At 54.7% G+C, this 60,948-nt stretch overlaps 1 protein-coding gene across 1 annotated transcript; it reads right to left on the bottom strand.

Annotated features, from left to right (window-relative positions):
- Window positions 1–4,497: 4,497 nt before the first annotated feature.
- Fam20c (FAM20C golgi associated secretory pathway kinase) lies at window positions 4,498–59,628 on the bottom strand. Its single transcript, XM_026405711.2, has 10 exons — window positions 58,035–59,628; window positions 56,088–56,266; window positions 47,399–47,477; window positions 18,609–18,701; window positions 16,868–16,983; window positions 10,378–10,558; window positions 9,646–9,755; window positions 9,360–9,441; window positions 8,912–8,971; window positions 4,498–8,235 (listed from the first exon to the last, which is right to left on the bottom strand). Exons 1-10 carry the CDS (start codon window positions 58,625–58,627, stop codon window positions 7,986–7,988), a joined length of 1,743 nt encoding a protein of 580 aa, XP_026261496.1. The 5' UTR covers window positions 58,628–59,628; the 3' UTR covers window positions 4,498–7,985.
- Window positions 59,629–60,948: the final 1,320 nt, after the last annotated feature.

Consider the following 60,948-nt stretch of genomic DNA (forward strand, 5'->3'; position numbering starts at 1 on the left):
CATAGAACAGGGGACTGTCTGCTTTTTGTTCTAGGATCAGTAAAGAGGCATCACAAGCCTAAGAGGGGAGATGACCCCTGGTCCCACCTGACAGAACTTGCAGGAGTGTTCGGAGCATCCCAAGGTCTCTCCCCTCTGCTAGAGAGAGGGAGGAGGGGTGAGGGACTTCCTGGAGGATGTGAGCAGCCACATGCCCGGTGCCCCAGTGCTGTCCTCCTGCTGCCCACCAGGGGCTGCCTGAGGCCCCAACTCACTGAGAAGTGGGCCAAGGAGTGGGTGGCTTCAATTTCACGTGTCCCATGCTTCTCAGGCAGAGAGGCCCATGGATGCTTGGGAGGGAGGACAGAAGCGACCCAGGACTGTGGTTGTCTGGGAACACCACAGGGAGGGCAGGTCCCAGCTGTGAGAAGGCAGAGACTTGGGAGCGGGCTGCACCCTGGAGCAGGGGTGTCTCCTGAGAGGTGCCCACGAGGGGAAGGTGCCATCTCCCAGGTCCCGGGTGCTGGTGGCTGACAAAGGCTTGCTCAGGCCCAGCCTCCCCATTCTGGCTGCGACTTGGCCAGGCGGGAATGGGAGCCCTGCAGGCCACCGGAGGGAATGTCCTCCTAGGCCCAGGTGGAGCTTGGCCTTCATCCTGGGTGTCACAGTCTGGCTGGTTGAGGCTTGGACACAGGCAGTGGCTCAGGGAGTGGAGGAGTCGGGCTGCTGCGTGTTCCTGCAGGTAGGTGTCCCTGGTCATCAGATCGTCTGATGACCCCAGTCTCACCCCACTCAGAGCATGCTGTCCATGTCCCCGCCTACTGTGGCCCCATGTGCTCTGTCATCCCAACCCACTGGGGCTGACTCTCCATGGGTGGCCCCCTTATTGCTGTGTATTGTCCCCCATTGGGCTTCTTGCTGGGATGGCACCCTGCAGACAGAGACGTTGTCCCTGTCCCATTGCTATCACCAATGACAAGACTCTACACGGCAGGTGACTGGCAGTGATTAGAGCTGATAAATAGAACCACGGCTGTAGGCCCAGCCAGACACCAGAGGCATGCGGGCCTGGTGCAGTGGCCCTGCCTTGGGGACCTTTGCATTCACACACTCATGGCTGTGGCTGGGGGTCTGTCCATGCTCAGGGTGGGGTTGGCTGCTGTCGTCCAGGATGCTATAGGACTCTCTCAAGCCAGAATTCTGCCTGGAGATGCCCATAGGGATCTCCCCACCTGGGGATGACCATGGGGACCTTGTACTTCCTGGACATCTGGCTTCAATTTCACCAGTAGTTAGATGTTTCTCTGCATCAGCTGGGCCCACCACGATCTATTAATTCCTGTCTATGTCACTTTCTCTTCCAAAGGTCACTGAGTTTTTTTATCTGATGCACAGCATCTCCTATGAGTGAAACCAGGCTTCACTGTGGGTGGAGACAGGTGTTTCCCATCCTAAGACTTCACAGAAAGCTTACAAGCAAAGCCGACTGTGACCTGGAAAAGAGACGGAATGCCATTGTGTTCGGACAGTGTCAGCTGGCTGCAGGGGGCTGGAGTTATGGCCTGCATGCCCCCCGGTGTTCCTGGGACTAGTACCCACCCAGGAACATAAGCACCTCCAACACCAGCAGAGAGGTTGCAGGGGGTGTGGAACTGAGCCAGTCAATGATGGGGCTCCAGGATGAGAACATGTGGGCTCCCCAGACTGCAAGGGCTCAGGCCAAGCTGGTGCCTCTGTGCCTCACTGGGGCCCAGGAATCTGTGCAGAGACAGAAGGTGAGCCTGAGGATCAGGAGGCACCAGGCCCACAGGGTTGCCCTTCAGCATATTCCCAGGGGACCTACGGCTGTACGGGCTATATACGCTGTATGGGCTACAGCCTGCAGGCTGGGGATGCCACAAAGCAGAGTGGTGCGTGTGTAATGGAGCTTCCAGTCCACTAGGGCAGCAGATGCTGTCTGAGGAATCTCAAGATTATAGGCATGTAATTACAGATGCACTCAAGATGAAGCTGAGAGCTGAGTGTGAGGGAGTGCACAGCCGGGTGGGAGTGGCCCAGCCTAGGAAGTTTGAGGGGCGCTTTGAATGGGAATAAACAAGGTGAAGAGGTGGTGCAGGGTAGACAGCTCCCAGCCGTGCAAAGGCCCTGTGGTGCCAGGGAGGTGGTGGCTTCGAAGGCTTCCAGAGGTTAGCTTCCACTGCCCTCCAGATGTATTCCAACTCCTTGTTCGTGTCGAGGGAGAGTGTCTGCAAGTCTTCATTGCTGGGTTGTGTTCAGAACATCTTGGCACTCACTAAGCATTGTGCCTTTGAGAACACATTTATTCACAGGCATTGAGGGGGTCAGGACTGTTCTAGGTCCTGTGGGATAATGCAGGGTCTGGCCAGGGCTTTAGGCCTGGTGGTGAGAGGCTGGTGGGTACCTGAAGCCCTGGACAAGGGGAGGACTAGGCTGGAGGGCCCTGGCTGGGTAGCAGCCAGTGCCTGCTGAGGTCAGCTCTTGCTTGTCTCCAGCCCTCCTCTAGATGGTGCTGGGGAACAGGTGGGAGAGGGGCCTTCGACCTGGCCTCCCATGGCCTTGGGAGACACCTGGTGGGGACCCTGGGCAGGCAGGGTGTAATGGATGTTTTTTGAGGAGGCTGGCTGACCCCAGCCCCTTGATAACCTCTTGGGGTTGCCCTGACCTGGCCCAGCCTGGGGACAGTCCCGCCTGGTCCCATCTCCTACATAACCTACCCTACACCTTTCCAGGCCTCTCCAGGGCTCCATTCTCATTCCCCAGCTAGCTTCAGGGCAGGAACAGCTGCCTCTTAGAGGGGGCACCTTGCAGGAAGTGGCTCTTGTCCCACAGGGATCCCCACATGGGTGCAGGGACCCAGGGCTGGAGACATTCTGCCCACCAGAGACCCCGAGTGCTGTCTCAACACTGTCAGCTGTGGGCTGGGGATGTAGCTCAGTGGGTAGAGTGCTTGCCTTGCATGCACAGGGCGCTGGGTTCAATCCCCAGCACCAACACTGGTCAGCTGGGTGGTGGACTGTCACTGACACCTGGGTTGGACAGGTGGACAAATTTAGATAGAAGCCAGCACCTTCCTGGTTGGCCTTATCCAGCTTTATCTGGCTGGGTACAGAAACCTGTCCTCCTGGCTTGGGAGCCAGGCCATACCTCTGTCCCTAAGTCCCAGTAAAGGATGCTTTTGTACAGCTGGGGTCTGTCTACCTGCTCTCTGGCCTCAGGCACCTTCCTTCTTTGGAGGCCGGTTCTCACCAGGATGAGGCTTTTCTGAAATGGAGGCCTTGGAGTTCTGCTCTGCTGTGGTCCAGCCTGGGTCAGTCTCCCCATTTCCCCTCTCTCCACCTGGACAGCAAAGGGTCCCCCCCTATCTCTTCTTTTCATCTCCCTGGGAATCTCCTGAAGGCAGCACTTGGGAGAGGTTCCGTAGGAACTGGGTGGGCATGGGCAAGGTATGGAGGGTGTGTCTGTTCAAGGTGGATGGAAGTGAGGCTCCACCTGTCTGGGGAAATGAGACCCTGAGGGGAGCCCAGGAGCCTCAGCAAGGGACCAAGGAGCAGTGAAGGATTGCATAGGGGGTAGGGGATGCTGAGATCTGGGCTCTTTAGCCCTCGAGGTGACTGGAGTGCAGGCACATGGGTGCAGGGACCCAGGGCTGCAGCCCTTCTGCCTACCAGAGGCCCAGAAGCCTCTGCTCTCACCTGAAGGGCAGTTGGTACTTCTGGGGTGGGAGCTGGTAGACCAGCAGTCTGGTGGCCCATTCTGCCCATAGGGCAGAGGTCATAGTGAGCCTCAGGTATGTATTTGTTTGTGCATTTATTTATTTTAATTCGGGGAGAAGGAGCCACGGCTCTAGCTGCCCTGTGACTTCTGCCAGGAGGTGGGATGCCAGCCTGGGCAGGAGCCCTCTATGCCACTGCCTCCCTCTGCTCACTCCTGGACACTGCAAAATAAAGCCCAGATCTACTGAGGAGGTCCCCTCCCATTTTCTAAAAGTCTTGCTTGAATTCTACTGCATTCTGTTCTCAGGCTGCTCTGGTGGAAGGCCATCTATGGAAGCACCTCGGGCCTGCCCTGGGGGGTTTTGTTGAAGCTGCTCCTCTCTTGGCCTGGGCTCCAGTCAGGTCTTGCTCCCTCAGCCACGCTCACTCTGCTGCCTGGCATTGCAGGTTCGTGCCATCCTGGAGGCCTGGGGGGTTGATTTTGAGGACTGGGAGAGAGCACAGGGTTCTGGGTGGTGGGAAGGTGGGGTTTTTCACTGTGTGCTGAACCCAGGGAACCACTTTACCTATTGGTGCCTCAGTTTGCAAAACTGTGAAATGGCTCAACAGGACAGTGATTCTTCCTGGAGAGCAACGGTGAGGAGCAGAAAGAACAGGAGATGGGGGCTGCTGGGGACACTTGGCAGCCAGCACCGGGGCCGGGGCTGACTCTTTCTACCTCTGCCCAGTGTAGTCAGAGTTTCGTTTGAATTTGTACCAAAGCAATAGATCATAGAGTTCAACGTCTTTAATGACACCCTAGATGAAGCCAAGAAGACAGTCCCCTCCCCCAGCCAAGCCCGGAGAACGTCCATGTCTGCAAGTTTCCCGGGTGTTTTGCTGTTTGGGGATTTGCCTTCCTGTGTCTAAACGACAGGCCTCGGCTGCACTGTCTCAGCTTCACCCCACGTCTGTCGACCTTCCATGCTGGAAGGGTCTTGAGCAGATCCCCCCAGCGGGTGGCGAGTGGCCTGACTTGCTGGTCTTTTCTTGGGTGGCCTCTGCTTCCTGGGGCGTGGGAGGTGCTCTTTCCCGGCTGACCTTGCCGAGGGCTCCTGTGTCTCTCCAGCAGAGTTGTGTTTCCTTCTGTTCATCATGCCCTTGGTGTCCCATCTGTCCACGGCACCAGGATAGCAGAGTCTCCTGGGACCTCCATCATTGTCATTCTGACCCTTTGCCTCTTTGCATTCCCGAATCAGGTCCTGCTTTTGGAGGACCTGTCCTCTGGTGCCAGCTTTGCACTGTGCTCAAAATGTTTGCTGAGCATGTCTGTCCACCCTCATGGCCACTCTGATGTGCTGGGGATGAGGCTGTCTGGTGGCACTTGGAAGGAATCATTCCATCACCCAGCAGACCTGGAATGGCCCTGGAGAAGGCCACATCCAGGCAGCTCCTAGGCATCCTCTGGTGACATTGCTCACCCTTCTGTTTCTACCTCTGGCCCCCTTCTTTGGGGACTTCCGCGATTTCGTCTCCTGTTCCTTATAGTTTCTTCTTCCTGTTCGGGTCTCTCCTTATCATAATGCTTCAAGAGTCCTTCCCGTTCTCTGGCACCCAAACTCTTCCCTGTCTTGTGCGTGTCTCTGGGTGTCACTGACCTGTTCATTCTGTTCTGTGCTCTCCAGAAGGACTCTGAGGTGGCTGGGGATTCCTGCTGTTGGCTCACAGTCAGCAGCAAGGAACCTGCCTGCTGGATACTGGCTTGTTCTGCTGGGCAGGGCTCCTTCTGTACACTGTCCTCCCTGGCTATTATCCCCTACTCTCAGGCTGTCCCCTTGCCCCAGCCAAGGATGGCCAGGGTGTGCCTCATGATAATTTTTTTTTTTTTTTTAATGGCCAGCCCAGACATCCCAGAGCCATCTTGCAGTGGGCAGGGCAGACCGAGCATGCAGAAGGCTACAGTGGTTCAAGCCCCTGAGATCAACCTCCATCAGCCCAACACCTTGAGATTTTTTTTTTTTTTTTTTTTCTGTGTTGGGGATTGAACTCAGGGGCACTCAACTACTGAGCCACATCCCCAGCCCTATTTTGAATTTTATTTAGTGACAGGGTCTCCCTGAGTTGCTTGGCCCCTTGCTATTGCTGAGGCTGGCTTTGAACTCATGATCCTCCTGCTGCTGGGATTACAGGCATGTGCCACTGCACCTGGCCCCTTGAGATCTTTTGAAATGCTAATTCAGTTATATCAGTTGTCTCAAGAATGCTAGCATCTTAACTTCCCTAGGCCCTGTAGGCTCTGTGCTGGTGCGGCCACCAAATGGCCTCATTTGGTCTTGAGCGCATGTTTATCTGTGCCTCGGACTGCTCTGCTGTCCTGTGACCTCTCACATCACAGCCCAACTGTCCTGTGGACCTATAGAGGACTTGGGAGGGGGCCCTAGTGACAGCCCCTCCCAATCTGATGTTTTGTGACTCCTGGGTGTGTGACCCAGGACAGGTGATAGCCTGGCTTCCAGCTCGTGGCTGACACCTGTATCCCAGTCCCCAGTAGCCTGAGGTGGGGACTTGAATGCATTTTGGCTGTACTGGTTCTTCTGGGCAGAAGTGGGCTGGCCTAGAGGAAGCTAGGGGGGGTGGAGCTTCCCACACTGTGGGGACACTGGACCTTGTGCTGACAGGATGGGAGGCAGGCTTTGGGACCCCTTTATCATCCTGCTATTTCCTTTAAAGATCTGTCAGTCTGAGGCCATTTACTGGTTGGCTGTGTGAAGCCCACATCTGAGCCCAGCCTCGCTCAGGGTCCAGGGGCCTTGTGCCCCTCCTGGTCTTTAGGGATTTCTGGCTCTGGCTCTGCCGTGTTGGGAGTCTAACCTGCCTTACTGCTTGTCTTCCCTGCTCTGGGCCTCTTCCCCACCTGTGAAATGAGAAGATTCAAACCAGTGCAATGTGGCTTTGGAGAAGCAGCCACCTGGTAGTCTGCCTCCCGGGGCCCAGGGCCCAGGGAGCCTCCCTCAGCACAGAGTGCTGAGTAGCCGGCAGGGTGACAGGCAAGGAAGCACCTGGCAGGAGGAGGACCTCTGGATTCTCATGGCTTGGAAGTGTGGGGGTCTGGGGTGAGTCTCTGTCACATCTGCTTGTCGACCTGCTCCCTGGGTAGACTTGTAGACTTGCTAGGCCTTCCCTGCAGGCTTGGCCTGGTGGGTCTCAGGTTCTGGGGCCAGTAGTGGGAAGAGGCCTCTCTCAGCTGCCCCCATTTTGGAGTGGTTCCTGCTGGAGACACGGTGTGTCTGCCTGACAGGGTGTGGCCCTCTGGGCCTCTTGTGGCCTCAGTGATCTCCACCCAGTCCTCAGAGGGCTCTGCAGCTGCCCTGCCCTCTCCTCATGCCCATCCCTGCTTTCGGGAGTGCAGGCCTCACCCGGCCTGTTTATCCCGGGGCTTGGCAGGCGGCTCCCCGGCAGCAGGCTCTGGGCTTTGGGCCACATGGGCATCGGGCATGCTGGGCCTTGGTCATGTCTGGCTTCAGGCCTTACCTTCTGGGAGGACTGGCAGGCGGGCAGCTGAGCACCAGGGTGTGAGGGCCTTGCCCTAGTGAGGCCGAAAATACACGCTTGCCGTATCTTTATTGCACTTTTACCACATCGCAAACTACTCCACAAAGATGCCGGGAAGGTCGGCCTGCTGCTGTGGCCCCTGAGGACCCGTGTGACGTTCATACCAACTGTCCAGAGCAAAGCCGTGGGTCAGTGGTGCCTGCTGCAACGGGGAGGGGCAGGGCCACTGCTGGATACCTGGAGTAACTGGTCATTCACACTCGGGTGTCCATCTGTCCACACGCAGGCCCTGACATCCACCGGGAACCCCCTTCATCCCCAAAGGGTCTCTCCAACCTCTAAATGCGGAGGCGTGGGAGGCAAGAGCAGAAAGAGAAGGTGCAGAGTGCAGGCGCCACACAGGACCAGGAGAGAGCCCTCGGGCAGGGCTGGAGGTGACCATGGCCCGTGCAGACGTCCCTCCCTTGGTACATTGCACCTTACGTAAATATAAAACAGTGAAATAGCCTTCCTTTCCCACAAAAAGGACCGGAGGCCTCTACTGCAGCCACAGGCAGCACATCCTGCCTGTCCTGGGTCTTGGAGAAGCATGGAAGTGTCCTGCTGGAGCCCCTCAGGAGTCTGCGCCACTGGGCGGCAGGTCACTGCAGTGACAACCCTGTCCTGTCCACGACTTTACGGAATCATGATGTGGCATGTGCAGCCATGCTCCTGGGTGGGCAGTGTGGGTGGTGCAGGTCACTACCTCTCAGTGGAGGTTCTGTGCCCAGGGTCCAGGTCGTCCTCCACCACGCTGCGTAGCCCGTCTCTCTCCACACAATCACGCACAGCCTGCAGCACGATGCGCAGCCGCCGGTCCAGGGCCTCCAGGTGTAGCCGGAACAGGACGGGCGCCACCCTGTCCCTCTGCAGAGACTCAGCCATCAACAGGCTCAGCTTGTACTCGTCCTTAGCCAGCAGCTGCAGGCGCAGGTAGGTGGACTTCCTGATCCTGCAGAGAGGGGGCTGTGAGCATGGGCTGGGGGTGGGGCAGGTGGCCCCAGGGGAGGGGTGGGGGGAAGAGAGGCCGAAAGAGACCTGGAGGGAGAGATGAAAGCTGAGAAAGTGTGAGAGATGGAGACCGAGAAAGAGAAAAAGACAGAGAGAGATGGAGAGAGGCAGAGGGAGAGACAGACAGATCCGAGATGGGTACCTCACTGGCCCTGCCTCTCACCTGCATGTGGACGGGCCCCACCTTGCAGGGATGTGGGCAGGCACCCTGGGCCCTAGGGCAGACACAGGCAAGCTCACCCAACTGGCTGGACCTGGGTGGATGGATCCTGAGATGTCTTCTGAGAGAAGCACAAACCACTTGGCCCCGTAAGCCCGTGTCCCCAACTGTGGGAGGGGCAGGGGGACGGTCTGGTAGCTGCTGCTGGGGTGCAGGGTCCTTGGTTCTAAGCTAGTGTCTGCTCTGGGGCTTGGCAGCTTCACAGGGCTGTGGTGACAGGAGCCAGCCTAGGTCCTTGTGGGGGTCCCTGGAGCTTGGGGTTGTGGATGGGTAGGCAGAGAGCTGATGGCCATGGTGTGGCTGTGGGCTGCCACCAGGTATGGACGCCTGTCTCCTGTGTCACGCAGGGAAGTGGGGAGATCTGGGCCTGCGCCTCCAGGGGAGGCCTGGGCCCTACCTGCAGCACTGCTGTAGAGGTACCAGGATGGAAAGCTCGTCGTGTGCGTATTTCCCAAACCTGCCGTGAGAGAGCACAACCGTCAGGTCCTTAGTGGGCTGCACAGGCTGGGCAGCCTTTTTGGAATGGATATCCTCCTGCCTTGCTAACTGGGGGCCACTCTCTCCCAGATAGAGCCTGTCTGGGCCTATATTCCTGGGGCAACAGAAGGGGACAATGGGACACACCTCCCAGGGTTACTGTCATAAACCCAGCACCTGTCAAGGCCAACTGCCATCCCTCCCTGTGATGGGGACCCTGTTGCCTCTGAATGGAGGCCTGTATTTCACACATGGATGGGGCTTGGGACGCCCCTATCACCAAGGCCTGCTTCTTCCTGCTCTGGGCTAGGCCACCCACAGGGCAGAGGTGGCCAGCCTGTTGGGCTCTTAGACATGAGGGGACCCACCCTCTTCCGTTGTCCAGGTGGATGATGAATGTCTCGTTTCCAAACTTCTCGAAAGTCTCGTAGTGGTGGCGGTCCATATTCCCTGCGGGGATAATCACAGGTGCTCAGAGGCCTCTGGCCTGCTGAGAGAGGCGCCTCCTGTCCACCCCAAGTACAGCCTCCAGGGCCACAACCCCGCAGAACCGTAACTAATAAGGTGCCAGGCAGGTCCACTGGGAGCTCTGGGTTGGCACAGGTGGACCTGGGCCCCGCATCCCCAGTGGCCAGCACATCCCACGGGACATACCCATGAGGAAATCAAAGATGGTCATATCCATGATGTCCAGGATGCGGTGGCCGCTGTCGTAGGGCGGAGTCTGTTTCACCTCCTCACAGTAGTCGGGGTCAACTTCCCACCTGCAGGAGAGCCAGGGTGAGGGGAACTCCTCCACGGATAGGGAGGCCGAGGGCTGCAGGGCTCAGAACAGCACGAGCCAGTGGGGCCACTCTGGGATGTGGGCCAAGTGCCCACAGAGAGACGTGCCTCGGCTGTGGGCTATGAGGTTGCATTAATAAGATTATGGGGCTGGGAGGTGATCATGATCCTGGAAGAGGCCCCCGCCAGGCCTGAAGCTACTATCAAACTCTGGGTACCGTGTTTTTGAGATTCACTGTTTTAGAAACAGTGCCTGGACATTGCACTTATCAGGATACCTTGGCTGAGAGAGCAGGATGTGTTTCTTCTGCGTAAGGAACAAGAGGAATTGGAAGCAAGGGCCAAGCGCAAATACTAAGTCATGTTTTGAAGGACCCAGTGGTAAGGCCAGTGCCTTGGGGGCTTCTAAATCTCAGGTTAGGGCCCTTCCCAATCACCTAGCCCACTGTGCATCGTACATGCTACACAGGGTTGGATTCATGGCTGGCCCTGCCCCCCCTCCTGTCCCATGTCATGAGAACCAAAAGCCCTCCCAGACCTGGTGTCCTAGTCGCAGAGTGGACAAAGTCATCCCAGGTGCCCGGGGCCCAGCACCGCACTCACTCTGCTTTCTTGCGCTTGTGGTAGGAGCGTCGCCAGGGGTTGCGCCAGGTCTTCCTCTTGGCCAGGGACAGGTCCGGCAGGAAGGCTGCCAGGGAGCCCTCTATCTGGTCTGGCCTCCCACAGAGTGCGTGCTCTGTGGAGCAGTAGTAGGAGCACTCCCCGTAGAAGCAGATGTTGTTGGCTGGTGGGAGAGACAGACCCCATCACTTACAGCTGTCCCCACGTGCCACCCCTGGCCTTTCAGGGCTCTGCCTGGAGCTTCTTAAGGGCAGGACTCACTCCCAAGTTCACATGGCCTCAGTGATCACCTCCAGCCCCAGGCCATGAGTCAACCCTGCAGTGGGCTCCTCGGCCCCGCAGCCCTGGAGTCTGAGGTCGGAGCTGGCTGGCTTCTCCTTGCCCCAGAATCCAAGGGTTGCAGTCCATGGAAACTCCAGATTCTCTGTTCAGTAGTCCCTAGAATGATTTGTACCATGAAGAAAGAGAGAATCCACAAAAATGGGAGAATCTTTGCAAATCCCAAAGCTGATGGGGATGTAGTGCTTAGCGTATGTCAAGGACTTGTATGATTCAATAATAAAAAATCCAATTAATACATGGGCAAAGAACTTGAATGGATCTTTTCCCACAGAAGATATACAAGTGGCCAATGAGCTCATGAAAAGATGCTCCTCAGTGGTCATTGGAGAAATCCAAACCCAATCCACAAGGAGAAAACACCTCACACCAACGAGAACGGTCTTTTTCTTTCTTTCTTTTTTCTTTTTTTAGGCGGACACAACACCCTTGTTGGTATGTGGTGCGGACACAACATCTTTGCTGGCATATGGTGCTGAGGATCGAACCTGGGCCGCACGCATGCCAGGCGAGCGCGCTACCGCTTGAGCCACATCCCCAGCCCCACGAGAATGGTCTTGATCATTGCAAGGGCTGACGAGGATGTGGAACACTGGAACCACAGTGCCCTGCTGGGGGCAGTGATGTGCACAGGTGCTTGTTAAACAGGAGCTAGCATGTGACCTAGAGGCCCCACCTGCAGGCATCTACCTAAGAAAGATGAAATATATTCCCACCCTTTGCTTGAATGTGCTCACAGCAGCACTGCTCACAGCAGGAACTCAGCCCCAAAGCCACCAGCTGACCAACAGCTAAACAAGATATAGGATTTTCACACAACCAAGTATCATCCATCCCTGGAAGGGAACAGAGTGCTGAGAGCCTGCACTGCAGACGAGCCATGATAACATCTTGCCCAGTGAGAGAAGCCAGGCAGGGGAGGCCACACGCGTGGGCTCAGGGGCATCTCAAGTGCTGGGGCAGGCTCTGGGGTCTTTCTGGGGTGGGGGAAAAATTCTGGGATTGGGCAATATAGTGAATGTACTAAAACCACTGAATCATGCACCTTGAAATGGTGAGTTTTATGGCATGTGAATTATACCTCAATTAAAAGTTTAAAAACTCCAAGCTCTTTGCTGTCGTGGTTTACGGTACTCCTACTGGGAGCTCTGGGATGGCCGCATGCTGATCATAGCCTATGGATGGTCTGCCCTATGCTTGTATTTGTTTACTGAGTGAATCTGTGTTTTCATGCTCTGACTTGTTTGGTGGAGAAACCTGCACACGCATCGGGTTGTGGAGACAGGGAGGAAGCCTCTGGTGGAGCAGGAGGGGCCCTGCCTGGCTCCCTGTTCCTTCCCACTCACAGGGTCAGGAGAGTGGCCAGTGAGGGTCACAGGGGGGCGGATGGAGAGAGGGGAGGGTGCTGGCACAGCTGCAGGCCTAGGAACACAGGATGTCCCAGCTGCTGTCCTCCCCATGAGCTGCCCCCTGCCTCTCCCCTTCCTGGCCTCCACCACAGCACCAAAGCTGGATAATTACCATAGGTCCATCTTGGGGGAATCAGCTGCACTGCTCTGGCTGCTGACACAAGTCAATTCATTTTCAGGGTGCCATGAAAGTTGATCATGTGGACAGCTACGTCCTCCTAAGCCAGTTCTAGACAGTATCACCTGAAGAGGGCAAGGATCCTTCCTCACCAGCTCTAAAGGGCATCTAGGGTGGGGTTGGGGCTCTGAAAGTCAGGGTTCCTTCCAGTTGCATGACCTGGGTGAAGCAGCACACATCTCTGCTCAGCTCTTCACCTGTGTGTGAGGGTTGAGCTGTGCCCGCAGCCTGGGAGAAGGATCACATAAGGCAGCTATGTGAAGTCCAGAGAAGGTGACCATGCAGCAGAGAGGACTGCCCCATGTTGAGGGTAAGTGGGCATACTTTTCACTTAGTAGCTCTAGTAGACAGAGAGCTAGGGGAAGGCTAGGGCCCCTCCGATAGTGTGCAGTGGACATGGGCTCCCAGGGCCTGGTCCTGACCTGGGGCCAGGAGCACACAGCTCTCCTCATGAACCCAGAAAGTCCTGGCCTGCATGTGCAAGGTCCAGGATGGGCCTGTCTGAGGGATGGAGGTTGATTCAGGAGGATGTGGGTCACCATGCAGGAGGTGACATGACCACCCATCCTGGAATGAAGACCACCACGTTGCACAGGGCAGTGGACATGCCTATCACAGGGATGACCCTCTAGCTGCTGGCAGAAGACCCATGTCGGAAGCCCCATTCTTCCTCAGTGTGTATTTGAATGGGACTGTGTGGACAGTCTTGATGACCATCTGGGCAAACTCAGGCCAGTCTGGAAGAAAAAGGGCCAATTTAATCCTGGGTAAAATCTCTATGCTTTGCAAAGCCCCAAGGAGTTGGGGGCTTTGAGAGCTGCCCATGACCTGTATCCTGCATGGGGGAGGCCACACAGAAGCATCCACCTTGCAGAAATTTACAGAAAAGGCCAGGGAACATGTTCCTTGAGCATATGGAGCTTTAGAGTCTTGGGCTCTGACCTGGTGCTGCCCACAGCTGTGTGGTATCAGGCACTTAACTGCCTTCTCTGAATTCGACTTCCACAGACCCCACCATGCCTGGGCTCACCGAGGGCTGTAGCCCGCTTCCTTCCTGCAGTGACCCTGGGACTTGAGGGCCACTATTGTTCCTCTATTGTCTAGACTGTCCTCCTGGCCACCTGGGGTCTTCTCTTTCTTGACCAAACCCAGAGGCAGTCCTCTGCCCCGGGAGACTTGGCTCCTAGTGAAGCAGCGATGACAATTTTGGCATCGGGTGGGTCGGGAAGTGCAAGCAAAGCAGAAGTGATACTGATGACTCTGAGCAGATTTTGTTTTCTAAAATGAGGTCAAGGCTGGCTCCCAGACCCCACTGCTCCAGAGGAAGCCACACGTTCCCAAAGGCTCTGGGAAGAATCACGCTGAGAGCAGCACATGGCGCAGGAGTGGGTGGGATCCCGGGGGGCTGCACTCTGAAGTGGCGCAGAGTTCGAGAGCGCATTGTCCAGGTGCAATGAGCCACTGGGGCCTGGGGCCATCAGGGAGCTTCTGGAGTATCCTGGGTGAATCTGCAGCTGGCAGAAAATGTCACTAAAAGCCAAAAAAAAAAAAAAAAGCCAGGGCACATGTCTGCTGTGGAGTCCCTGGTCCCCGGCAGCCCTGGTGAGGCATTTAAAGGAGGGATTTCAGCAGTGTCACCAGCAGCCTCTATGGGGAGCTCCTGGGACTCAGAATGGATAGCTCCCTGCTGAGGGCCAGGAGGGGGACCAAACACTAACCAAAGAGGGAAGTGGGAAGATCTTGATTTATCTGTTTAGGTTAAGAAGCGGCTCAGGCTTTTGTTTAAAAACAAACACACAAAAATCCACAGTCCTTCTCTTTAGATAATGACCTAAATCCGTTGGTACTGAAAATTCTGGAGTGGGTGGCTTCAGCAGCTTCAGTGGCTTCGTCCTTGGGAGCCATTTGGGTTGCTGCACCCCACACCCCACCTGCTGCCCATCAGCGGGGAAGTGATGCCCAGCATGGAAACCTCTAGCTTCCCCTTTCCTATATCCTCAAACCCCAGTTCCCCTGCTTGGTCTTGAGCAAATTACTTAAGCAGGTCCATCTGATGCCTGTGGACAGGTGAATGGACCAGCAGAATGTACACATCTCCCCAAGGCACAGTCCTCCACACAGATGGAACAATCTCCAGAGATGCAAATAACGTGGGTGAACCTTGGAGTCAGGATGGTGATGGAACAGAAGCAAAAGCTATGAATTGAGCCTCCAGGTGCTTCACACCACGGGGGGTGGCTGCTCCTGGGGACATGCAAGGCAGCTCAGGGGGCCTGGATGTGAGGTCCTGTGCTGATGGTAGAGGGCGCCACAGTATTGGCGTTCAGAGCCTCCAAGTTCAGCTGGCTAAATGCTCTGTACCTACCACCATAGGCCAACGCACCTCAATAAAACTAAAAGCAGGACAAGGACAACCTACCCCATAGGCCCGTCTTTGGAGCTGGGGAGGAGCTGCACTGCTCTTAGCCCTTTATCTGCTGTGCCTGTCACCTAGACTTTCCCTGCCTGCTCACCCAGAGATGGCCCAGCACTGCTGGGTGACAGCTAGAAAGCATAGTCCTGCCCCATGTAGTAGACTTGTCCCACCTGCCCATGCCACCAGGAGAAGCAGCCCTCCATGGGAGTGCTGTTAGCACTGTCAGCTGGGGTCCGGTGCTGTGGGGTGCTGGGCTGTCCTCTGCCCACATCCCTGAGGCTGAGCCTGCACCTGCTGGGCAGCGGGACTCATGACATTATCTACCTGTGTCCCAGGTGCTGGGGAGTTGGACCCCTCCCTCTCTACCCCTGGACCTGTGTCATTCTTTGTCCTGAACTGAGAGCCTGGAAGGAGGTCTTGCTGAAATGCAGGGCATTGGGTCTAAGAATGTTGGTAACTGCTCACCTGGTGGTGGGCACCGAAGCCTGGGGAGTGTTATTCTCTTAATATTTTGAACCTTTGAAAAATGTCACTGCAAAAGTCAAAATAAAGAAAAAAAAAAACAATGAAGAAGACTCACAGGTCTGAGTGCTGCTGGTTTCTGCCCAGTAGCAAAGCTCCCAGGTGTGCATGGCCAGAGGGCTGTGTGGTGTCTCTGTAGGGTGTGCATGCCTGGACCACAGGGTGGTGTCCCCGTGGGCAGTGGGGCAGGAGGTGGGGCTGGCAGTGGTGGTGTTGGTGTCTTGATGGAGGAGTAACATCATGGCCAACCTCAGGGTCAGCTGCCAAGCTCTGAGGCTGAGGGGGACCAGGACTTCAGAGCTTAGGTCCCTGCAGGAAATCCTAAGAGAAGGCCCCTTCTTACAGCACCATGTACAGAGAGCTGCCTGTGAGTGACACCCTCCCATCTCTGCCTGTGAGTGACACCCTCCCATCTCTGGGGCGGCTTAAGCACAACCCACCCCAAAGACCCCGCCAACACACAGGCTCTCATTGGGTCCTTTGATTCTGTCAGGAGGGGCTGGTAGAGGGCCGGGGGAGTGGGGAGCATTCTTCTCTGCCCTTTGGGGATTTCTGTCCTATTTTTCTCTCATTAGGAGGCTCTGAGAGGAGGAGAGCAGATGAGCGTGCAGATGTGTGCTGGAGGACAAGAACAAGCTCGGCTAACGTATGGATATGGATTCCCGGCCTCGCTTCTGACAAGCTCACCAATGCAGTTAGGAGACGGGGCCAGCCTCGCACGTTGATCTGAGACAGATCAGGAAACGAGCTTTCGGGTCTGGCTTTTATGTGCCAGCAAGTCTTAGGACACAGCTAATCGAGGCCCTTAATTGGATTTATGTGCACGAATTATGGAGCTGGGCATGTGGCTGGGGCCCTCCTGTGGTGTGAGCGTCTCCAGCCGGCCTAGTTCACACACCCACCACTTCATTCCGCTTTGCTGGCATCGCAGGAACCACTGGGCACCATCAAGAATGGGGCGGAAGCGGGAGGGCTCCCCAGAGCTCAGCAGGCACAGAAGAATTGGTAGGAAGCAGCTCAGCAGGGGCCCAGTGCAAGGAAGAGCTCAGACAGTGAGGTCAGCGGAGCCCCAGTCACCAGGTCTAGAGCAACAGGGCCCAGGAGTGAGTGGGTGTGATCAGTGCACACTTGGGGTTCACAAGCAAAGTGTCAGGGCTTCTATGAGCTGAGGATCTCTGTGATGCACCCAAGAGTCCAGCACCTGTGCCACCTCCAGGGGCACAGATAGGGGGAGCTGCTGCTCTCACTAGTTGCTTCCTTGAGGGAAGGGGCTGCTGGCCTGTCTCCAGGTGTGGATGTTGCTGGAGAGTGTCTGGGAGGAGGGAGGACAAGGCCACTAGGAGAGACTAAGCATATCTGAGAGGGAGCTCCTTTGCCTTCTAAACCCAACAGTGAACAGAGGTAAAAATAACCCTCCTGCCTAGCACAGGGCACGTGAGTGAGGAAGACCCCCAACTCTGGTTTCTGGAGCCTTGTGGATGGATCAATAGATGGACAGCCTAGGACAAGTAAAAGCTGGCTAGAGGAGTGGCCTCTGCATGACCCCTCTCTAGAGGCTACCAAGGGCGTCACCTGTTGGGAGCCCCATGAAGGGCCGTGCATAGCTACCTGGAGAGACAAAGAAAGTTCTCCACAGCTTCTTGTCTCGAGTGACATCCCGAATTTCTTTGGTCATGTTGACCATCCTGCCGGCCACAGGAGGCACTCTGCGGAAGTCCAGGATCCTGGCAAGAGAAGGACGGAGAAAAAAAAGTCTTCACTCTCTGTGGTGGATTCCTGGCAGCCCAGGCAGAGGCTGATGAACCAGGCCTCTCCTGGCCCTCGCTCAAATCCGGCTTTGGGCCGTGGCTCTGCCTGGCACCATCGGCAACAGGCCGAACACACCCTGGAAGGACGAGTCCTTGTGCATTTGCCTCAGCCTTGCCAGGCACCTGGATAACTAAAACATGCCCTCATTCTAGGGCTAAATTTAAAACTAAATTAAATTACATGAACCACTCTTAATGGAACTCTTTCTGAGCTCCACGGCACGCACTGCCACTTGCTTAATTAAATGGAGATGCCGGATGCAAACGTTTCTTGCTGACACAGGACTTAGGATAGCTGCATAGACGTCCTCTGCAGAAGTGGCCGGGTGTGGAGGAACAGGTTGCATACCTGGGACCCAGGGTCAGGCTGGCTATGTGTGGCAGCATGCACCACCTCCCACAGGCAGGCATACCCTGGGCTCTGCTGCCCTGTCTTATAAGCACTTCGACTGGGGTCCATGTTTTCTAGAGAGCAACCTCACAGCTTGGGAGCCCCCATGGTTCTTTCCACAGAAAGGCTTTCTCTCAGGTTGGGCTGTTCTGGGAAAATGCAATGGTTGGAAATCTAACTTCTGGAGATTTCTGCAGTCACCACACAAGGTTTGTGATCATACATGGATCACCCGATTCTGTTAAAATGCAGATCCTGGTCTGTGGGTGTGGGGTGGGGCCCAGATTCTGCATTCAGCCAGCTGCGGGGGTTGGGGATGGTGGTAGGGGTGACACTACTGTCCACCTAAGGCCCTGCAGAGGAGCCAGGAGGCGCCAGATGCAGAAGTTCCTTTCTGCTGCTGCCTGATGGGTGCTCTCTGACCTCCAGATCCCTTGAACCTGACCCCAGGGTCAGACTGTGGGCTGCCCCTTGAGGGCCGACACTGACCATCCCATGGGGGCTCCTGTGCGTGGCCTCCACCTCTCTGTAGCCAGGGGGAACCTGAAAATGAGCTGCATCCTGCAGGTCAGAGCTGCCCCTCAGGAAGCAGGGACCAGGCCTCAACTTGTTTTGCTGTGGGCACCACTTTCTTCAAGTAGCCTTTTTTCCCCTCAGAGAACTCCCACCCTGTGATCAGCCATATTAAAATTCACGGCTCTAATACTTCTTCCTCTCTTCTTTCCTGCTTTTCTTTTTCCTGGGTTCTCTGAGACCCCAAACCTACCATTCCTCTGGATGCTCCTTGCTGGGCACACAGGAAGCACCTGCCTAGGTGATGAGCCACAGTGGAAGGGCCCATCTCTGGGTATGTATTTCTCTCAGGGCCTCAGTTTTCTGGTCTGTGGAATTGGGGTGTGAAGGTCTGCCCCACGCCCAGGCATCATGAGAGTTAAAAGAACCAATTCTAGTAGGGTGCTCTGAACACAGACTGCAGAGACCGCCACGGGGAAATGACAGTGACAATACACTGTGGACCCCAGAGGCCAGGCCTGTGCCTTCTCGGCCACTAACAGAGCTGTGTAATTATGCTTGATGGGTGCCTGGCTCTCAGAGGAGGGGGCTCCCTTGTGCAGGTGGGAGTTGCTGCTCTGTGGAGGAGGGGGCTCACCTGTCCAGGTGGAAGGCAGCGATCTCTGCATTGTGCCGCTCGTAGTCAGAGAAATAAAAAAAGTCGGGGGGCGTCTCCTGCTCCCTGGTTTGCCTGGAGAAAAATGGGGAGAACAGAAAGGGTTTGTCACTGATAAAACCCCTGGCTGTATGCTGGACACACTATGTCAGTTTTCCAGAGCTGATTTAAACGTCTGATGATTTTGCTAACCCGTTGTCACAGAGTCACTGTTGAAAATTAAATGATGCAAACTTACCATTAAATACGTATACTTAAGGGTAATAAGTGCTTAGACCTCACCGTTGCCTAGCTGCTACCTGCTTCACTACCCTCTGCAGCCTGGGCTGCAGGTGGAAATTCTGCCTGGGAGGCTGGGCACCTCCTCCCAACCCTGGTTAGTAACTCAGGAGCAGCTGTGGACAGATGGAGCGCTTGCCCCGGGGTGGACAGGAGCATTGCACCATGAGGTTGGTACTCCCCAAACCAGCTCCCCTGGGAGCCCACCTCCTGCCAAATGGCTTCTTGGTTAAGCAATGCCTCTGAGCAGCCCTGCTGCAGAGAGAGGGCCCTGAACTGGACCAGACACACACCTCTCCAGGGCGTGGGCTTGAGTTGAGGTTGGGGGACAGTCTGTCTGAAGATATGCCCTCCTGGATCACTGTTACCTCTAAAAGGGAGGCTGGGCAGCCTTCATAGGTCTCCTTTGTGTGGTTTTCTGTCCCACAGGGGCATATGGCACTGGGGCCTGGGTTTCAATTTCTCCACTGCCCCATCCAGGGGTAATGCCCTCCTGTTTCCTGTTCTTGACTTTGGGCCCTCCATTCTTGCCCACAGTTCTCTTGGAAAAGTCTCGCTTATACGTCCAGGGCTAAGTCAGCATTTCCACGTGTGTGTCTCAAGGAATGTCCAGCCTGGACGTCCCAGCACTCAGGGGTCCTCAATCAGAGAAGTTAAAGTTTGGGAAACAGGGCCCCTGGGAGTCCCCTTGCGCATTCCCATTGTAAAGGCCTGTAGCCAGCGTGTCTGACCCATGGTCTCAGCCCTACACAGACTGTGGAGCCCACTTTCTGCCCAGCATATCATCCTGACCTGCAGTCCTGAGAAGTCTTGGTTTAAAGCCTTAAATGCAGCCATTTCCCAGCCTCAGTTCCAAAGGAAAATCCTTCACAAAACTTTCCCCAGTGACAGCAAAGAGGAGCCACATCATTCCTACTGCCCTCCCTGGCTGGTACGCAGACAGAAACACTGGAGCAGTAAGGCACCACCTGTGATATCCCAAAGCTGGGCCACCAGCTGCTCTGGCAGGGTCCTGGTCCCTCACCTGCAGTGGATACTGGCCAGCAGCTCCTCCCCGGAGCCCTGGCTTCCCCGCTGGCATGCTGGAGGTTGGTTTCCGGACTTTACTGCTGCTTGGGTGGCCTTGGTCAAGGGACAGACTGTGCTGGGCCTCTCCCTTTAAGTTCAGGGAACAGCCAGATAGGATATGAGATGTCATGCCCAGTGCCTATCCATTCTGACTTTGAGCCTGGCTTCTTAGTACCAAGTGGCCAACTGCTCTGTTGAAGGCCTGCCTGGCCGGAGTAGGCAGCCAAGTGCAGTGTCCCTGAGTTATGGGCAGGTGGGTGCCCTGCCAAGGGAAGAGCTAGAGGGCAGCTACCATGAGAGACCTGGCTCCCTTGGGTCCTTGCTGCTCATGGGGAGTATATCTGTGACAGAGGAAACTCAGGACTACAACTCTCCCACTTTATAGATGGAGATGATGAGGCAGACCTGCTTTGAAGGCCTCCATTGCTCTGTAGACTTTGAATATCCCCAGTGTCTCAGGTTCTGGGGTGTTCAAAAAACTCCGGGGGAGACAGGGACAAGTCATAGGGCTCTTTCAAGTGTTTGACTTTAAGAATTTGGAAATGTTAACCTATCGTTGCTCAAAATCCCATCAGAGAGCAGCAACTTTGTTGTCATGAAATCTGGGTCCACTGTGCCTCTGACCAACAGTCCAGGAAACACATCTCAGACCAACCCAGTCGGGGGAACTCCAGCTTAGGACCTGTGTTGGCCGCCTTCTTGGGTGCTGGAAAACATGGCCTGGGTCTCAACCTGCTCCAGTCCCACGTCCTTCACAAGTTGGCACTGTCATTCTGGGTAGGCTTGGATGCTCCCAGCAGTGAGACCCACACCCTGCCCCAGTCATGTGCCCACCCTTCAGTTTCCCTGGTCTGAGTCCTTCCTTCCAGATGTGCAGGTGAGCTCAGCCAGGCCTCTCTTGGCTCCCAACCCCAGTGCTGGCTGAGGTTGCTGCCCGACACAGCTAGGCCCCGTGGAGACCCATTGTGGTGAGCTGTGGCTTCTGGTCGGGGAGGATCCAGTCCAGGCTGCAGGCGATGGCCATACTTTGGCTGGGCCCCTCCCCAGCTGTCCTTAATGGTTCCTTGAACATCACTGGACCCAAAAGAATGGATTTCTTCATCAGCCTTTCTAGGAACCAGTGGAGGAGGTGACACCCCAGGAACTAACCATTCCACACGACCTATGGGTACTTGCTGGAGAGGACTGTGGCTGGGAATGTCCATGGCCTTGCACCAAGTCTCCGTGCAATGTAGTGCAGACAGCGTACTGTGGACAAAGTACATTTCCTCTAACCAGCTGGGCTGGGGGTCCTGGCCATCAGTGTGTATTTTCTCAGACAAGAGAGTAGAGGAGATGGCACATAGGGCCTGGGGCACTGGTGGCAGCAGCATGAGGCCTCTGCTGGGTAAAGCTCCTGAGGTTGAGTCCAGACTTTGTGGAATCTCCTGGATTTGAAATTTATTTAAAATTTCATTTTTTTTTTTAAAGCACTACAGGTCACAGCAGGCTCATCAGTCCACTGGTTGCAGCCCTTGGCTCTGTGGTGGCAGCTTCTATGGGAGCCCTTGAGGCTGAACACCAAGCCCTTGTATTCAACCCGGAAGCCCTGGCTCCCAGGAAAGCCCGTTCCCAGAACACAGTTCTCCTAGATTGTCGTCACTTTTAACTGGAAATGATATGGACGGAAGTGAGGTTTCCACCCTGTGAGTTTTCTGGAGCTTCACGTGTGCAGTGTCTGAGCCCAGACACGGTGCTCAGAGCCAGCCCTAACCCTAACCTAGCCCTGGCATTAACTCTGTTGTGGAAGGCAGAATTATTTTGGTGGCAAATGCTGGCATTGACCACACTCATATGCTAGGTGGGCAGAGCTGGCTTCAGTCCCTGGGGACAGCCCGGCATGGAGGCAGTGCTTGGTGGCCTCAGCAGCTGGCTGGTCGACCTTCCCTCTGTGATGCAAGTGTCATTCATTCTTTACCATACAGCACTGCAGCCATGGGCCACGGGTGGCTATAGGGAGCTCAAAATGTGTCTAGAGCCACTGAGGAGGCAGATTTTAATTCTATTTTTTAAATTAAGTCAAATCTAAATGTCTAGTGGCTGCATGCTAGGGAGCAAAGCTCTGTGGACTGCCTGAGGCCTCCCTGGCACCTCTGATATCTCTGACTGCCCTCCCTCCCCATCTTCCTCCCTCTGTGCTCTCAGGCTGTTCCCCTGGCCACCACCTCTGGGAAGCCCTTTGGAATCTCAGTTCTTTGCATGATGTCTCCCACCCATTCCCAGGAGCACAACCCTGTCAGCAGTGGTGCAAAGCTTCAGGGAACTGTCACGGAGCCCCTCCCTTCTCCCTGCCCTGTATGCCCAGCGCTTGCAGAGAGGCATCAGGTCCACTTCTGCTGGAGCACAGACAGTGCCCCAGTTACATCTTCACTCTGCCACTGACCAGCAGTGTGGCCCCAGCCCTGGCAAGAGAAGATAGGACCTGCACCTGGGTGGCCTGGGATGTAGAACACTCCAGAACCCCATGGGTACCCAAGGTGTAGTCCACACTGGCAGGTGCAGGCTGGACATCCACTTGGAGTTGTCCAGGCTTGCCACCTTGGAGCCAGCCCTTAAAGATCAAAGAGCAGCAGGGCCTTGGGGGAGCTGGGATGGGCAACTGGGGTCTAGGGAGGGACTGACCAAGTGAGGGATCCGGGGGATGGGCCAGGACACTGTGTAGCAAAGTTCTGACCACACACTACAGGCAGGCTCACAATAACAAGCAGGCACAGGCACGCACTAACACTCGCACACGCACACCCTACAGAACCGAGCTGTCGGAAGGATCTCAGGAAGAAGGGGTGAGGACATGTTCCTCTGATTTTTCTGGGCACATCTGCACACAGGGACTGGAAAAGAGCAGTCAATGGCCGTGAAAAGACAGTTTGATTTCCCACCACAAAAACAGCTTCAGAGCTCCTGGGCAGATGTGTGACTTGCCTACCTGAGTCAATTGCACAGATCTGGCCATCAAAGCAGAGCCCACCCAACAGCTCCTGTCTAGTGGCACTCGCAGGCTGGGGCAGTGGCAGAGAATTCACCCTCGCTCTGGGCCAGGTGCCTGAAGCATCTAGCCCATGGCCCCTGTCCCCTGCCAGTAGAGAAGGGCTCAGGGCCCCTGGGCAGGGGACACCTTGGCCCTGTCTGATGCAAGCAGCAGAGCAGCCCTGAGGACAGCAGAAGCAAGTGGCTTCCAACAAATGAACCTCGGAAAGCCAAAGGATGCAGGGCCACCTCACACCCGAGCTCTCCCACCCTGGCCTGGTGCTGTTCCATCAGGTACAAATGCCAATTCAGCCCTTGGGCCTGCCCTCCTCCTGCTTCACCTGCTTCTACTGCCCCTCCATTGAGGATGAGCTGAGGCCCAAGCAGGCCCCCAGCTTTTACAACACTGTGTCTTGTTGGGCTTTCCTCCTTGGTCTCCTTCCCCCTCAGCACTTCTACACGACCTTTTCCGGCAGCCTGGGACAGAACACTGCTCCTGGCCCAAAAAGCATTTGGCACATGCTACACTGGGCAGCATTGTGTGGATGCAGCGGAAGGGCCTGGGGGCAGAAGTGTTCTGCCCTGCAGATGCTGTGCCCAGTGAGACTTGTTTAGGGATGGGCATTTCATGAGCTGAGGATGAACAGGGAGCTGATAAGAGGAACAGGGCAGCCTCCGTCTCCCTGAAGCCTTTGGGGCCTCATTTCTTCCATCTCTGTCACCCCCATGCCACCTCCACAGTATGTGTGAACAGACCACAGATAGAGCAGAGGCAATGTTTGTGGAGCCCAACAGTGAGGGATCCTTCAGCCAATGCCCTAGTCACTCTCCTCCCTCACCCCTGTGGCCTTTTGAGCACATCACATGAACACCTGAAATCCAGGTGGCTCTCAGCCTTGTGGCTCCAGGAAAGGTCTGGGCACTTCCCTGACGTCTTTCTGATGTCCTGGAACAGTTCCTGGTTCTGTATCACTCACCTCCTCAATGATCCCAGAAGCAGGCAGCTGTCCTAGCCCCACTGTGGCCCCATATGCCACCTGCAGGCTCTTTGGCTTCCAGGAACCTTTCTCCTGAAGGGCCCAGAGGTTCAGAGAAGTGGTGAGGGGTGCTGTCTGACTATGCTCTCCTCTCCCAGGAGTCTCCGAGGTTGCTCCAGCAAACCTCTCAGTGCACCCCAAATCCTCTCTGACCACTGTCAGCCCCTCAGCCTTGTTGTTGTGCACTGAACTGTGTCAAGAGGGCAGGAGGAGCGCTTACTGGTGGTTATGGTCCTCAGTTTCCCTTTGTGCATGATATGACAGAGAGCAAGACCCTTAAGGGGTCCCAGGTATCCCATAAAAGAAAGGAAGGAAGGGGTTATTCCAAGTTTATACCCCAAACAAACTGCCTGCTTCTAACATAGTGAACAGGCAGCTCCCCCTCTGCCCCACCAACTTGGTCTTTCCCCAGGCTGCCTGCCTTTCATCTGGGCAATCACTGGATGACATCCCAGGACACTTCTCAAGATCCCACTTTGATATGACACAGAGGGCAGTGGAAGGACACAGGCTGCCCTCTTCTCCTTGGCTGAAATCCTGACCACCGCTCCCCACAACCTGGCCACCTGCTGATCCTGCCCACTACTTGCGACATCCTGACCACATCTCTGGAGAAGAGGCCATACCCTGTGAACCCGCATTTCTTAAACTGGGTCCTGGAGCCCAAATGCCCTGGGAATGTGTGTTATAAGTGATTATAACATGACCACCCCCGGACCAGCTGGGTCAGAACGGTGGGGTAGGGGCTGCAAGAATCTCGTTGCAGAGATCTCCCATGATTCCATGACTTCCAAAGCTAAAGCTATCACTGTGGACATCCCTGTAGGCATCCTGACGCTCTCCAGAAATCCTGACCCCCATTTCCTGATGCTCACAACCTCTGAGGGACACAGCCTCCAGCCCACACAGGAGCCAAGACAGGAAGATGAGCCCAATGTACACCATGATCCCACAGACAGGGCAGGGCAGGGAATGGGCTCATGGTGTAAGGCCTTGCTCAAGTGGGGGTGCTACAAGCTCCTGCAGCGACCTCTGGGGAGCCAAAACCTCACAACTCCTCAATGGCTGGCATTCACCCCAGGTTAGAGGCAAACCTGTGCATTCTCAGATCTGTCTAATCAGCCTGTGGCAAGAAGTCCCAGCTCCAGGATGTTCAGAGAGGGCGTGGCCATAGCTGCCTCCCATGCTATGGCCATGTCCCTCATCTGAGAGACATATTTCTCTTCATCTCACCTCTGCAGAGGAGAGTTGGTCCCTGATCATGGCATTCCACCGGTAATGCACAAAACTCCAGGAGAGCAAACAGCACATGCATGCTGGCCCAGGCCCACCCTGCATGCTCTGTAAGAGCTCTGTAAGAGCTGCAGCTCTGAATCTTGACCTGAGGTGGGATCTGTTGCACCCCTAGGCCCATGGTGCAGCCACGTACCTCTGCTAAGATGTGAAGAACTTGGGACAGCCACCATGTGACCCCAGGGACCACTGTGAGCCACAGAAGAGACCTGGTGCTTACAGCAGAGCCTGGCTGGGAAAAACTGGTGGCTGACTTTCCTGGGTGGTGCCATCCACTTGGCCTCCCTCAGGTCCTTTCAATGACCCCACACCATGGGCAGCAAAGTGGGGCCTCAGCACAGGATGTCTGGCAGATCCACCTCGGCCTGGTCCCTGGGGCTACCTGCAGCTAGTTGCTGGGGCCACTAGGATATGGCTGAACCTTCCTAGCCCAAGTCTCTTCTGCACCCAGCTTTCCTCAGACCCTCCCTCACGGTCATAAGGTCCTTCGGGCTTTAGGAACAACCTGAAGAAAATGTCACATTGATTGAGCTGTTGAAACTAAATTTCTGTCCTGGACCCAGGTGGATGCATGGCTGGGTGGGGGTCACCCATGTCTCTAGTGACACGCACTCAGCCCCAGTGCAGCTGGGAGTCATCTGGTGAGATGAGAAAACTCCCAGAGCTGGCCACACGTAGATCCTCAGATTGCAATCCTGGAGGTGGTGTCAGTTCTGACCACCAGGCTCCTTAGACCACCTGGCTCTGAATATGTGGTCCCATGTGACCACCTCCAACCTCCAGGAGTCACTGACAGGGCGGGTGGTAATAAGCAGCTTCTCTTCAGGGCAGCCTGGTACCCACTGAGCCTCAGCCATTTCTCCTTCCTGACTGTCCTCGAAGCTCAGCCTTATGGCACTGGGTGACAACTTGGCAGTTTCCTGGATTTGGTGACAGCCAGGAAAATCCCAGCCCCCCACATTGCCACCCCCACCCTGGAACCCCCCTTCCACAGTCAACCTGTCTGAACATTAGCACTCTCCAAGCCTGTGATGGGGCCAGTGCTTTTAGGCCAGCCTGGGGGCCTTCTGTGTTCAAGGCAAGTCTTGTGATGGCCCCAACACGTGTACCCACCAGGAATCGACACTGGTCAAGACGAAGGACTGCCACTCCCCTCCCTGAACTCAAGTGACAGTGGCCAGTCCTGCCCTAGCAGGTCAGGTACAGCTGCTCCAGACACCTTCAAACCTATGCTGGTCACTGGCAAGGAGATGCACTTCCCAGAAGGCCAGTTCCATCCTCATTACCATGCCAGTTTCAAGGCTGACATCAATACTTGCCAGGTGGACGGAGGGAGGCCGGGCCCTGGGCTGCCACCTTCTCTTGGCATTTTTGAACATCGCCCATGTGTTGATCTTTGCACACATTGCAGCCTGCTCCCTGGACACACAGGGGAGGAACGGTAGGTACGAGGCCTCTGCCAAGGTCAGGTGAAACCCTCCTTTTGTTCATGCTGAGAGTGGCTGGGTCCAACGTGGATGACATTCAGGTTTTGAGATCAGCTCCAGACACTTCCTCAGGAAGCCATCCCACACCCACCAGGTGCCTGGGGTCAGGGCTCTGGGTCTTCCCCGGATGCTGCTCACAGGCTGTCAGCTCCTCGGGGTGGTGCCCAGTTTAATTGGTCCTGATAAGGTCTCCAGGCAGAGGCTGGCCAAGGTGGCACCTGAAGGAGAAGGCTGTACTACCCAGTAGGGCACAGCTCAAGAAAGGTGTGTTGAGGCCTCGAAGGGAAGCTGTTGGGTGCTGAGGACCCTCTGGGTCTCACTGTTTAAGCTCTGCACCAAAACAAGGGAGGGGAGAGAAGGCCAACTGGGGTAGGGGAGCAACAGAGAGGAGGGGGAAATGAGAACTGAGCAGCAGGGTCCACTTGCCCTCAAGGCCCACACTACTGAGGTAGCCACTGCCTAACTGCTGTAGGGTCCTGGCCACTAGCAAAGGCTAAAAGGATGCTGGTCTCAGAGCTACTTCTGTTGCTGTGGGAGGCATCTGGGGATGTGCTGCTGATCAGGGGATGCATTGGGATATTTCTGGGGTTGCCAGTGACAAGATTGGGTCACTCCCTTACACCTGCGAGCAAAGAGGGTCCTATGGAGGCTCTGAGGAGGCTGAGTGGGTGTCAAGGTGTCCTACAGAGCCAGCAAGCTGGTGCCCCTGATGCCCTCTCATTTTGCATGGAGGTTGTTGGCCTTCTTCCTAACCAGGGACCAAAGTGGCACCAGTGGCTCAGCATCAGGCAAGCTTTGGAAAAGTACTGAACCTGCTGTGCCAGGTCGAGACAGACCGGTGAACCCAGTCACCTGGCAGTCTCCCCTTGCCCGGTGTCCAGGGATGGAGTGCTCAGGTGTGGAGGGCAGTTGAAGGGCGTGGCCTCTTCTTCCAGAGTAAAAGCAAGATGTTATCTGATACTTGGCTGGCTGAGCACCAAGAACAAAAAAACTGCTGTGATGGGGGGGGGGACAGAGCAGTGGGGGCCAACACTTCCTGGAATAGGAGGGTCTTGTCTGGGTGCGCTGGGAGCTCAGGGTCCAAGGTCACTGTCCCTCTCCATCAGCCTGGCCCACTGCCCACCAGCTGCAGCAGTGCAACCTCATGTTTCCAATGCAGCTGCCCCAGACCCACAGGGTGGAGAGGAGGCAACACTCAGGACAGAGCCTTGCCCACGGCCTCACTGGATCAGGGAAGGCTCTGGTGCTTTCTGCAGGGGGTGGGGCGGGTGGCAAGAAAACAAGTTCAAAGGAAGGAGTTAGTGAAAATCAATCAACCCATCAACTTTGCACTGGGTGAAATAAGGGGACCCCTGAGGCCCATTGAGGGAGGGACTTATATCCTGAAACCCACATGCAGATCCTTGAACCTGTATGTCTTCCCCATAAACCTCACAGGTGTTCGCGGTGGGTGACAGCCAAGGGATCGACACTCTGGGTTTGAGAAGGAGCCAGCTGCTCTAGGTTGGGTCAGGGTATATAATGCACTAAAGGTGCATCATATGGTGACATACAGGTGCCTCCTAGCCTGTCTTGACACCTCTTGTTTCCAACACATGGGGCCTCCTAGGTGAAGCAAGTGCCCTATAGTTGTTTCCATGGGGCTCGTCCCCCACAATGGCCCTCGGGGTTCCCATGGGCCCTGGGCCTGTGCTGAGGGGTGCTGGGCTTCCATATCTTAGAGGAGGGGTCTGGGCTCCACAGCCCCACAGTACAGGTAAGAGCTCTGCAGCTGGCAGTGGGGAGGGGCTGGGTGTCCATCCAGGTCCTTGCCTGAGTCACAGCAGGAAGGTGCTGGCAGGAGACCCAGCACCTGTCATCTGTTCTTCATAAGCCACTCAACTGTGCACAAAGGAGCCACCAGCTGGGTGCTGGGAAGATGCTGGGTGGGGGTCCTGGGGCTGCAGAGCACTGTGACAGCCCTTCCCTGAGTCTTCTGGGCAGAGTCCCCAAAGCAGACTTGAGACACCTACACCCTGTGGTCAAGACCCTAAGAGGCCCATGGATGGGTGTTTCTAGGTCCCTCCATGACTGCTCTGAGCTGGTGCCCCACCCCCCCGGGGTCCCCCACACTCTGGAGCTGCCAGCCCCTGAGGCCTCTCAGCATTGCTCCTGAGGTCAGAGCAAGCCACATCTGACCATGCCTGGCTGCACCTGGCTTCAGTACTGAGCAGGCAGGGAAAGGAGCCAGTTTCAAGGCTAATGTCAATACCTTCAGTGGGCTGAGGGAGGAAGCACAACAGTGGCCCAAGGTGGACGCCACAGTGAAGGACAGGCCTGTGGATTCTACAGCTCAGGAATCATGGAAGGAGGAAAAGGAGAACCTGGAGAGACCCAAAAGGGCCAGGACCCCAGCAAGATGTTAGCATACCTCTCTCTGGACACCTATGAACGCCTGGTGCATCTCTGCTACTTGGAGGCCACACAGGACCCCAGAGGCTACTTACTAGAAAGGTTGGCATCATGAGGAATGCCAAGTTGTGGACAGTAAGGTCAGCTGACACTTCATAGAGGAGCTCTGCCTTCTCAGGACCCTCCCACAGCCTTGGACCATCTACATCCCTTCCTCTCTCAGAGGTGAATACTTACATACCTTCCTTTAGAGGAATTTCCCTTAGCTCTGACAAAAACACAGTAAGCATTGATTTTGCTCATTCATACTAAAGTGAGAATGACTTCCGGTCCCCCAAAGACATCCAGGTCTGAATTCCCAAGCATATGCCATGGTACCTCACAATGATAGAAGGGACTCTACTGATAAGTTATGAAGGATACTGAGATGGGGGGATTCTTCTGATCATTCAGGAGGGCTTGATGCAAAGCTCCAGGGTCCTCCCAAGAGAGCTTGAGGAAGATTTGATTACAAAAGATGCTGCCTTGCCAGCTTTGGGACTGAGGAAGGAGCCATGAGCCATGGCAGTCAGGTACCTCTAGCAGCAGGGAAAGGTGGTGGAGATGGGTTCTCTGGGGCCTCCCAGGGGACACAGCCTGCTAATTCAGTTAGATTCTAACTCCTCATTATGAGAAGGGATCTGTACTATTTGAGTTGCCAGATTTGCAGTGTTTGTTACAGCAGCAACAGGAAACTAATACAGACTCTTTGGCAACTATGGCAGAACAGATGGGCAAAATAACTCAACTCCACTTTGGATCATGTGGGGCTCAGGGACCCTCCATGCAATGACACATGGTTTCATTTAGGTCCCCACATGATCCAGGAATTCTCACTGCAAAACCTTAGATTTCAGCCCCTCTCCAAAGATACGGTGACAGACAAGGGTTCTGGGATACAGCTGGACATCTTGGGGAGCCCCACCCTAGGGCAAATCTCAGGGAGGCCAAAGCCCAGAGAAGACAGATGCTTCCTTTCTCCTGTAAACACAGCAGATCCCTGACTCACCAAAAGAAGGCATGGAGGCAGCAATTAGTCTCTCCGTCCCGGGTAATCTTCTCATCACTCACAGCAGAAAACAGCCTCCTTGCAGTAATGGGATATATTAAGCTGTTTAATACCAGGTTTTCAACGGGTGAACGTTCTGGAAGGTGAGGGGGCTTCTCCTTGGCAGTAGCTCAGCATGACGTTGAGTCAAGTGCACCAGACACTTTGCGCTAAATTTGGCTTCGCTTGTTCTAGACCATGGGGGTGGGGGGTGTTGCTCATCTGTCTCTTTTTCCCCTCGGGCATCTCATTCACCCCCCTGGTCTCTCTTGGGTGGGGCAGAGTCCTCAGTGGTCAGTGCCATCTGAGCTGGGGGCGGCTTTCAAGCCCCTGTGGCTGTGGACAGGAGTAGACCCCTTTGGGTTGGGCCACACCTGCTCTTCACAGAACTTCTTTCCACCGTTGGGGGGCAAGTTGGAAAGAACTTGAGAATAAGGATGGTAAGAGCCCAGGAGGGGTGGGGAGGGCAGCGATGTGTCTGAATTATTTATGCACCGGCTGGAATAGATCACTGTCAAGTTCCCAGAAAAGGAATTCCTCACAGTGAAGGGAAGAAGGCCTAATATACAGGCAGAATGCACTCTCTAAATGCCTCTGTCCTGGAAAATGGGCCTTTCACAAGTGTTTTGTGGCAAACAAGGTTATGTTGAGACTTTCTAATTCTGAGGTGAAGGGGCCCTATGGCAGGAACAGCTATCCACTGATTCTCCCAGCAGATTTGCCCCTGGAGGCTCCTGGAGGGGGCAGGAGCTGCACCCGGAGTCAGGGAGCTGCCTGGGAGTCCTGGGGTTGGTGCCCTTCTGAAACTCAGTTTGCTGGCAGGTGGCATCCAAAAAAGCATCCAGAGCCAAGTTCAGGGAGGAGGTGTCTCTGCTATGGGGCCCTCAGTGGTGAGAGAGGTGGGGGCATATGTGCTGAAGACAGAAACAAGAAATGGCCCTTGTCAGCAGGGCCAACACTGGCGGATGCGGGAGGGACATAGTCTGGAGCAGCGGAGGCTGCACTGCAAAGAAGATGGCTTCAGCACTGGGTTGTCTACACCTGCCACCTGACTTTGTGATGCACTTGTTCTTGCCTGTGGAGACTGCGGCCTCCTGGAGCCTCCTGGAGCCCAGGGCTGCTCCCAGTCTCCCAGATTCTCCGTGGAGGCATTGGGGTCTCTTAAAGGAGGGGTGAGGGTGCTAGCCCCACTCTGAGCCATGACTCTGGTCCCTAGGCCTAGTCTCCTGCAGCTGCCTGGACTCTGGGTGTCCCCTTCTGGGCAGAGGAGCCTGAGCCCACATAGCACCAGAGAAAGACTGGGCTACCAAAGGCCTCGAAGCACTCAGAGGTTTCCAAGGAGCCTGAGGATGGGGGAGGGCAGGAGGCGCCACGCCAAGATTGCACAGGGGAGGATCTCCTACTGACCTCTTCATTTTGACAAAACCCCTTCCACTAGTGGGAGATTTTGAGGACCACAGGGGACTGGAGGGTCTTCCTCCTGGGCTCTGTTACCCAGTGAGACCTGCGCATCAGACCTTGGGGGCTTTCCCATAGGCTCTAGTGGCCCTTGTGCATGGCCAGAGCTGCAGAACGAAGCAGGGACATGCAGGCTTTCCGAGGACCACTAGGAACCCTATTAACTGGTCAGACTGACCCCCTACCCCGGCCCCCTTCACCACGTCTGCAGAAACGGGGATGACAGCTCTTCAAAGTGGGATGCTGGAGCAGAAAAATGACTGGTTTCTTTGAGTGGAAATTAACTGAGAAGAGACTCTTCACCCTCTTATGGTCGATTTAATGAAATCAATAGGAAGAGATTCAAAAACTAGTAACTATAAGGAAAGTCTGAAATCATTCCATTAAAAGATAATTGTGACAGTGTAGTCTTGATTTCAAAAGCAAAGGGGGAAGGATTTATTTACTAGAAAATGTAAGCTCTACTGTGGGTTATTTTTGTTGTTGTTGTTGTTTGTTGGTTTTCGTGGCCTTGGGGATGGAATCCAGGGCCTCACCATGCTAGGCAAGGGCTCTACCACTGAGCTACACAACCAGCCCCTTTACTGTATTCTTTTTTTTAAGTTGTTGATAGACCTTTATTTTATTTATTTTTATGTGGTGCTGAGGATAGAAACCAGTCACACATGCTAGGCAAGCGCTCTACCACTGTGCTTCAACTGAGTTTTTTTTTTTTTTTTTTTAAGAGAGAGAGAGAGAGAGAGAGAGAGAGAGAATTTTTAATATTTATTTTTTAGTTCTCGGCGGACACAACATCTTTGTTGGTATGTGGTGCTGAGGATCGAACCCGGGCCGCACACATGCCAGGCGAGAGCGCTACCGCTTGAGCCACATCCCCAGCCCTACAACTGTGTTTTTAAAAAACACTCCTGTCACTTATCCAGGATTCAAGACCAAGGTCAAGGGGGCGTGGCCAGAGTGGGAGAGGCCGATGGAGTTGGCGGAACCCTTCTTCCACCTGCCTGAAAACAGGTGTTTCTTCTGTGCTTCACCCCTGTGGTTCATCATTTTATTTAATAAAAATTGATTTATTTTATTTAATAAAAAATGATTTATTATTATTTAAAGGCAATAAAACGACCAGATGACACTAACAACGAAGCTAGGGATTAAATATTTAGCGTGAATGTTATTGCGTCATCTTGTTTTTCCCTCCAAGAGCCCTGGGTGTTTACAAAGTATCAATACGGAAAACAAACTGCATTCAGAAGTGAGGAGCTTGCCTTCCAGCCCATTTTCTGGGCTTGTAGAAGATCTTAAGTCTGCAGAATTTCCTTTTGGGGCTTCAGAAACCACCAGATCTGATCAAACCACTTTTGAGCAAAATTTCCTGACTTTCATTTTGCTCCCCTGGTATGAGGAAAAATGAAGAGCATATTTTCTCTCCCTTCTTTTCATCTTTCCTCTTTTCCATGATGACTAGAACCATGGCCCACACACCAGCATGAACCCAAAGATGTAATGATCAGAGAAAAACAGACGCTTTCGATATCGCTGTGGGGAGAATGTTTCTGGAGAAAACAACTTGCTTGCTTTCATTTTTGTAATTTCCAGGAGCCCCCAGAGGAACATCCTCCCATGTGGTCAGGCAGCTGGGTTGAGGTCTGGACAGAAGAGTGGCCAGAGAGGCTGGGGGCTGGCTGCCCAGGCTTGGCCTGGCAGCTCTGGGCATAGGCCATGGGCACACGCTGTGGCCTACCCATTTGAGGTTGGGCACGGTGGGCACGGTAACAACTTTGCTCTGAGGTTTTTCCTCCATTTTAACCACTCGTTCACCTCGCTGTCAGGTTTGCACAGCTGCTACCCTTTATCTTATTAAGCAAAAAATTCCCTAAATGCCATGCCAGAGCAGGAAGATGGCTAACTGTTGTGGCCAGCCTCAATGCCATTCTGGTCACAACTAAGGCCAGGGGCATAGAGTGACCCCTGGATGCCAGAGGACCCATGCTAGCAAGATTTGGGACAAGCACAGTGTCCCAGTATAAGCAGCTGGGACACTGTGATGACCTGTGCTATGCAGATAGGACCTGGGAGAAAAGAACAATCTCTAGTTACCTCATCAGTGTCGAGGTCAGGCCCTCGACACTGGGGCCACACAGTCATGGACACAGCTTTGCAGCAGCATGATTGTGGGGTGGTGGTCCCCCAGCATGCCAGACCCTTATCTGTGAATGGACAACGATGCTCCTTTATGGGGTCACATGAGTGTTAGCTAACAGACCCTTGCAGCCAGCTCAGTCAGCCCTGGGCTTGGGAGCCATGCATTCGTTGTTAAGCTAGTTACTTAACATTGTTATAGTCTGAATTTAATCCACACAGGTTATAGGTTATAGATTATAGATTAGAAATTATAGGTTAATGGAATATTAATTAGTAAGCAGAACAGGATTATGATAAGTGTTATAAAATTAGTAATGTTAAGTTTCTCCAGTCTGCCCTAGTTGTAAGATAGAAAAAGTAACAGTACAACAATATAATCACTGTAAGACATAAGATTTAAGTTGCTAACAATAAGATATATAGATAATGTAAGGTGATAAGTGTAAGCTCAGAGGTCTAATATAGTTACAGATAGTTACAGATAAATATAGAGATGGATATAGGTTACTAGAACAGTAGTTAAGTATAAGAAATAACTATGTAACTCATTGTAGCTATAGGGACTCCATCTTCTTGGTTCTTGTGAGAAACTTGTTACATAGGCTGTTCTCAAGGTGTTATTTTTAAATTGTCTTGGTTTAGACCTATACAAATGAGGATATAGATCCCCATAAATGAATATATGGTTTTCTGGTTTTGCTCTGCTAACTTCAAAACCCTGTATTCTGCTTGCTTGCAATTTGCAAAATTTGATAGAAAAGACCCCAGGGGATGATTTCTTCCCTATTTTTCTCCCTTAAATACCTTGGTTATAAACAACTCAGAGCTGCTGTTCTTTCAGAGAGCTACTCAGTCTCTGATGAAAGCAGTTCCTGGCCAGGTAAAATTGGCAACTGGCAAAATAGATAAAACAAAATTCTTTGATTTGTTTCAAATTTGGACCTTGTGTGTTTTCTGAGTGGTCTCCCATAAGGACATTAGTTGTTAAGCTAGTAGTTGTTCCTAAGCCCCCCGCCCACCATCCTGAGCTGGGTGGCTCCTAGCCAGCATGTTCTGTGCTCACAGTGGCTGAGAGGCGAGGAGAGGAAGTGACTATCCTGTACAGGTTGACATGGGCACTTGGACACAAGGAGAAAGGCCTGCAGGATCCCAGCTGAACAAAGCAGGGTTTTGTGAGGGAAGGTCTTCGTGAGGGAAGACCCTCCTTTCAAGGGCCCATGTACTCCTGATCAGGGCACCCCCTGCCCCACCTCCCCCAGGATCATGTGCACATCTCTTGAGCTCTTTAACGTCCACTTGTTCTGGGTGACAATGCCTCATGGGGCTGGCAGCCATTCTCTGATGGCATCCCGAGTCAAGGGGTAAGGGCAAACACAGTATAACTGGGACCCAAAGGCTGGGAGGGCTCAGAAGGGTACAGATTCTTTGCAGAGGCAGCACCTATGGGCTTCCTTGGGCCTCCTCATCTAGCTGGGCTCTCCAGAGCCTCTTTCAGAATTGTCACTTATTTGTTTTTCAGATTAATAAAATTCATTTTTTTTCTGACTATAAAAATAATCCAGGAAGCTGGAAATGACCTGTGTGTCCACAACTCGACCAGCAAGTACGTGATGGTACCTCTGGGATGCTTGGGAGGGATGCAGCCGAGTGCTCTGAAGAGGTACCAAGACCCAGTGTGGTACCTGGAAAGCCCTGGTTGCACTAACAGGGCCTTTGCTCTTCCTGCTTCATGTGCAGTCATTGCCCTAGCCCACACAGGCACACACACACACATGAGCACACACATGCACATTCATATGCTCACATAGAAGCACTTGTGTGCACACTGTGTGCCCATGCATGCCCGTGCACAAACTCATGCATAAGAATATGCATATATAACCCTGCTCACTATGCACCCTTTCATACTGGTGCTGCCCGTATCTTGCTTGGTCCACTGGGGCCCCCCGCTTTCTGCCTCTGCTCAGCACTGGGCCCAGGATCTCAGAGCCTTCAGCAGACACCAGCTGCATCCTGCTCAGAGCTGGCACTGGCCCTGAGGGGGTGGACTGTTCTCTACCAGCCCTGGCTCCCCACACCAGGTCACTCAGTTTGCTTTTGGAAACTGAGGCTGGAAGCATCAGCCAGAAGCTCTGGAGATGTCCAGTGGCATTGGGCTGCTCTGGACACTGATTCCCTCCATCCTCACAGCCAGCACTCTGCCCTGCCTTTCAGGGGCTGTGCTCATTCCCCACTGACCCAGCATCCTGGGAACTTTCTCAAAAGCACATCGCATCACAGCACAGCACCCCGGACCTATAGCTGAAGTCCTGGCATGGTCCTCAGGGATCTGCATGGCCTCCAGTATTGCCCCAACCTTGGGTTCTAGACACCCACCTGATCCTAATGCAGACGCCCTGGTGATCCCATGTTCTGCACACATTCCTCCCCAGCGCCTCCCTCAGCATCTCCTCTGTATCCATTAAAGCCCAGGTCCAAAGAACTGCCCATGTTCAGCGCTGCTGGGGAGGCAACTCTGTGCCCTGTGGCCTGCCCAGAGGGGTGCTCTGCAGAAACTGTGGGAGGAACCCGTGGAATCATGGAATGAGGCTGCTTGTCTTTACGCCCATCTCCACCATGCTCCTCAGCTTGAATCCTCCCCCTGGGATTTGCTCCTTTCAGAAGCTTTCCTGCTTGTTTACTCTTTATCAACTGTCTCCCTCTGAAACTTAAGTCCCACTCTAGGTGGGACCCGATGTGTCTGCTTACTGGGGAATCCTGAGCTGCCAGGTGGGGCTGGGGTTGTAAGGAAGAATGGAAGAATGTTCACATAAGACTTATGAGGGTCACCTTTCAGACAGGGCAAGAAGGCTCCTGGTGTGCTGGAGCCCACTGCCCAGGGCGTGCAGAGCTCCCAAGCAGCTCATCTGGCAGGAGGGGGCTCAGGCTGCTGCCCACTGACTGGGTTGGGATCTGACTATGGGTCTTGGCCTGGCTTCCCTGCCAGGGAGGATGCCGAAGCTCCAGAAAGCCGGGAGGCTCTGCCATGGGCCCTGGGTGGGGAATAGGCCTGGAGGTCGGCCCAAGCTGAATGGAGACACAAAAGGGTCCTTGTCCACTTCTGGTCAGGCTCCGGCCACTGCTGGCTCCACACCCACAACTAGCGATTGGGCAATCTGTTTGCTTTTGGGGCCTGGTGAAGGCACAGTGCAGTCAAAACATGAATTATTTATCAGCAGGACAGCAAATCCTTGGAAATTCCTCACCACTGCCTCCCGGGTCCTCAAAACCCTTTTATTTCCCTAAGCCTTAGTCTGAAGGGGACGTGCCTAGAAGGTTTCCACCATGATCACTCCTAGGAGAATTGCTCCTCAGCCTACGTGATCCACCAAAGGCCTCCTGCTCACCCCAATGACCCCAAAAGATAACCTCCATGCCCAAAGACCTTCCACAGTTCTCCTGCTCACCCCAAGACTACTTCAGGTCTCCACTCACCCTAAGATCACTCACAGGTCTCCTGCTTATCTCAAGACCCACCAAGAGATAACCTGAAGACCCCTCATGTTGTCCTGTGTACCCCAAGACCCACTCAGAGCTAACATGCACACACCGAGGTCTCCTGCTCACCCCAAGACCCCTCATAGGTTTCCCATTCACCTGAGACCACTCCAAAGTCACCTGGTCACCCTAAGAGCTACTCAAGGGTCATCTGCTCACCCCAAAATGCACTCAAAGCTCTCCCACCAGTGTGGCTAGGCAACTGAGATTTTCCTCTTCTCTTTCCCTCCAGCCCGCACACTCTTGCCCAAGGGGTGCAGATCTCTGAGTAGAAATGTGTTTGACCCACAGCCCAAGTGCTCTCTCCAAGGACTGTGCCGCAGCCCAATCCTGTGTGTCCAGCACAAGAGCAAACCAGGCTCTTATGACAAGTAGTTGATCATCCTCTACGATGGTCTGTCCTGGGACCTCATCTATTCCCAGGTGGCAGGTCAATGGGGGTCTAGTGTCCACTCTCAGGCTCTGGACTCCCATTTCTTCTGATGGGCCTTTGTGTGCTACAACAGTGTACAAGGCCACAGGGTCTGGGCTGTACTGAGTTTCTGCCACCAAAACTATCTCCCTTCATATTTGGGCACCAGAACTTTAAGGTTCATGGAGGAAGCCATGTCCATTGCTGGGCAGGTCTATTCTTTAGTCTTCTGAACACCACAGAATTTTTTTGCAAGGGCATCTACCAGAGTGAACACACTTGGATCAGGGACCATGTGAAATTCCACTCAGACCCCTGCCAGAGGACCAGAGAGAGCAGACACTCTGCTTGGGCAGCCTCCCAGGTGGTCTCTGGTTGTTCCTAAGTGCTTCCCTGTACCTCTGCTGAATTGTTTTATATTTGGGGATTTTGTCTGCACCAGGCTGGGCTCTGCATGGGCTCTGGCCTTTAATCCATGCTACATCAATTCTTGGTCCTCCTGAGGGGCATCAGCCAGTGGGGAGCTGTGCCCCAAATCTAGACATCTTGCATCCAACTCCCTAATTCTCTGTCAGGGCCAATGGTCTCCCATTCTGCTCTTGGCCTGTCCATGACCCAGACAGGTGGCCCAGCCAGGATTCTTGGCCACTTCATCCATCTTGGGCAGTCTTTGTTCTCCTTCACTCCCTCCTTCATTCAGCAAACACAGGTGCATACTGGTGATGGAGTTAATGTGTACCCCAACCCCCAGTTCTTTCTTTATCCTCTGAGGAGTCATACCTTGTCCCTCAGACACATGCCAGCTCCTTCTCTGCCCCTGATGGTGACCAGGTTTCCTGTCACCAATCAAATAGAAGCACCAAGAAGGGACAAAAGGGACTGTGGCATCACATCTAGTCTCACTGATACAGTGAGAGCTCCGTGCCCAGCTTCATGCCCAGTGCTGGGGTGGGGACCCTTGCTGACCTCCTGGTTGTGGCAGGGATCCCCACTGATGTCCTGGCTGAGCACTAATGACCTCAAGACACACCTCATATCTACTGAACTTAGGCTGGAAAAGAATGGCCTGTAGGCTCTTGATCTGTCACCTGTCACCCACATTTCCCAACAAATCAATCAATGAGTGCTGGCTTCATGAGCCCAGCATAGAGAAATGACCCGACAGGCCCTGGGTTGGGCTACACTATGGACAGGAGTCCTGCACAGAGAGGGCAGAGGGGCTGGAGCAGTGGGGAGGCCACCTGGTGTCTACATCCGTGTATGCTCAGCCCCACTGTCTTCCTTGGGGACCAGGCTTGGAGTCTAGAGTTAGAGTTGCATTCATCTCCAGCTCAGCTATGAGCTTACTAGGGACATTGCAGAGTCTCAATTAAGAATGTCAAAGGGGCCATTTCCCAGGGCTTGTGAGGACCCCTGGAGGTTAGATACTAACAGCACTGGATAAAGTGCCAGAGTGGGGGTTTGTGGGGCCTTGGGGGTGCAGGTGCTCAGAGGGTCAAGGCAGCTGCAATTAGGGTTAAAGTCTGTAACAGCTATGTGAGTGGACTGAGCAGCCTGTCAACATGTCTCAGTGACACACTGGGCCACCATTTCAAGGATGAGGACTCTGAAACCAAGGGAAACTGGCAGGGCCAGGCCTCCAGTATGTCCCATGTCACACACACCTCACAAAGCACCTGTGGGTGCCTGAAAGGGATGGTGGCCCCTGTGCACTATACAGGGCCTGAGGTGCATATCTAACGGACCATCAACAGAATGTTAATCAAAGAACGTGGTCACGGGTCTCCCAGTGCCAACATGCAGCAGGGAGCTGGGCCCTTCTGAAGGGCTGGTGCCAGTCACCACAAGGCCTCAGTGGAGACCTCTATATGTCCTGTGCTTGCAGTCTGCAGTGGCACATGCTGCAGGATGAGGCACAGGGAAGGCTCACTGTTAAACTCTCATTCTGCTAATACTCCACACGCCTTGCCCTCCACAGACGCTGTAGTACTGTAGGAACACGTGGCTACTATGGAGGGCCTGCCCCACCCTGTCTTGCCTACCCAGCCTCTCAGCACCGGGGGAGGTGTCAGGGGAAGCCTGCATGTCCCCTGGGCCTCCCTGTACCTGGCCACCAGCTGCCACAAGCACTTCAAGGACAAATGTGACCTCCTGGTGAGCTTCAGCCCATCATTTCCGATGTGCCTATAGGGGCTCTGAGCAGCATGTGTTGTGATTTTGTGCTCCCCTAGGCCCGTGCACGGTGTCCTCCTGCTTATGTCAGCCAATGAGTTTTTGCTGAGAAAGGGGACATCAGGGAGGGGCTCAAGGTCACAGATAGCCAGTGTGTGGATCACTGCTTCCTAGAGATGAGAGAGTCAAGGTTGATGGCCACTAGAGGCAAATGATGCCTCCAACTGGACATAGGTTGTGCATTTGGAAGGGGTCACTTCAGCTGCAGGGTTGTGGTCATGGGCTATATTGGCTTCCTGTTCAGATCGGTGGCCCTAGTGCAAGACCTCCAGGGGAAGCCTGACCCAGGCCCCTGAGTCTGCATGCTGCATCTGACCCCCTCCAAGAGAGGGGAGCCTGCTGCCACACTTGGCTCTGTGGGGCGATTCCTTGCCATGGTCCCAGCACCATTCTGGGCCAATACACGACATTGTAGAGGAGGGGGCTGTTCACGATGGGCCCTGATCTCCTGCCTCTGCTCTGTACACACTCTGCTGCCTCCAGAACAGGCCCTGGTGTGTACGGAAGGAGGGCTCGGATTTCTGCAATAGAAATACCCTCCAGGCCTGCAAGTTTCTCAGCAGCTGCCTGTGTTTATGCATCTTGGCTGCGAGGAATTCCTAGGCCTTGGGACAGCTGTTCACAGAGTCTTCTCTGGAGACACAGAAACAGACATATATGTTTCTATTCTTTGCAAAAGGAGAGAAAACTAGAGGACCTGGGAGGGAGGGCCCTGCAGCCCACAGGGGGGCCCACGGCTGAGTCAGAGCCCAGAGGCTCAGCCAAGACCCAGCAGGGAACGGAAATCAAGGGAGGTGGACATAGAGGGCGGGGACCCTGCCCTGAAGACCACAGCTCAGCCCAGCTGCACATGCAAGACAAACTGGAGTGTTCAAGGTCCCTTCACCAGGAAGCAGTGCCTCCAAATGCTCCATGGGGGGGTGGGGTGGGGTGGGCAGAAGCAGAAAATTCCAGGGCCTCTCTGAAAAGACTCCCAGCCACAGAACTGAGGATTCAAGCTCCTAGCCTGACCTTTCCTCAGTGGCACGTTGCCCAGAGGGCCTGGAACCAAAGCCAGGGGCCCTGGACTCAGGCCCTGGCCTGTACTGCTCACTGTTTACCTTTAGTTGAGCTTCAATTTCATCCTCCCCTCCTGGGAGGGGGCCTCTGGCACCACAGCCTGGTGGGTGAGGAAGAGCATCTGGGATGGGAGGAGAGGCTGCCACCGCAGATCCTGTGGACCACCAGTGCACAGCACGGTTTGGGGCACCTGCGCTCGCCTCTATTTCCCCTCGTGGACTATCCAGAGGAGGCATTGGCCAGAAGACCTGCTCTTGATTTCATAATGTGTGACAGTTTTACACACCTACATATGCACACCTGCTGTTCACCTGCTCTCGCCCCTGCTCCCGCCTGGTGGGCTAGGTTCACTGCAGAGGGGCACACAGCTTCTCCTACCACCCTTATCTCTGTCCCTCGTGTTCTTCAGCATCTCCACGTGGCTGGCTGAGAGATGGTCCCTCTGAATCACTGGTCTGTGATTCTTGCTCTGCCTCTGCTGTCAAGGCAAGGCCCTGAGTGGTTTCATCCTCCCTGAGGCATGCATCAACACGAGGACTTTACAGTCTCTGCTCCACGCTGCTGAGAGGCTAATGCCTAAGGTAGTGGTGTGACTGTGGGTGTTGTGTGGCTATTGGCACTGAGCGGCTCAGGGTGTTGTATAGATGGACAGTTGGGTGGTTGTATGGTACTGGATGGCTATAGACAGTTGGGTGGCATTAGGGTGTTGCGAGTATAAATACTGCATGGCTGTAGGGTGCTGGGTGACTATGGGCAGAGGGGTGACTGGGCCTTTGGGTGCCTGTAGGGTGTTATGGGTATAGGTAGTTGCATGGGTTTTGAGTATTGGGGGACTAGGGTATTCTCACTAACAGTAGGAAGTGAGAACCTAAAACCCAACAGGGCCAAGAACCAGTGGAATGGACAGACTAGCTGTGGAGCAGGGTTGCAGCCCCTCTGCAGAGCTCCACCCACATCCATATTTCCCCCTGAGACATGGGTTCTGGGCAATGGTAGGGGCCCTGAGTATTCCACTCTAGCCTCACACAATGAATATAACCGGGCCCAGAGTGGGCAATAAGTTTGACAGAATGGCACAGCAAAGGGTGTGGACCCAAGACTTGGCCCAGCAGCATTCCTTTATGCTCCAACACCATATGCCTCTCTGCCTACACATCTTGAGAGGGACCTTGAAGGCCACCAGCCACCCAAGCTGGAAGCCTCCCCGCCTTCATGCACCCAGGTCCTATCATGTGGTACCTTGAAGGTCTCCTCCAGCCTCCCCACCCCAGCCACCCTGCACAGCAGCCAGAGGCCCAGCACACTGCTGACTGCTGCTCCTGGGGACAATACCAGGTGCTAGCCCCCAAATGCTCCAGGAACTGGCCCTGCAGCCTGTGCTCAGACCCAGGACTGCTGGACACCACAGTGGCAATGGGTTGTTCTGCAACTGCACTTCAACATGGTACTGCAGCCACATGCAACCAGTGGGCACTTGAGGTGCAGCTAGAGATGGAGCAGCCGCAGTTCAATCTTATCCCATAACTGACTTCATTGTAGGCTGCCGTCTGCCACATTGGACCCTTGGACAGCCCAGCTCAGCCCTGTGGAGGCTGTCTGTCCTGGATAGTGTCCACCTGACCTCTGGGCTTTTGCACAGGCTGGTCCTATGCTTAAAGGGAATGACCTTCACTTGACCTTCACACTCACAATGAGGCTCAGCTGGAGGCTGCTTCCACCGCACACTGCTGCTCGGGCTGTTCTTCCCTCAGCCGGACCCTTCTGGGCAGTGGAGCTTGTGGGTACCACCCCAGCTTGCCCAGACTGTCACTCATTCTGCACACATCCACAAGGAGCAGACACTGGCTGCCTTGAGGGCTGGATATGCACTGCTCTGTCCTGACAGCAGGAAATTTAGAGAGCCACTGGAGAGGAACTATGACCAGGGCTTAAGGCTTCCCCATGAGCCCTGGGTCTGAATGATGTCTGTGTTCCCATCAGGGGCTTGATGAATGTTACAGAATTGGTTGGATGAACACTTCTGTCAGGAGGTGGTCATGGCTGCGTCATGGCAGCTGTGGGCATGCCTGAAAGGTTTCTTTCCAGGAAGCAGTTTGTGCAAAGACGCTGTGGGACGTCCTAGTTCCATGCCCCATGAGTCACCCAGTTCTCCGTTGCCTTCAGGATAAAGTATGTCTGTTCCCAAACCATTCCTACAGCCTTACACCTGCACAGGCCTTGAGACTTTTCTACAAGACCTTGTTGACAAGTGGGTAAACTGAGTTCTGGTGGGAAAAACATTTCCTGGAGGTCACAAGCAGGAATGGAGGCTCAGACCACTGAACCATGGACTGACTCATCTGAGTCCAAAAGCAGCTATTCTGCCAGCTCTGCCCAGATGTACCTGCACCATGGTTCCCCCAACATCTGTGTGCTCCATTAGCATAAACACTGCACCAAGAGTGCATGCAGCAACAAAAATAAATAGAATGGACACCTAGGAATCCAAGCTCATGCTTGGATTTCAAAGTCTACCAATACATGACCACTGACCCATTCAGAGTGTATCGAGAACTCTCACCACTTAAGAGCAAATAGACAAATAACCCAACTAAAGAAATAACACAAACTCCAAATTGAAGTCTCCAAAGAAGATACACAAATGGTCAAGCTTGTGAAAAGGCACTTGATGACACTAGCATTAGGGAAGTCAAAACACCATGAGATTCCAACTGACACACACCAGGATGGCTGAGATCAAGATGGCACAGCTGCAGTACAAACCAAACTCAAGTGGTTGAACACAGTTGCTACATGACTTGGCATCTGCTCCTAGGTGCATGTCCAAGAGGACAGAAAATGTCCATGCAAAACTTGATCGTGAATGTTCAAAGCAGCGTTACTCACTGTAGATAATGTTGTTGTTATCGCCAACCCCAGGCCCATAAGCAAGACGTGGCCCGTGTGTACAATGGAAGATCACTCAGCAATAAGAAGGAACGAAGCCTGACGCACACCACAGCACAGACGAACCGTGAAACACTGTCATGTGAAATAAGCCCAGTCACAAATAAGGCACACTGTACAACTCCATGTCTGTGAAAGTCCGGAGTAAATAAATCCACAGAGGGGCGGAAAGGGGGATTAGAGCTTGTCATGTGCTGGGGGGATCAAGGGGGCTGGTGAGCAATGAAAATTTTAAGGAATTTCTTTTTGGAATAATGAAAAATTGATTCGAATCGACAGTGGTGATATGGCACAACTCTGTCAACAGACTAACAGCTACTGAGCTGCAGACTCTCAGTAGGGGAATTTATGGCCTGTGATTACATCTCAATAAAGCTGTTTTTAAAAAAGCTTAAGTACTCACGTTAGCACAAAAGCAAGAGTCTCCAGGAGCTCAGGGCTGACAAGCTGTTACATGTTTTCAAAGTCTACCAAGACATGACCACTGACCCTTCCATAGTCTCTCTCACACCTGCCCATCATGATGAAGGACCCCCAGGCACTGCCCTGGGTGCTATTCTCTTGATGCTTTCAACTTACACCCGTTACAATCCCAGAGGCAAAGTTACTCTGCCCATCTAATTAATTCCCAATACTCTCCTGGGAATGTATGCAGTGCAGGACTTTCTCCCAGGAGAACATCCTTTCTTAAGGAGAACTGTTAATCATCCATGGATTTTAATTTCTTAATACGTTGGTTAGGAACCACAGCTGTTTTCGTATTCAAATCACAGTCACTGGGGAATAAGAACCCTACAGGCATGAGCCTGAGGTCATGGGGTGAGGAAGGTTCCAGGTGTCTGGGAAAATCTACAAGACCTACCAAGAAGACCAGGTCAGGAAGACACGTGGGTAATTTGCAGAACGCAGTGATAGCCTCTAGCATGGGTCTCCACCTCTGTTCCCACCCCTAATGCTTCAAAGGAGGAATCCAGGTTGGCTTCAGGATGTGCAAAGCCTTGCTCTGCCAGCCTTGAACACATTCCCCAGCTTCTGCAGGATCTCGACCTTGTTTCCACGTCCATATTCTAACAGGCCTCAACCTCCCATCAGCCCACGTCTCACACCAACCTCACTGCCTGCTGCCATAGCCTAGACTCTCTGAGGCCTGTGCCTTTGATATCTGGAGCTGCTGGACCCCTCCCAGGACCTTCTCCATGGGGTCCTGGAGTCAGGGACTGCCATGGAAAGTTACTTGGCCTCTGAATTCAGCTCCTTGTGTGACCAAGGTGGGATATGACAATGTCCGCCAGGCAGCGGGTGGACACTTATGGAACTCTGTGTCTACCTGCTTCTCGGAGCTCTTGTCCCCTCATCTTCATATAACTGTCCTGCAGTTATATGGTGGGGATGAAACCTCGGCATAGAGCCTCCAGGCTGCAGGAGCCCATGGGATGTGGGTAGCAATAGCCCTGCAGAGCTGCAGCAGAAGACACCATGGCTGCTGCTGCGCACAGCTGGCCAGTCCAGCTCTGCAGGAGAAGCATCAGAACCTAGAATCTCTCCACTCTCCACTGGCCAGGTCACCTGAGCCCATAGGACTTGCTCTCCCAAAAGTTCCAACCCTGTGGAGCTCTCCCACACGCCTCCCAGCACAACTGAAAGCATCAGCAGAGTGGAACAGCACCCCTCAGAGGGCAGCAGAAATCTGTCTCCCAGACTTACCTCCCTCGCCCACCTCCAGCACAGCTTGGGGCCTGGAGACATCACTTACAGCTGTTGTCCTGGATTCTGGATAGCAGCTGCCTGTCCAGGCTCATTTATTCACCTGACTCCGCCTGGCTCCTCAGTGGTGCCCCTCATATTAGAGAATGGGGGCCTTAAAATAGCTCACTGGAGAGGCTGAGATCTCTCACAGCTGGCTCTCCTAAGCCAGAGATGTGAGATGTAAAGAAGCCACAGGAGGCCTGTTCCCCACCACCCTCTGGGATGTCCCAGGAGGACCACACTGGCCCCAGCCACACTCCCCTCCTGTTGTGCAGGTGTCTCCTGCCCAGCTTACAAAGGTCAGGTGGGGGCAGAAGAAACCAACTGGCTGTCCACACTGCTTCTGGTCACGAAGGGGCTGTGGCCAACCGTGCACCTCACTGGGGCCAGTTGGTAGTTCCCTGCACGGGGCAGATTCAGAGGAAGGCAAGAACTCTACTTCCAAGCATGAAATCATGGAAGAAGCCCCATAATCTCATAGCCAACACAGACTTGTCAGCCCAGCACACACTAGCCAGCCTGGGCTGGCCCCATGGCGAGAGGGACAAGGGTGGAGAGCCTTCATTTCAGCCCATGGCATGCTTTCCTGGTCTCTCTGTCATTTCTATGAATAGCCTTTCTGTAGCCTGTGGCAATGTGTGGTACTCAGTCCCAGGCTCCTGAAGTCCTGCAACTGAGGCCCGTGGAAAGGATCCTTGGGAAACCTTCCCTCTTTGAGTCTTCCAAAATATCTTAATGCTTCTGAATTAGTTACCATTTTTAAACATTTGAATGTTAAAAAGGAAAATCTCTGCATCTCTAGCTTATCTTGAAAATTAGAAATCAGGCCAGATGGCTGAGATCTGATGAGTCAACGGACAGCTGGCCCCTTCTGTGGGGACCCACACCCCATGTGCCACAGTCCTTGTCTAGCCCCTCAGTCACGTCTGAGACCCGTGTGTGCTCCTGGGCACTTGGGTTGCAAACTGTGCTTAAACAAGGAATCTCCTTGTTTGCAACTAACAGAAGACATGGTGCATGCTGGGACCCCTTGGGGTATCCAAGCCCCATGATGATCATAGTGGACGTCACAAACCACGAAGTCATCTACTTTCCTGTGGGGTCATGTGTTGCTCAGTGTTCCATGGGACTTTGGTGACATGGTTCCTCTTTTATCTATTGTAGGCAGGCAGATTGTAGGCAGACAGTCAACTCTAGCTGCTACCTCTAGACTGCCTTTTTTTTTTTTTTTGACACTCAGCTTTTCACTGTTCCTGTATTGAGGGCCACCAGGACCACAGGACAAGTGTGAGACAGAACAGCCACCTGAACAGCCCTTTATGAGTCGGAGAGCCCATGTCCCCATTCCAGAGGTTTCTTTGGTGTCCACACCCCCATCTCTTATAATTGAAAACCCACCTGCACGGGGAGGGTGACGCCCTGACAGGTTTTCAGGTACATAATGCTGACGCAAACAGGAAGAGCGAGGGTGCAGGTCACTCTGGCTGCCTCTTGGGCTTCTACCACAGTCCACTCCAAGATCTTCTCTCAGAAAACACTGCCTCCCCCATTTCACACTCCACCCGCCCTTGCACCCGCCCAGCGGCGGCACTTACTTCATGGGTTTGAACAGTGCTTGCCCGTAGTTCTGGAACGTCATGATGAGCTTGAGCTGCGTGCCCCCCGACTTCATGGCTGCAGGGAGGAGGGAGAGAGAAACAGGGTCACTGGCTGCCTCAGGCCCCAGTGAGGATAGGTGGGCAGGCCAGCCCAACACTCTATCCTCCAATCAGCTGGGATCCTCTGGCTGAGGGCCCCTCCCCATTCTGCCTGGGAAGTGGGGGGGCTTCAGCAATGATGTACCCTTGGCTGGCACAGGCTCCCCCGTGGTCCAGCTGTGGGAGCTGGGTGGACTCCTGTTGATTCCAGCTGGAGGTCTCAGCAGGAGTGTGCGTAAGTGTGTCACAGCACCAAGGGCCTGGTTTCCAGCAGGGATGGCTAGGTGTGCTTAACTGCTAGCACAGTTATACACATACACACACACCCCTACATACATGCATACCCTCACACACCCTAATACACACACAACACCTATACATTCCTAAACACAAGCATACATATATACACCCCTACACATATTCCACACATGCATGCACTGCTATACCTGCCCTGCGCACAACCCCACTGTGGCCTGGACAGAGTGGAGATTCTCCAGCGAAAGCTCCTGGGATTTGCAGGAGATTGCAGAGTTACTCGAAGGAGATTATAAAGACCCTTAAGTGGGAGGCCCCTCTGTCATCAGGACATGGTGGGCACTCATTTCCAGCATCTCATCAGCTCAGAAGGATGAAGAATTCCCCAAAGAACCCCTTTCCTGACCTTGGATTTTCCTTTTTGCTAATGGAGCAGCAGAAGGAAGGACATTTTCCAGGTTGGGGCCACAGTGAAGGCCCCGGGCCACCAGGATACAGGGCTGGGAAGGGGGTCACCCTACAGCACAAGCTGGCCAGGACGATGCACACAGGAGCTTGTCTAGCCTGTGCAGAGGCTTGTCCAGTGTGTCCTGTGTCCATACCGCACTCTGGCCACACGATAATGTCACAAGTGTGTCTAAGAGCCAGGTATGCAGGCTACACATTACGAATCGCAAGATGACTTCAGGCTGCTGGCGGCAAGAGGCAAAGTGGGCATGTGCTGGTGCCTGAGGGGTGGTCTTTCTGGGAGGAAGGAACAGAGCTGGCACTACAGAGGCAGAACAAACACATTGTCCTTGGAGGAAGAAAGCTTGGGCCTGAAGAGCTGTTGCTGCTGCCCACTTCAGTGGGGGTGGAACCCATGGCAGGTGAGGGCCCTATGGGGTTCCCAGGTGCTCACCTGGCAGCTTCAGGCTAAGGGTGGAAGCCAGAGTCCGGGAGAGGTTGGGCTGGGGCAATGGCAACAGAGGACGGTGGATATGAAAAGATGGGGGTTCTGAGGAGCACTTTGATGGAATGGTGTGGGGTGTGGAGATGTGACCAGGATGACCCTTGGGTCTCAGATAGAGCCATTGTTTGGCTGGAATAGAGCAGAGACAGAGAAAGCCCAGTTAGGTGGGGAGGGTGGCAGCAACCTGGGGGAGATGCAGGTGGGCCAGCAGCCTGAGGTTCTGAGCACTTCCCACAAGTGAGAAAAGCCTCAGGCAGCAAGGTCACCTGGGGGTAGAGTGCAGAGAACAAGGTGTGCACCTGTGCTTATTTAGGGGGAGAAAAGGCCAGCCAGGGGTTGAGAAGCAGTTGTTGGCGGGTGGGCATGGGGGGCGCAGGCCATGCTATATGTAGGAACCTGCTCAGAGGAGCAGGTGAGATGATGGCAGCCTGGCCTGGGAACTCTGGGGACCCCAAAGGGAGGGGAGTAGACAGATGTGCTTCCCCTGTCTGTTCCTTCATGTGGCTGGTTGGCATGTATGTGTGCTACGAGGACAGGACCTGGAGGGAGCAGGGCCAGTGTAGGGCCAGTTTTGCTGGTGGTGGCCACAGGCATAGGGCAGGATGCCAGAAAATGGGTCAGTTTGTAGGTTTGGTGGAGAAAAGTCCAGGGGGCTCCCTGTTGACCCTGAGGTTGGAGTTTGCTCAGCTTTCCTAGGCTGGGGCACCCCAGAGGGGAGAGACCTTCACCTTTCCAGCCTCAGCTTCCTCGTCGGCTAAAGGGGGCTCAGGAGGCCTGTCCAGCCTCTTCACAAAGAAGGGCCCCAGGCTGGGAATGTGCATGGTGCTACTCTTAGGTTAGGTGGGGGAGCTTGCTTATGAGGCCACTTGACATTGCAGATGTCATGCAAGGTGCTTGACCCAGAGCTGACCTGGGCCCAGCCTGGCATACTCCTGGGCAGCACTGGCCACTGCCCAACAGCTCACAGTGTGTGATGGGCTGGGTGCTGCATCCAGAAGATGGGCTGACATCTTGGCTCTGCCAAGGAAGGGACTAAGCACCCTGCATGGAACAGGTGTACTGTAACACCGCAGGACGGACTACAATCTCACCCTCCTAAACAGAACCAAAGAACTTTCAGTAAGCACAGCATGGTGCTTACTATTTATAATCGGAACCATTTTCTTTTAAAAACTCGAGAACACAAAGCATGGGTTTTCAAACTCGAATGCACAGACAGGCGCCCAAATCCCTTGCTATCTCTGGGGAGTAGAATTCAGATGACTTTAATTTCCTACTTTTCCTTATCTGTGCTTTCTAGATTCCTACAATGAACATTTACTACATTTTTCATAAGATGAAAAAAGAAGTGATGATTAAAAAATTAGTGGCCCGATTAAACCCCATTTGATGTTCCTGTTTCCATTTAATAACCAGGGTTGCTGGATTTAATTATTCCTGCCTGGGCCAATCCGGGACAGCACATCAACTCTTTCCAGGGCTTGTAATCCTGGTTTTTAAAATAACCAAATATTATGCAAATCTGGTCAGTTTAATCATTCTTGTCTGGAAGCGAGGCCCATCTGCCTTGCCATTCCTGGCCCTGTATATCACCAGCTCCCTGTAACCCCCATGGGGCAAACAGATGACTAGTATAAAGGGATTAAGCCTCCGGTGGACCCAGGTGCAGGCCCCAGGTTCAAGAGCAGATGGAGATGCCCTCACTGATAGGCCTCCTGCTTTGCAGTCCTAACCTGCTAGGCTGGGCCTCAGGAGCATCTCAACTGAGCAGCAATTCCAAAAAGGCCCAAGGCCAGGTGGAGATGGGGCTGTCCTGGAACACACCCAGTGCACCTCCCTGGAAATTCTTTATCCCAGAATGAGACCCAGACCCAGGTGACTAGTCCACTGAATCTCCACCTGAAACCTTCTCTCCATCTCCTTCTGTGGCCACACAAATCCAGGTCACACCCCACCAATCAGCACATGCATCAGAGCCCTGCTGGCCTCTAGGTAGTGTAGATGCCTATGCTCCAGCCACTTTCCCAGTCCTCCCCCCACTCCCGGCTAGTCCCACCTTCTGCAGACCCAAGATGACAGCTCTGCACCTTCCCTGGCATCCCTGAATAGAAGGGTTCCCAGACATGCTTGAACATGCATTGCTAATTGTTATACTTCTGAGTGCATCATTCGCTACACACATTAACAAATGCTAACAGAGCGCACTACGTGTTCATTCACAATGCCCATTGGCACCATAAATCCCATGACCCCCTATGGGCATGGGCATTTTGCTTATGGTCTTTCCTCAGAATATGTCAGAAGGAAGGAGATTTTTGCATGTCCTGAAGAACCCTGAGAAATTCCTTAAGAAGGTAAATTCTATAAATGCACAGTTGTCGCTACAGGAATACTAATGCATGAGTCGCCTGTGTGACCGGCAAGCCAATCTCCAGAGGCTCTAGCACTCTGCTAGGAACTCCCCAGACGAAGGACAAGGGCAGCCCTGGGTGGAGAGACTCACCCCAGTGTGAGGGAGGTGGCCAAGGAGCAGGAGCTGCCAGGCCCAGCTCTGCCATGTGTGCAAACACAAGGCCACTCCTCAGTGCCCACAGAGGACGGGCAGTGATGGAGTGCAATGCCAGAGCAGCCCAGCTCAGCACTTGTTTTCCTGTGGGAAACCAATAGTCTCCCCATTTCTAACAGGAACCCCAACCTGTATTTTAAAGGTCCCTCTCCTGACTTTTATAAAAATGAATTCTATTTTTTAAAGACCTCTGGATCACACAAGCATGTCCACGTGTGAGAGGCTTCCCTGTGGCCAGCTGGGCCTCCAACATGGCCACCCTTGGCCATCTCCTCTGAAAGGTGGGACAATGGCTATCCTTCGGGTCACAGTCAGGTGGGTGGTTCAACTGTTTTTCAGTCTCACTACCTTGTTTTAAGGGCAGGTGCAGACTCTCTCTGAAAGATTAATTAAGACTTGCTCTGAAAGGGTGGGCTCACGTTTGGAGAATGTGACACCCTGTCCTTCCTGTCCAGCCTCACATATCCCTGGGTTAGAGAGGAGGTCTGCCATGTGACCCGGACTCTGGGCATTCTCACAGAACCCTTTATCCCCACTGTCCTTGGGCCCATGGAAAAGGGTGTGGGGTGTACCCACCTCGCCACCACCTCGCCAGCAGCAGCTTCAGGAAGAGGCTGAGCAGGAGCCAACACCAGTTTTCGGCTGGGTCTTTGTGCCCCCAAATCCTGCTGTGAAGCCGGGGTGCTTCAACCCCAGAGGGCGCAGCCCTATCAACACAATCCAAGACCCATGGGCACACACTCCAGGCCTACTTCTGTCCAGCTGTCTCCCGCTTGAAGTTATCTGTCACACTTGTCCTCCAAGCCGCTTATTTTTGGGGGTGGGGTGGGGGAAGTAACAGTCATTTGAAAAGGAAGCTATAATGCTGCTCAGCGCCCCTCCATGCAATAGGAAGAGAATCAGCCTGAGGCCACCAGCACACAGCTGTAGGTTATGGAGGTATTTGAGGTTGCAGCTGCAGCCTCTGATCAGCACGGAGAAAATGGATGCCAGGGATGTCCCAAGTCCTCACCAGCGAGGGCTTTTTCTCCTGGCCTTCAGGCTGATAACTGGAGGGAGCTGGGCAGGGGCCAAGCTGCCTCCTCCCTGAACCCTGCGGCATGCTTGCAGGGCTTGGTCCTTTTAGGACACCTCAGGCGCCTCCAGCACTGGGTGTTGGTGTTGGCTACCTGGCATCTCCAGGTCTCTCTGCAAGCTGAGCCAGACCCTGGGGCTGTGCCTTGCAGCAGCAGGTGCCACCTGTCTAACTAGACAGGGCAGCTGTGCCCAGCCCCCCATCCTAGGCAGCTCTTCCCGGGCTGCCCCAGCCAAAGGCCTTTTGTTCCTCAAGCTGCTGACCAATTATTCCAGAGTCTAGCTGGATTTGCCCTCCCCTTGGCAGATCAATTAGCAGGAGGGCTTCTGTCCTGGGAAGCAGGCTTCCTTTGTTCAGCACGCTCTCCCACCCTGGGCTTTGTCCTGACCTGGATGGAGCAACTGTGAAGTCTGCATCTTAGGCCCCAGGCTGCCTGAACCCTCACATGCCAGTGCACTTTTTTTTTTTTTTTTTTTAAAAAAAAAGCAATTCCAAGTGCAGAGTAGTTAATTGTGTCATTTATTTTTTGCATCCATAATTGTGCACGATAGAGATTTAATTATCGTGGCCCAAGCAGAAGGCGCAGCAAGTCTGACTTAAAGCTGAACAGAGATGGATAAAGGCTGAGCCTCTTCAGAGGCAGCAACAGCCGCTACCAGGCAGCCAGAAGCCTGCTATAAATGACCCTCTGTGGCCACAGACAGCTGTGCCCTAGGCCATACAGAGCCTCTAGAACCGGACTGAGTGGTACTGAAAGAAGAAATTTACTGAAACTACTGTGAGGAAAGGGCTCAGGATCTCTTGCACACTGATCTCCATTACAAACAATATTGCTGGCTCACACTCAATAGTGAGAGGAACAACCTGAAGATTACAGTAACCGCCCCCGGTGAACAGAACCCCAAGCCAAAAGTAAGTGCTTCCAGGGGCAAGCCTCTCCTCCTGAAGGCTGCAGTCCCCTGGCTGTAGAATGGGGGTGGGAAGGCAGGGCTGACTTTGAAAGGCTCCACCTGCTCTTGGTCACAATGCATCCAGGCTGCGCTGGGCTCTGCCACAATGAGGGCCCAGCTGGGCTGGCTGCCTTGAGCAGCTGGGTGTCCATCAAAACCTCTGGCTCTTAACACCCAGGAGGACCCTCCCAACAGCTAAGGCTGAGTCCGGTTGGCCAGAACAGCTACCTCCAGGAGGAAGTGTGATCTCCAGGGACATGGCAGGGTGGTCAGGCCAACCCCTATTGGTGGCTCCCGGCAGAGCAGGACACTTGAAGGGCCTGGACACCTGGAGGGGCTGCAGGGGTTTTCTGTTGGGCATCAGGATTTCCTGCTCACTCAGGGGGTGGGTCTTTCCAGGAGAGTGAACTCATGGTGGGAACTCCAGAGCTAAGGCTGCAGGTTGAGTGAGGCCCTGGGAAGGTGGGTGCTTGCCTAGTCCTGAGCTCCTAGGTGGGGGACTTGACTCACCCTGAAATGCTGCTGCCATATGGAGACCCCTGCCTGGCTCACTCTGCTGGATGCTCGTGCTAATGCCTGCAGCCTCTCTGCAGTGGGGCAGGAATCACCCCAGAGAGGTGCCACAGGACATTTCTTCACAACCCTGGGCAACACCGTTTGGAGCTTTTGATGAGGATGTGCAAGGGATGCATGCACTATAGGACACATCGCCCAGCTGGGTGAAGCTAGATCTGTGACCAAACATACTCACTCCTCAGAGGAACCTGCATCTCCATTCTGGGAGAATAGCACTGGCCACCAGGTCAGCCATCAGCTTCTGTTCCCAGAACATCCAGGTCCAGTCAAGTTGTTCTCAAATGGTTTGTTTTAGACTCAGATGGCAGGTCCATGGGATATAGGTTATGACACCCTGACTAGCAACTTCAGATTCTAATCACAGCCACCCCTCTGGCCAGAGTGCTACATCCTGCCTCAGTGACAGGGCTGTCCATCACTCCATTCCCTCAACACCTGCTGGCACCTGCAGAATGATGTTTCCCTCCTGTTCCCAATGACCCTTACCCCAAAAGGCAGAATTAGAATCAGCTTGGTCATTGTGGTCTTGGAAAAAAGGGCATGAAACCCTCCCAGGCAGCCCTCAGCACAGACCAACGTCCAACCAGAGCCTGGGGCTGGGGTCCCCTGGCAATCAGCACCATCCACTGCACTGGGATGTCAGGTGCCCTCAGCCACTGCCTTCTGGGAGAGCTGGGCCATTCTGTTGAGAGGGATAAGGATACCCAAGGTGGGCAAAATTGGTGGTGACCTGGGGACCCCAGCCTCTCCCTGCTCTCTGGGTTCAGGTCCCACATCTCTGCACAGGGTAGGATCCAGAGAGCATGTGGCTGATTGTCCTTGAGCTGCAGTGGATACCAGGCCTGCTGGCCATGGGGACCACAGCCCTCCCTCCACACAGCCCTGTCTTGCAGCCTTCTGCAGCACACTTCTAATCACCAAGAGTGTGGATGTGCCCTGTTGACGGTTGCAGGGTCTGCAATCACATTCACTTCTCAGAGGAACCTGTATCTGTCTATAGTAACAGCTTCTCATGGACTCACCCCAACTCCAACTCCCAAGGAAGTAGCCTAGTGGGCAGAACATTCCCAGGAAATCTGCTGGATGGACCAAATGGGTTGACCCAATTGGACATGTCTTTAACAGCCCCATCTATTTTCTGGAGCAAGTGACATCTTCTGTGGCTGCCTGTAAGATAGTCCCTGTCATCCACAAGAACAGCTCCCAGCTCAGTGGAAGCCCCCCAATTTTGCAAGGTATGGCCTGGGGTGAGGAGTACTCAAGAGTCTTCCTGGACAGCACAGGGGTATAAAGAAAGATCACTTTAGCTCTCCACTGGTGAATGACCCAGTGCTGGGGAGTTGTGAGGCCCGACTTCTAGGGCCAGGTGAGATCCCTAGAAGGGCCAACAGTTCACAGAGCCACAGACAGACTCTAAAGAGGCACCTGCAGGCCAGTGAGTAACTCCACATTGCTCTGTGTCAGCAACTGGACAGAAGCCCAAAACCAAGAAAGCCCTTTCAGCAGAACTGCTTTTGAGACACATGGAGACAGGGCCTGGAACTGCAGCCCATAACACGTGCAGAGGCCTGCCCTCCACCTTGGCTATGTGCACCAGGACCATCCCTGCAATGCCCCAGGCCTCAGCCTGTCCCCACTACCTCCCAAGCCACAGATGACTAATGAGACCTTCACACAACCACCTAAAAACCATGGCACCAAACCTCCATGCTCAGGACTGCTTCACATGACTCTGGGAATCAGACACTGAATAGCTTTTCTGTCTGATTCAGCAGATCAAAGCACTTGATCAGAGTTGCCTTCAAACTGCCCTACCCTAGATGCTCAGGCTCCGATTGGAGGGAGTGGGCCCTGGTCACTGCCTGACAATGGAGAATCCCAGGAACCCCTGGCTGAACCTGAGGTTCTGGGTGCTGGCCCAGAACCACAGCAGCAGCCTCGGGTCTCAGCTGAGTCGTCGGCTGAAGCTCACATGCATTAAAGCAGAAAGAGTCCTGGCTGGAGGAGCTGCAGTTACCAGGGATGCTCCTGTCCCTCCTACTGTCCTCACCATGCCACGGAATAGGAGTATTTCCACTGCTGTGTGCATCCCAGGCCACCCATCCATCCCAGGAAGTGAGGCTCCAGGAAGGAGCAAACTTTCCTAGACCTCCAGGAGTGCAGGCCTGGCATCCCTCAGCCAGCACACATGCCCAGGGAGGCCAGACACCTACCTACACTGGTGATCTTCTGAGAGCCAAGGTCCTGCAGCAGAGCTTCGATGGCCGGGTTGTGCCTGGAGTACAGTTCGTAGCGGTTGATGCCAATGTGGAATTTGAGCCAGTTGGGATAGGAGTCCAAGGCCACCTCCCCAGTGGGGAGCAATTCTTCACCTTCAGCACCTTCGCGTGGCCTACAAAAACAAAGATGTCACAAGTCAGCCAGAAAAGGAGTGTGCAGGACCATGAGGAGCCAGGGGAGTTGGATCTCAGGCTAGATTTGTGACTTCAGTTTCCAAATACAGTTTTATCGGAAGGTGCCTCCCCTTCGAGAGGACCCTGCAGTGTCTGCACTTTCCTGCGGTTCTACAGCTAATAACACACCGGAAGGCCTGTAATTCCTATTTACCTTGAGAGACGCCACAGACGGCTATAACTACAGCAAGTCCAAACCCAGGGCGTCGGCGCTCTCCCTGCACGTCTACCCTGGGGTCGCTGACACTGCCCAGCAGGAATGAGGTCAGCCAGGGTGCAGGGGGCTGCAGCCCTTCCTAGAGCATAGGAGAAAGAGCTCTAAAACCACTGGCACACCCCATGGGCCAGACGCCTTCCCTAGCTCTCAGATTTTGTCCTAACAACTGGGAGGAGGAATGAGATAGGAGCTAAATCTGATTTTGAGGAGAGCAGCTCTAGGCGGGGAGCAAGGAAGCCTCCAGCACTCACTCCAGTCCAGGCTCAATGGAGGATCCCACCAATAAGGCCTGTCCTGCTTCTTTGGTCATAGGGGTGTCTGGAGGAAGAACTGACCTCAGGCTGCCTGCTGGGCTGCAGGGTGAGTGGAACTTTCTCAGCTCTAATTCACTGACAGGCAAGCCCTTTGGGTCCCAGTTCTGTCCTTGGGTGGACAAAAGAGGGTGGGCTAGAGGCCTCCCAGGAACCTCTCCTAGCCCACTTGCTCTGTAATGTCCCCTCCCCATGGACACCACAGGCTGGGACCATTCGTCAGATGTGAGTTTCTGAGCATTGCCTTGAATCTGGCCAGCAAAGCTCATGGGCCACCAAACAACCTCATATGTAGGCGCAAAGCACAGGTTAGGGCCTGGTCAGATTTCAGATAGAAAGGGTTTTGCTGAGATGTTTGGAAGCCTAGTCTTTCCACCGTTGCTCCGGTAACCTTTGCAGGTAGCTATTTGTTCTGACCTTGCTGGTAGTTAATATTTCACTGCTCTGGGCCAGAGCATCTGTTTATTTGGATCTGTAGAACTGAGGGAAAGACTTTGGGGGAAGGGTTCAAAGCAACGCAATTCAAACATCCTGGGGCAGCTTCTCTCTTGTTACAAAGCTGTGGCTTCTCTGCAGATGGCCCAGGGCAGCCGCTGTCCACACCCTTCTAGGAACAGCCTCTGTGCTGCACCTAGCTGCTGCTGGCACACACTCTTCTGTTAATTTTTGTCCTTAGCAACTGGTTTTAAAAGACTCCAGGGCTTTTCAAGGTGTCCACCCAGAACAGTGTCATCAAGCATCTGAAAGCTGGCAGCCCAGCAGCTTCTTGGGGGGAAAGGAGCCTCACCCACTAGCTCCCTCGTTCTCTAATGCATTCATTCACCCATGCCAGAAACTAGGGCTAGCCAGCACTCTTTCCTGTAAGTGGAGCACTGGGCTCCCCTGGCTCTAGTGTCCAGCGCCACTTCCACCCCAGGGCTAGGGAACCTCCCAAACTGCTGTTCCTTCAGGGAGGAAGTCATCCTAGAGACAAAGGCAGATCCCGAGCAGGAGCCGGGCTGCCCCGCCCACCAGGCACCCGATCCCTCTTCCACGGGTCCCTGAGCCTTCCTACACAATAATACCCCCCAGGGAGTGGAGAGTATTTTCCCTAGTGCACCTTTATCCTGAAAGGGTGAGCGACTCCCTCAGGGGTCGGACCTGCCAGCCCCACCCTGGTCACCCTCAGTCCCCGCTCACCAGTCCGGGTTCTCAGCTGCCTTGGGGTTGAACCTGATATCGCTGTTCACATTAAACAGGACGTCGTCCTCTGTCAGAGGCGGAATGGCCCCACGGTAGAGCGGGTGCTCGAATAATCTGGCCAAGAGGGAGCCCTCCCTGCTGGGGCTAGGGGGCGGCGCGGACCGCCAGGGACCGGGGTCTCGCAGTAGCGGCTTGTGAGCAGGGTCGCGCGGTCGCTGGTCTCCAGGCTCCTGCCCTTTGGAGGCGCGCTCAGCCGGCTCAGCTGCAGGCGGCAGTTTCTCCAGAGAGTGGGACGTGAGGTTGGAGGCAGGGTCTGAGCTGAAGTCCTGCAGGATGCGCAGCGTGTGTTTGTTGGGCCAGCCCGCGTCTCCCGCGGCCGAGGGCTCCCCCGGGCGGCCCCGTGCCTGGGCCCAACCGGGCGCAGCCGCCTCGGCAGCGGGTTGAGCGCAAGAGCAACCGGGTTCACCAGAGGGCCGCTCGGCGCGGCGCTCCAGCTTGGGCAGCAAGTCCAGCACGATGTGCAGCGCGCAGGCCAGCAGGAACACCATCAGGATGAGCACGCGGAACCTGCGCACCAGGATCATCTTCATGGCCACGAAAGCGAGCGGGTCTGGGACTCGGGCGCCCTTCGGGAGCGCGCTCCACTCGCGCTGCTCAACCGCGGCTCGACACGAACGCGGCGCCGCCTCGCGGGTCAAGGTCCATTCGGTGCCGAGAAGCTACCAGCTCCGGGGCTGTCCCCGGGCGTGAACGACGTGGAAGATATCCGCCACCAAAGCGCCAGCTCCCCAGGCCATCTCCGGGCCGTTCCCTTTCGGCCTTTCGGGAGCGGCCAGTGGTTGTCGTTGGAGGAACTGGGATCGCGGGTGGCAGGGGGCGCAGCCAGGTGAGGCACCTCGCTCGTAGCGACCGGCGCAGGTCTCTCGAGTCGCGGCCGCTCTCATCAGGCGCGCAGGGCCGGGGCACAGCTACCCATCTCCGCCCGGGTGCCACGCATCAGATCCACACAGCGTTCCTCCCGGCGGGCTCAGTGGGCCACGCTGGGTGCCCGGCGGGCGAGAACGCGCGAGGCTCCTTCCCTCAGGGCTCGGCTTGGTCAGGCTGTGGCCGGAAGACTGGACCGGGGTGAGGGTCGGGAGGGGGCGCACGGAGCGGCCGGCGAGGCCGGGCAGGTGCAGCTGGTGTCCCAGAGCGCAGCGCCCGCACGGCCGAGCTCTCGGCGCCCCGCGCCCGGCCGGCAGATATCCGACCGCCGCGGAGCCGCCCCCCGCGTCAGCGCCCGCAGATTGGCGGAGCCGCAGCCCCGCGAGGCACTGCTGGGCCCGGTCGCTCGCTCGCTCTCTGCTTTCTCCTCCCCTCGGCCGCGCCCCGCGATGCCGCTGCAGCTCCGGGCCTTGGAGGAGAGGGCGCTTCCTCTCCAGTTTGCAGAGAGACCGAGAGGCTCCACCAAGGACCGCGGTAGCGAGGGCGACCGCCGCCGACTCTGTCCAGAGGGGCTCCGGCCTGGCTGCCTCTCCAGGACCTCCGCCCGCCCGCCGGGGCCGGCGCTGCCGCCAGCTGCAGCCTTGCGGCTCCTCCCCGAAGAGCCGGGGGCCAGAACCAGGCCAAGTCCCTCCCCGGAGCCGCTGGGCGTCTGCGCCGCCGGATGAGCTCCCCGCCGGGCGGCGACCTTGCGCCCCACACCCCTGTCTCGGACGGCCGTACCGTAGCCGGCGAGAAGGCAGAGGGGGCGCCGGTGCCACCGCCGCAGGAGAGGACCGGAGGACAGCGCTTTGGGCCCCAATCCTAAAGGAAGCCAGAACAGCTGCGAGGCTGCCGGGCGCCGAGGCCCTCCCTACCCCACCCCATCCCAGGGGGACCACGCCTGCGTTTTAACCCTGGCTGCCCGGCTCCCAGCAAGGCTCGTCGGGCACTGGGACGTGGGTGGAGGAGGCGGCACTTTCCTTGCGGTGGGCGGGGCGGGCAAGTCCCCACTGCCTTCGGACCCCCCAGCGATTAAGCGGTGCACACCCAAGGGGAGTGCTGCTGGCATAGCCGGCCTCTTCTGCGGCCACAGGCCTTCCGGACCTCAAGCCCCAAGTAAGGAATAGGAATCAAAGCAGGGGGAAGGTAAGTGGAGGACGGTCACAAACAGATCCAGGCCAGGCAGACAGGCCCTGGGCCCTCAAGGCCTCGGTAGAGCAGGTCCAGGAAAGTCCCCACCCAGCAGCCTCTCCTGCAGGTCTGAGGAGAGAGGGGCTTGTGGGGTGGGGGCCAGGCTAGGGAGCCGCTTCTTTGTCAGGCCTCCCTTGCTGTATTACCTGGGCTTCTCAATGCCCTCTCTGGGCCTCATTTTTTTCTCATGTGAATCCAGAGCTTTGGGCACATTATTCCCGAAGATTCACTGTTGAGTCTGGTGCTTGTTCCAGTGCCTAGCATTGTTTAGGCATCAGCTGGCCATCTGAGTGAAGGAGAGATTTCAACCCAACTGGCCGTTTGAAAGGGTGAAAGGGCCAAGTTCAGCTCCTTGGAGCATGAGGAGAAGGTTACATTGGTGTAGGGAGCTAATACCAGACAGTAAACACAGGTTGGACCTAGAAATGGGCCCCAGGAAGACGAAGTTCCAAACCCTGGAAGGGGAGCCTGTTCCTCCCTCCCTTCTGCCCACACTGACTGTGAACTCATGTGTGGACAGGGTTCCAGAGAGGCCAAGGAGGCATAAGAACTGAAGCAGAGGGTGAGAAGGAAGCCCGAAAGGCCTGGGGTCAGCAGGGAGGAGCTGAGGTCTGAGCCTGCTTTCCCCAATGTCAGACTGCAGTCGCCGTCCCTCCCATGGCCTCTGGGTACCGAAGGTGGAACTGTGACTAGTGTCCTCAGGGAGAAGGGTGGTGGGTGGCCTGACTCAGTATATGGAACGTAAATGTGGGGGCCT

The sequence above is a fragment of the Urocitellus parryii genome, chromosome 9 (assembly GCF_045843805.1).
Source record: "Urocitellus parryii isolate mUroPar1 chromosome 9, mUroPar1.hap1, whole genome shotgun sequence".
NCBI classification, from domain to species: domain Eukaryota; kingdom Metazoa; phylum Chordata; class Mammalia; order Rodentia; family Sciuridae; genus Urocitellus; species Urocitellus parryii.

What these genes read in the sequence shown, in the direction of transcription:
- Fam20c (XM_026405711.2), bottom strand. Translation starts at nt 58,627, where the DNA reads ATGAAGATGATCCTGGTGCGCAGGTTCCGCGTGCTCATCCTGATGGTG. An exon ending in GCAGCTGAGAACCCGGACTG is followed by an intron (nt 56,267 to 58,034) that starts GTGAGCGGGGAC and finishes TTGTTTTTGTAG; the next exon opens with GCCACGCGAAGGTGCTGAAG. An exon ending in CACAAGCGCAAGAAAGCAGA is followed by an intron (nt 9,756 to 10,377) that starts GTGAGTGCGGTG and finishes GCTCTCCTGCAG; the next exon opens with GTGGGAAGTTGACCCCGACT.